This window comes from Ochotona curzoniae, unplaced genomic scaffold (assembly GCF_017591425.1).
Source record: "Ochotona curzoniae isolate NIBS_2020 unplaced genomic scaffold, NIBS_Ocur_1.0 contig_2723, whole genome shotgun sequence".
Taxonomy (NCBI): domain Eukaryota; kingdom Metazoa; phylum Chordata; class Mammalia; order Lagomorpha; family Ochotonidae; genus Ochotona; species Ochotona curzoniae.
Window position 1 is genome coordinate 28109764 of NW_024465573.1, and position 72089 is coordinate 28181852.

Genomic DNA, 72089 nt, shown 5'->3' on the forward strand with positions numbered 1-72089 from the left:
CATTTTTTGAAATAAAGTGAAGTGAATTTCTATAAACCTTTTCAAATCATTTTGATTATTTCCCATGGGATAGTTTTGTAGGTATAGGCATTGCCCCCTTAACCTCTCTTTCCCCAACTGATTTTACTCTCCACCACTTTTGCCAATATTTTTACAATAATACTCTTTCTCAGTTATAGTTAGTTATAAGTTTAATATTCTTCTACTTAAATGTGTCATGGCATTCTACAAAGGTAGAAAATCTAGTTTCATATTATCGAAGTATGTCTAACTGTTTCACTGGCAGTCCTCCTTTTATTCAGGAATAGAGATGCATACTGCAAAGCAAGAGAGATGCATATCTTTCTTGTAAAGTTGTAAAAACCTTTTCAAGAAATGGTGCTGGGGCCCAGTGTGGTAGCCTAGTGGCTAAGGTCCTCACCTTGCATGGGACAGGATCAAACACAGGCAATGGTTTGTGTCCCGAAGCCCTGCTTGCCATCCAGCTTGTGGCATGAGAAAGCAGTTGAGGACGGCCCGTAGCCTTTTTGTGTGGGAGACCTGGAAGCGGGTGGTGGTTCCTGGCTTCCGATTGACTCAGCCTTGGCTGGTACTGATGAAAGATCTTTGTATCTCCTTCTCTCTGTAAATTTGACTTTACAGAAAAAAAGTAAATAAATCCTTCAATGGGTGCTATGAACACAACTAATGGCCATCATCAGCTTCTTTCCAGGGCATTCATTATCAGAAAGCTGGAGTCAACAGCAGAATCAGCTCTTGAATCCAATGTAAAATGCAAGCATTCTGCATGGCATAATAATCATTTGTTAACATTTTTCATAACTATTTAGTTTTAATCACTAAAGGCCCCAAGATGAATATACTTAGACTCAATTCAATATAGAAAAAGATTTTGTGGTGGAAACAAAAATGATAACTGTTCAGTAAACCATGCTTACATGTATATGTCTGATTATTAAACTGTGGTGAACAACAAGAACTAAATAAAATCATATAAAAATCTTCCTATAGAAAAAACACGAGACATCTAACAACTCTCCATTTCAAAACCAACCAATAAAGTTGGTTAAATCAATGAACTGGTGAAATTATCAATATGTAATTTTAGTCTCCATTGTTATAGTTCATTCATTTAGGCAAATGTAGATGAAAGATTCCAGGGTTAAAACAAGACATTCTTTGTGGCAAAAAGTAAAATAAAAAGTGTAGTTTGTATGCAGGATATCTTCATTAATAATTTCACATTACTGAAGCATTTATGCATTTTTATCTGCTCTGTACCCAGTTCAAACGCGACGGGAGTTCATTGAACAGAACTGCATGATCAGCCGAAACACTGGGCCTGAGCCTTCTATTCTTTTTTTAAAATTAATTATCTATCTTTTGAGCCCAAAAGCTGGGCAGGGGCCAGTCCAAAGGCAGAGTTTGGGAACTTTGTCCTGGTCTTCCACATGGGTCGCAGGGTACCATGTGTTTGAGGTGTCTTCCATTTGCTTCGCCAGATCATCGGGATGCTGAACTGGAAGGGAAGCAGCTGAGATCTGGAACAGCATGCCAGTACGTGGCGTCAGGTGAGAAGCACTGGCTTCTCCCGCTTGTGCCAAAACACTGGGCCTGAGCCTTCTATTCTTTTTTTAAAATTAATTTATTTAGTTTTTAATTGGAAAGTCAGATATACAGAGAGGAGGAGAGACAGAGAGGAAAATCTTCTGTCTGATGATTTACTCCCCAAGTGGCTTCAACAGCCGGAGCTGAGCTTATCTAAAGCCAGGAGCCAGAAGCTTCTTTTGAGTTTCCCATATGATGCAGGGTCCCAAGGCTTTGGGCTATCTTTGACTGCTTTCCCAGGCCACAAGAAGGGAGCTGGATGAGAAGCACGGACACTGGGGTTAGAACCTGTGTTCATGTGGGATCCTGGAGCATGTAAGGCAAGGACTTTAACCTCTAGGCTATGCTGCTGGGCCCTTGTTCTTGAAATGCATAGATAAATCCTGTAGACAATTAAATGCAATCACGATTAGAATCGTAGAAAAACAGTAATCAGGGGCTTGGTGGCGTGGCCTAGTGACTAAAGTCCTCACCTTGAACGCGCTGGGATCCCACATAGGCGCTGGTTCGAATCCTGGTGGCCCCACTTCCCACCCAGCTCCCTTCCTGTTTCCTGGGAAAGCGGTAGAGGACTGCCCAGGATCTTAGGTCCTGTGTGGGCGACCTGGAGGAGGTTCCAGGCTCCCGGTTTCAGATCTGCACAGCAGTGGCCATTGTGGCCGCTTGGGGAGTAAATCGGATGGAAGATCTTCCTTTCTGTCTCTCCTCCTCTCTGCATATCTGACTTTCCAATAAAAATAAAATAAATCTTTAAAAAAAGAAAAAAGTAATCAAACCATCTTTAAATCATTAATATTTGGAATTAGTTTTTAAAATTCTATGAAAAGAGAGGAGAAAGGATAAGTAGAACAATTGGTGAGAAAAATGAACACTGCAGGGAAAAAAATGACTTAAGAGGACGTGGGAGGACTTCGACCACCACCTTTGCCTAAGAATTGAGTGTATTCTTTTCTTAAGAGCTGTAAGAGGTAATCAATGATGTGTCTGTCCTTTCATTCATTTAGGTACCTGCCAGGCAAAGTGTTAAGTTAGGAGGATAAGTAAAACATCTCATGTCTTCACGAAACTCTTCATCTATTGGATAAGCGGTAGTATTGGTGTTGTGGTACAGTGGGATAAACCACTGTTTGCAATGTTATCATACCATATCGGGCACCATCTTGAGTCCAAACTACTCTGCTTCCAGCCAGCTCCCTCTGATGTAGCTGGTAAATAGTAGATGGTGGTTCAGGTACTTTGTGGAGGGGTCCAAGTACATCCATGTGCAAGTATGAGAATACGATGGAATTTTTTGGGCAATTGATCTAACCGAGGCTGTTGTAGTCAGCTGGGGAATGAACTAGCAAATGGAAGATCTCTCTTTCTCTCTTCAGCTCCTTCTCTCCCTCCCAATTTCTCTGCCTTTTAAATAAGTAACAAATAAATCTTAAAAAAAACACCTAATATATGAGATCATTGTAAGGAAGATCAAAAGATGCACAGGGGTCACTTCTTTATTACTGTGTTAAGAAACATGAACCTGTCCCATAAATAATATGTATTCAAAAGATGTCTTCACACCAAGGAAATATGCCAGAATTTTAGATAAACCCCTGGTTAAAGCCTGGAGAATAGATTAAAGAGAGAAAGCACTGAAGTCTCACTGCTGTGGGAGTGTTCCAAAAAGGTAAGAGTTTAAACTTGGAAGGTAGTCATGAGCCCAGAACAAGATCATCTTCTGGAAAACATTCAAATCAAGCTGTAATTACTCTATATATACAGTATGTACTTAATTAGTGGAGTATACTTCAGAAGGTAATAAGTGATGTGAAGAACAGTGATGCCATCCAATTGGTGTCACGTAATTCCCTTCATTGATGATTCTGTGGTCAACTAAAGTGACCAGGTTTACTGCCTTTGTGCCTAGTGATTATTAACTCTAAACAAATTTGGGGGGAAATTTGCTGTCTGTAAAGTTCTAGGCCACCCAATCTTCCAGTTTCGGAAAACAATTAAGCAGTCTACCATCTGAACTTTAGAATTAGAATCATTCCAGAGTAAGCAAATTAATGAGAGAGAACTCATAACCTTAACAGGCATTTAAGCTGCATAAAATGAACAGATTTAGCATTCACACAATCCCGTTTTAACATGATTAACACAGAATTCCGCAAATTAACAGCATTTTGATATTCTGCTAATGTTTCTTAGCACTTTTTTCTTTTTTGCGTTTCATTTTTTAATTGTTTTTTAATCAATTTAGTTGGCAGTGGGCTCTCCCCCCTCCCAAATCCCTCCCCTTCACTCTGTTCTCCCGTCTAGGTTCATGTGTGTGTCCATCGTGAATTTTCCCAAGTCCATCATGCTTCCACTGGAGTGTCTCCCAGCCATGCAGGAGAATGTTTCATTGTAGGTTAATTCCTGTATCCTGGAGCCCTAATGTTGATACAGTGAGGATTAGGCCTTCTTTGTTTATGGGTCGTACCGTTAGCAGTTATATGTGGACACTGACAATCACAGGTGATTATAAACAATCCAACTCTTGTGGATGGTTACCCAATGAATTATATCACAAGTTCTTGTTACATTAGATACAAGTATGAGTTAACATTGATTAACATAGAGTAAGATTCACATATGATATCTCTAGATTTCACATCATATTATATTATATTAGAGCAAACATATGATACCTGACCTTTTGGGATTGGCTCATTTCCCTTAGCATTATGGTCTCTAGTTTGGCCCATTTGGCCACAAAGTAATGCATTTCATTTTTTAAAAATCGCCAAGTAGTATTCCAGAGTGTACAAGAACTACAGTTTCTTTATCCAGTCCTTGTTAGCACTTCATTAATAAGACTCAGCCTGGGCCTGGTGTGGTGACCTAGCGGTGAAAGTCCTCGCTTTGTTGCATGAGCCAGGATCCCATATGGGCACAGGTTCTAATTCCGGCAGCCCCACTTCCCATCCAGTTCCCTGCTTGCAGGCTGGGAAAACAGTCGAGGACGCCCCAAAGCTTTAGGACCCTGCTTCTGATTGGCTCAGCTCCAGCCATTGTGTCCACAGGGGTGGCAGGCACAAATGGTGTTCTGCCACTTCCTCAGTTGCATTAGCAAAAAACTGGATCAGAAGTTGTGTAGCTGGGACTCAAACTGGGACCCAGATGTGGGATGCTTGTGTTGTAAGCAGTGGCTTAATCCACTGTGCCACATACTGATCCTTTTCTTGTTATTTTAATTATCTGTCAACTACTGTCTGAAAGCCACATATCATATTAGATGCTTACGTGTGCAATCTCTTACAGAGGAACGTGTTCATCAGCCATGGAATGACAAGTGATACTCAACACCAATCCTGTGTTTCCTCTTGTTGTTATCAACTCTTTGCATTTAAAGAAACTATGGACTTATTTTTTTTGTTTTTTTGTTAAAGGGGGAAAAGCACACAGCATCAGGATACTTCAAAAAAATTTTGGCAAGTGAAAGTAAAACAAATTTATTTTGGTGGGGAATTTTGAAATCCATATACAGGCATTTCCTGTGAACATTTGAAGTTACCTTGCATGTAGTTCTTTTAGTATTTGGGGCTTTAGGCATAAGCATTTGATAAATGTCCTAGTTTGGAACTGTACCCATGCATTACTGAATTGCCAGACACAATTATGTGCTAACTGTATTGTGGTAAGTGATATATTTGTAGCCGAGTTGGTTTCATAGCTAGAATGCTTCATCGTTCTGACTAAAACAAGGTTTCTGTAACAAATGACTGTATATTTCATAATTATTAGAACAAGAACCAACGTTTCCAAGCAATTGCTTAGAGTGGTTTAAGATAAGGCTAGGTACAATGTTAACATTTGTTTCCTTTGATAAAATTGCAGAGAACAAAACTATAGATGAGTGGAGCTCTCTTAGAGGCGATTTGTCAAAAAAATTATTATCTCAAAAATTGGTCGATTTTTCATCTGCATGGTTTATCTCATAGTATTTCAGAATGCTAGTGTGTGACAAAAATATTAATTCTGACTTTTTTGTTAAGTAAAAGAATTGTAGAAGTAGCAGGTTATTATTAAGCAGAGGTCTTTGTTTCAATGTCAATAAAACAGGTATTTAACAGATTCACCTCATGTAGCAGCTGGAAAGCAGCTTATATAAGGTTCGTGAATATTCTAATGGCACAGAAATGCTTATTATAAATAATGGTAATAATCAGGGAGGTATTCAGCTAAAGAAGTTGAAAGCAAGACACTGCCACATGGCTTCCTTAGGATTAAAACTTCGGCATTCTTGTGCCTCTGACACTTTCAATTGTGTTGGAAAGAATAAGAGCTTTAAATGTAGGACTTGGTTGTCTAATGAATTCTTCTTGGAGACAGTCTAAATTTTGTCACTCACTGTCTGAGTTCTGGCATTAAGATCTTCAGAAGATCATTTGTTTATCCTTCCTGTAACTCCAAGATGAATTATTTTACTGTATCAAAGCAGTAATGTTACCTCTGAGAAAAAAAGTATCAGTGAGATTGCTTCACGTTCGAGCATAATTTTTCTTGTCAATCTTTAGGTCCAATCTTGAAGGTTATTGGCATTTGCATATGCATATATGTAAATATATGCATAGATATACACACTCCCCTCTTTAAAAAATTCCCAGGGATTAAAAATGAAGAGACAAGAAGTAGAAAGAAGGGATAGGTTTAATCCTAAAAATTCTGAAAATGTCCAATGCTTGTGTCCAGGACTGATTGATAAATGACATTCTATCATGCCTATGTGGACTATCTCCCAGATTCTGCACACAAAAGTTTTAAGATTTGAGCTACATACATGGGATCAAAAGAACAGCCTGTATTCAAATCCTTTTAGCAGGTGCTTCTACAATCTCTATTTTGAAGAATGGATATTTTTCAATTATATATGGAATTACACTTAAAGTGGCAAGACATTATCGGAAGCAAAAGATTAAAATTATTTCAATTCCATTGTATGGCTTTTGATGTATTTTTCACATGGCAATTAGAAAGGTAAGATTCTTCTTAAATTCTCTTGAGTGAGCACCTATCATACCTGGAAAGCAGCATTGGTACTTTGTGTAATGAAAACGGGCACTGATGAGATGCAGGGAGGAGCTGTGATTCTTAAATAGAATCGTCAACTCAAAAACATAGGGAAAAGGGTGGGTTTGTGATCTGCAATGGCAGTGTGGAGCTTTAAAATGATTTTAGGAATACTGAAGTCTAAAGACATTTACTGTGGGAACCAGAAATCAAATTACCCTAGAGGAATTTTGTTTTGCTCTTAGGCAGATGCTCTAAGGGCTGCAACTTCAGGGAAATGTTTTCAGGGAAATGTTACACAATCAGATGCTTGCTGTCCATCATAGGTTAGGTTATTTTTGAAAAAGTTTACTGATGATTTGGAAAAATCCATAAATAGTTTGATGTCAGGGTGTTAGGAACACTTGATAAAGAGGCTAGAAAGCCTCTTGAACCCCTGGGGAACAGTAAATTACCCAACCAAATCACATGTTTTGTTCAGTTGACTATCCCAAACTGCTGGAGAATTATATAAAGATTAAACACACTCTTTGTTTTCAAACATTTTGCCATTTTATAGGGGAAAAATTCAAAAAGGTATGAGAAATGGAGTGTCCAAAAAAATAAGGAAATTAAATGCTAATGTGAATTTTTTAATTTAAGATAGAGTTGTGTGATTTAATTAACAATAATCATACCTCAGATAAACTTCATTGGCTATGATACTGCCACTGTGCAAAGCTGAGTTGTGTGATTTAAACCAACAAAAATGCTCCTAGTTACTAGGGCAGGGAGAACTTATTTGAAGACATTTAGCAATTCACAGAATTACTAGGAAGTCCTGGGATTGAAGCTTGGATTTTACTGGAGAAGGAGGGTCTTGAAAACAGGCTCATAGAAGTTGTCCAGAAGTTGGAGGGACCATTGATCCTAAAATCTGAAGACATAGATTGCTACAGGTTCTGAAATAATGGTATCTGTTAGACTCTACCGTAATGTAGAGATAACATTTGTGAAATACTTGTAACAATGGTGTAGACCATTCTGCTTAGAATGAAGGGACAAAGACCAAGTTGGAAACCCAAGTGAGAAGTAGTTTATGGAGGGTCTTGAACTCATTTAGACCTATTTTACTGCCAGTGAGAGCTCGTGGAAATGTTCACAAGAGTTCTTTCTGTTTGGTAAAATCAATGGGAGAAGACATGGGCATTCCAAGACATTCTGTAATACCGTTAATTGAATATTCTTTATTTGGTCCTTGCAATACCCTTAAATACTACACACTTGCTAACTGGCCGTCTTCCTTGGCCAAGTACTCTCTCCTTTAAGACCCAGTTTCTAAATGTGTAAAACTACGTTTATTGTGGAGACACAATGAGATAATGCATCTAAAGCTTCAAACATATTCCCTGTCTCATAACCCCTCATTGCATGAGTTTTATTGCCGTTTTTATTAATCTGACAACACTTTCAAATCCCTGACATCTCCATTCTACAGACAAAATAACAACAGTAATTCTCCTTTCCCGGGTGCAATGTTTCATTTCATTTTTACAGCAAGCCTGCAGGGATGGACCATTATCCCCACTTTTACAAAGAGGAGTGGCAATAAAACTCATGCGAGCTGGAGTTGTACAAGCTTTCTATTATCAATGTGAATTCTGACCATTGTTCCCTGCCAGAGTGAACACAATAGAATAGAAACTGTTGAAGGTAACTTTTAAAAGGAATTCAAATATGAGTGAATGGATAGGGTCAAAATAAAATCTTTGGATTGCATTTTGGACCCTTGCCAGCACTCCAGTTCTGAGAGATTTAGGATCTAGGGGAAAAAATAGCTAAGTTATAAAATATTATTTCCTTTTGGTTTCACTTTGTTCCCTGAAATGTGGCATTCCCTTGTAGTCCTGAGTTATGTTTGATCATATAAAAAGTTAACTTAGATACAACTTCCATAGCACTCAAATGTTTTACTCAATAACCTTTACAAAACAAGAAGATACTTTACATTTTTTTTTTGCTATGAATAAAGCCCAATCTTTAAGAGATATTTCTTTTTTAAAAAGAAGATTTATTTTTTATTGGAAAGTCAGATATTCACAGAGGAAGAAAGACAGAGAAGATCCAATAAAACTCATGCAAGTACAATAAAACTCATGCAAGAAGGAAATTTAAGCACAGAGACAACTGCATGTGGAAGGAAGACAGTGTGGTCAATGGAGATTAATAGTTATAATCCACGAATGCTGAGGTGACAGAAATTTAAAAGGTGAAGGGATCGGCTAATCAGCTCACAGATACTCATCCCGCAATATCCTCTGAGGGAACAAATAGGACCAACACCATAATTTTGGGCTCCTAGCCTCTAGAACTTTCAGAAAACAAATTACTGTTGTTTCAGTCAGCCAATGTGAAGTTCTTTGTCATGACAGTCCAAGAAGTGAATGTGATTGCCAACATATTGAGCAAGGAGTGTGATTCACATCTCAGTGCCCTGGAGTTGGGCCACTAGAGGTGCATCCCAGCTTCATTAAAAGAATTCCAGGAATCTGCTGGGGTAGAGGAGACATCATTTTCCAGTTTTGACCAGTGTTGGGTTGGATTTTGTTACTTCCTGGGCAATGGAATCAGCCTTCCACTTCTTTTCCATATCTCTTTGTAACGAAATGTGCAGTCACATAGGGCTGGCTTGAGGATGTCTATAGAAACTGACATGGGGAACAACAGTTCCCCGAAATTCAAGGCATCAGTATGAGCTGTGCCTCATGATGTCTAAGAACTTTTTGGAGATTATTATCTCTTTCTGTGTCTGTTCAAGGAAGCAAGCAAGATTTTAACATTAATCAACAGACCTGGCCTTGAAGAACAAAGGAGGTACCAAAAAGTCAGATGAAGGGATCTCTGTATCCCAGTATTGCCAGAGTAAATGCTAATAAGAAATTTACAAAAGTTAGAAAATAATAGCTATGCATAATTCTGGATTGATGTCTGCTGAGAATACACATTTATGTATTATTGTGAGTTTTGTATAGCTTTTTTTTAAATTACATTGCATTACGTGACACAGTTTCATAGGCTCTGGGATTCCGCCAACCCCTCTTTTTGCCCTCCCCCCATGGTGGATTCCTCCACCTTGTTGCAATATTACAGTTCAAATTCAGTCAAGATTCTTTCATTGCAAGCATATACCAAGCATAGAGTCCAGCATCTTATTGTCCAGATAAATTCAACGGTTTCTTGGGGAGACGATCTCTGGTCTGAAAGCAGAGCTGGCAGAATATCATCCCGATCAATTAAAAGCCACAACATAACATCAACAACAATTTACAACATGATGGAATTATTTGACATGGTATTGAGTAACAAATATGTTAAAAAAATGCATGTACTTAACCACAGCCTGTGACTACTTCACTGACATTTCAATTTTAGTTTATATACAACCAGCTTCTATACACCTTAAAATGGCTGTCTCGTGTCTATTTTAATTTTAGTATTTAGCAGTTTATAGTGTTGAAGCATAATTTTTACTGAACTTGGCAGATTTTAGGATAGTCTAAACTGGCTTATAACTCTAACAAGACATTTGTCAACAGTTGAGGTGCAAAACAGTTTTAGGAGAGGTGTGCAGAGAAATCTTCAATACCCTAGTGAGGAGTAACTAATCTTTGTGTCCCACCTAGTAAGGTATGTGTGAATGCATGCTGACCATTTCCTCCTGGTTCTAAGCTTTCCTTGTTGTTCTCTATCTATTCTAATTTTGTTGTTGTTGTTGCTGTTGTTGTTTTGGGGGGAGGGCTCTGGAGCGACCCTGATGGCCATTGCAAGAAAGGGCGGGGATCCAAAGTTGGAACTAAGTAAGGACCAGAGAAAGCTCCTCTCCCTAGTCCCAAAGGAAGTTTACTGTTCTTCTGTTTCTGCAGACCACTCAGGGCTCCAGGTTGTTGTTCCAATGACCTTGAATCCTGCAAGGAAGGATTTGGGCTTCTTCCATCTCATGTGATAGACCTTAGAGTTCTCGGCCTCCGAAGGCACTCCAACACCCTGTGGTCTCCTTGGTAGTTGGGATATAGTCTTTGGTGCCCGTACTGATAGCCCTTGGTGAGGATCTGGGAGTCTCCAGGGTTGGGATACAAGCCTCCTCCTGTCCACCTGCTCTACTCTGAGGTACCCCCCTGCTCTGTGCAGATGACCTCCTGTTAAGAGGTTGTCAAGATTGCTCTTGATTCCCCTGTATGTCTTTGTAGTTTTACTATTGTCTAATGCTGATTTGAATCTGTTGTCTATAAGTTATCTGTTATGTTCCTGATAGGTTATACTTCACGTCTTCCCCTAATATACTTCACCTAATATACTTTTAAGACCCTATGCTACCCAGAAATGGGGTGGGAGAGCAGAGAAATCTTACATCTCCTTAGAATGTGAGTTTTGTATAGCTTTTTAAAAACAGTTGATGTAGCTTATCTCCACATTCTAAGTACCAAACAGAATAGGCAACATGGAAGATTGAATTGTTGTCATCTACATAATTTAGAGCTGGGGAATATGAAGCTGGCCTACATAATCCTCTTGTCTTTCTCCCTGCAAGTTTTAGGTGTTAGCTGTGTTCTTCTTTCATCAATACAACAGCGGGAGAGAAGGAATCCATTATCTCACTTATGCCAACAACTAAATTGTCATCAGGGTTTGAACTGTAAAATCTTTATTTCTGCTTAGAAGCAGGAAGAAAATCACCTTTTTAAAAAAACTAAATTCCAGATAAGCACTCAGGACTTTAGGTTAAAAATAGCTAATTTGTGAATGGAGAGTGAAGGCATGAATAAAGAACTTCGAACCTTGGAAGTTTTCAGTTTTGGATTGCGTATAAGTTCACTCCAGTTAATGAAATCACACAACTTTCTGAAAAATCACACTATGTGTCAATGCAGATTCACTGAAGCACATACTAAGTCCTCAGTAAAAATCTTTGAAATGAAAACCTTTGCTGCATAGTAGACTCAAGTTTTTTGAGAAGGGATATGTCATATGTTCCCCCAAGTCCCTTTTATGAAAATAGATCAATCCCTTACACTGTGTTCTTCTGAGATCCCCTCTGATTCCTTTGAACTTTGGTCTTGTAAAGGCCTCATAGGAATCCAGCAGTACCTGGAATATGCTTTCAGGGATGGGAGAGGGGAGGATGTAAGAGCCCCGTTCTCTTTGCTTCAGGTTGGGAAAACTCTTTGGCTAACTCACACCACTTACTTCCTTGAAGCTTCGGGCTAGTGCTACTCCCATTGAAACTTTTCTAAGGATGGCATACTGGCTGGGCTTTCGCTTCATTCTGTTCCCACCATTCCTCATTAGTATTCCTGGAAAGACTTTCATTTATTTTTTAAACTTTATTTTTTGAAAGAGAGAGGAAGAAATAAGGAGAAAGCAGAAAGGAAAGACATGGGGAAGAAAGCAAGAGTGAGCGAGAGAGATTCAATCTACTGATTTACTCTCCAAGTGGCTGTACCAGCCAGCTCAGTATCAGGCCAAAGCCAGGACCTGTGTCCAGCTCACCCACATGGGTGAGTGTCCAGAGCCTCTGGTGCATCTTCACCACCTTCCCAGGCATATCAGCAAGGAGCAAGACTGGAAACAGAGCAACAAAGGCTTGATTTGTCACTCCCATATGGGAGACAGACAATGCAAAAGGTGCTTTAACCTCCATGCCACAAACTGTCCCATTTTTGGAAGGTTTTGCTTATAAATGTATTCTCATCTTGAGGAAACCTAAACCAAGGCTCTCTACATTGTCAGGGGAAAAACACATACATTTAAAATTCTGATTTCATCTCTAAATCTTGCTCCAATTCTCTGCTCCTCTTTTAAGCTTTATTTAATTGAAAAGCAAACAAGACTGAGAGAGGGAAAGACAGAGACAGACAGCAGTAGACGCACATCTACCATCAGCTGATTCACTTCCCAAATGCAATACATGAGGCTGGGCAGGCTGAAGCCAAAAGCCAAGAACTCAGTCAAGATCTCCAACAAAGGTAGCAGCAACCTAATCATTTCTTCATCACGGTTGCCTCTCTGGATGTTCATTGGCAGAATCAAGAGCAGAGCCAGGACTCAAACCCAGGTACTCTGACATAGTGTGTGGGCATCCCAAGCAGTGCATTAACTGCTGTGCCAAATGTCCACCCACTCTGCTCACTTTTATAGCAGCGGAGTTTCAGCCTTTCTGTCTCTTTCTTCTCCCCTGCTGCTTTATTCAAACTATTCTAAGCAGGCTTCCAAAATAAACATTCTACTGAAACTGCCCTTCTTAGTATCATCAGTGATTTCTGCTTAGGCAAATCAATAATGTCACTTGTGCTAAATTTACAGGAATTTTTTTTTGCATATTTTTGGCTTATTTTTATTAAAAAGGCAGATTAGATTTACAGAGAGAAGGAGAGACAGAGAAAAAAAAGAGTTGGTTCACTCATTAAATAGCTGCAATGGCCGGATCTGAGCTGACCCGAAGCTGGGAGCCAGGAGCTTCTTCAGGGTCTCCCCCATGAGCACAGGATCTCAAGGTTTTGTGCCATAAACTGGGAGCTGGGTGAGAAGTGGAAAAGCCAGAACAAGAGCACATACTCAAATAGGATCCTGGCACTTGAACATTGAGAATTTAGGCACTGAGCCAACTTGCCAGCCCAATTTGCAGGACTTCTTAAAAACATACAGCTTATGCTGTAAGCACTCATTCCCTAAAGAAACACTTTATTTTCTGTTGTTTTTTTGACACCACACTTCCCTAATTTTCCTTTCACTTTCAGCAAGAAAGATGATCCCTGTTCGCTCTTTTGGCCTGTTAGATATTGGGGTACATTATCTCTTAGACTTTGGTCTCCCCTTTTGTCTATACCATCCTTCCTATGTATGCTGAAGACTCCCCAATTTGTGCCAGTTAAATTTTGACTTGTATCCAACTGCCTACTTGTTTTCTCCACTTGTGTATTTAACATGCATTTCAAACTAAAGTCCAAGAAAGAATTACTGTCTCTAGGTGCCAATAACTTCTTACACAATAACAATGGAAAATTCTTTTCTCAACTGCTCTTTTCAGGTCTTCATAAATGCATCATTTTCCACTATGTTGTCCAAACTAGAAACAAAAAGCCATTTCTATCCATACACTTCTGGTTGATCAGGTAGTCGCAATGTTTTCAGTCATTGCCTCTTCTCTTCATCTCCACTGTTACTACTCAGTTCCAGTCATGATTGTTTATTATCTGGATTTCTAAAGTGGTTTACCAGAGTCTCTCATTTCCTTAGTTGTTCCTTTGCCGTTTTTTTCCACCTTTCCAAATCATTCCTTAACACACAGTAGGAGCACATTATTCCCTTGATTAAAACACTACTTGGATTGTTTTTACACTTGGATTAAAATCTAAAGTAGTTACAAACATTTACAGTGTTTACTTATTCATCTAATTCTTTCTTATTCCTTTAGATTCAGCCATTCTTGTCTTCTTTCTTTGTTGGCATGCAGCACCACTTAGATTTATGAGGTCCAACTCCCTGGCCCAAGATCAGTTCTAGTGCAATTTTCTTAAATATGCAAAATGTTCACCACAAGTAAACCCTTCAATCTGAGGTAATACACAAAGAACTTCCATTAAAAGTCTAAAAGTCTAAATAGCCTGTAGTATTCCATACAGCAAATCCTATTGCCCATCTGTATCTTGAAACTCAAAGATGAGTTTTCATTATATGGACTCGCCCAGATTGTGAACTCTGCCAACTCAACGTTAGTTTAGACTTCCACCTGTTGTCAAATAAATTTGTTCTAATTTATGGTGATGTTCTGTGGAAATAGAATATACTTATATAACATATAACATGTAATGTAATATATAATATATACTTATTTGAACAACTGGCACAGCATATGGCATCTCTTTATGAAGTACTCAACAAATGCTTGCTTCAAAGGATTGGATTATTCTATTAGCTTTGAAATTTAGGCAACTTTAAAATTTCCTCTTAGCCTAACTCTGTTTATATATACTTTATATATTTGTGGTGAAGATTGGGTAACAGTGAATATCAAAGCTCCAAACACAGGCCTGATAAATAGTAGACAGGGCAGATATCTTCATTTTACTCTGTCTCCTCTGAACACTCTTTCCTTTCTGTGATGTGTTAACTTATCATTGGATACTCAACTTTAAATATAGGCTCTACATTCTTTTCTTCTATTATAGTTCTTCTCCATAAATATGATTTCCTCTTTTGCCTTCACTAGTTTAGCTTTGTTTGTTCTTTCTTTCCTCCCTGTCCTATTCTTCTTACACTCAGCTTTCAATCAACCTATTTATTTCCCCCTTCTCTTCTGCTTCCCTTAAATTTTAATATGAGCATTTGATCCCATTACCCCCCCAAATAGAGAAGAGGTAATAAAGACTAAATTCTTCATGTGCATCTAAGTGTCAGTTGTCTATCTGTGGGAGAAAGGCTCTGGACTCCAGTCTATTTCTCCCTACTGAGAAAAAAGTGTTTCTCTAGTACATGCAACCCAAGTGCTGAAATATTTATCATGATAATAATTATAATAATTTTACAAGTCGCAGCAGGGCAAGGGCCTTGGCAGTTTGGGCGTAAGAGCAGCAGGTCTTCTGGAGCCTTCTTCTGTGTGCAGCCAACAGGAGGGCTGACATTTAGCTTGCCTTCATAGGGATGCAGGTGGCTGCTAAGCCTCTCTCAGTGAGCACATGAAAAAAGAGGTGGAGGAGACTGATAGAAAGAACCACAGTTGCTGATCATGGCATCAAGATGCCAGGACCCAGAGATATTTAAAAATGGGAAACTTGAAGCAAAGCACACAAGAAGATAGAGTTTTATTAAAATGCTTCACAAAACTTTGTTTTTTTGGAAAAGGGGGAAATTATTCTGACATATTTTTAAGTTAAAAAAAGAGGAAAAAATGCCTCAAGATTATCCTCCTCTAAATAGGACCTGTAGGAGCATGGCTAAGTAAAAATAAATCCAGTCAGATTTCGAACAGTATTTTCCTTAAAGAAGATGCCTATAAATCTGTAATACTGCCAAGCTAAAAAAGAACAGATTCAAATATCCATGATTATAAATTCAAATTCTTCCATTGCGATGTTATTTTAATTTCTTTCCTTAGAATACCCTGGGGCCGGAAGGTCATTGTCCTTAGATATGCTTTTTTTTTTTTTTGGTACAAGTAAACTTAGGTAGACTTGGTTATAAATCATCTGTTATTCCTGAATAAAACTTTGAAATAGTGACATTCTCCATATGTGAAGATGACAAAGCCACAATCTAAAGACAGCTTATTTGTTCTGGTAATGTATTTAGGGTCAGGCAACTCTCATTTACTGAGTTCCATTCATATGTTATAAAAATTTTGCATTTATGGAAGTGGACTGTTTTTCTTATTGATGACAGTTAACTTCAGCATTATAAAATTTACCAGCTTGTTTGTTTGTTTATTGGTATGTTGTTTAAGAGCTTAAGCTCAAGACATGGGTTTCAGTTTGAGCCTCATCTCACTCATCATTTACAAATTGAATATCTTTAGACAAATTGCTAACTACTAATGTGTTCATTCAGAGGGTGAATATGTGGGGATCTGCTCCCTCAGGTTTTTCTTTGTTAAAACCACATGTGATTTCAAGCAAATGAAGTATCTTCAAGATGACCACATTTTTAGATTTTATTCCTTCACAGAAAGACTGTTAAAATGTCTTAAAATTTTTATATGTAAAATATATATCTAAATAAATATATTTAGATATAAATTTATTAGAAATGCTGAATGCAGAGAGGAAGCATGAGAGAGACAAAATGAGGAAGAGAGAGAGAGGAGCGAAAGAGAGAGAATCTACCATTCACTGGCAGTCCGCACAATAACTGTAATAGCTTGAAGTGAACCAGGCTGAAGCCAAGAGCCAGAGCCTCTGTCTGAATCTTCCATGTAGATATGAAACCAAGTAATTGGTCCATCATATGCTGCCTGCTAGATTCATCAGCAGGAAGCTGGTTTGAAAGTAAGCCAGTAACTGAACCAACTCATCAATAGTTTAACCTGCTGGACAGTAACAACTACCTCAGAAGCGCTAGTTTGTTACTTTGCCCAAAAGGAGGCCAAGAGTTCAGAATGGAGATCTATGAATAAAAGCATGAACATAAACCAGCTGACAAGGGTAAGAAGAGCACTTTCACCTTACCAGTAAACTCTTCCCTTATTTTAGCCCAGCTCACAGCCTAGCAGGCTCCCTATTGGCCTCCACTTTCACCCACTTTGGAAAGAGAGAACAGGGTGTGTCTCCCTCCCTATGTCATGTGATAAGTTACCGAACAGGCCAACTTTCTCTCTCATCTCTGTTCAGAGCACTGGACAGTTCATTAAGACAGAGGGGTGTGAAGACGACTAATAGCAGGGAAGATGAATAGGGGCTGATAGAAAGCAGCGTATGACTTTGACTGATTGATTGTCTGATGTATCCACTGAAATGCCAATGAATGAACCTAGTAGGAAACATCACTTGTGTTTCTGCCACCCAACTAAGCAATGCATACCATGGTAATTTATGTACCCTCTCACTCCGTCACAACTGCATTTCCAAGGCTCTATAGATCACTTATGGACATACACACAGAACAGTTTGACTTTGTTAGACTGGAAGAAGACACTTAACTGTGAACCATTGTGGGCATTAGTTCAGAGAAAATGAACGACTCTTAACATCCAACTTGGCTCTATTAGATTAAGAGAAGGCGAAGAATCCTAAGACTTCTTTCTACCAAATGGAATAAAAACAATGGAGAGAGAACATACAAAAGTTTTCCGAAATCCAAGAAATTCCTGGACAAACTTGCAAATAAAGCTCTTTCTCTGCTGAGATCAAAGAAAGGTGGAGTAGAAGAATGTACCTTCAAATAAAAAGATGCAAAATGAAAATCTCAGGTTACATGAAAATAAATAAGTAAATAAAAGAAGCAGGGCACTAGCGGAAGACCACAACAAATTTCCATTAACTAAGCTCCATGACGTTGAGATCTATGAAATGGCTAACCTAGAATTGAAGATAAGTGTTTTAGGGAAACTTAGAGTTGCATGAGAATAGAGATGCAGAAAATGAAATCAGGAAAAGAACACAAGAGCAAAATAAGAAGTTGAAGAGAGAAGTCACAAAAAGAAATGTTGTAGTTAAAGAGTATACTTATGAAATTAAATGTGAAATGCAGTTTCACCAGCAGATTAATGAACCGAAAAAAAAAGAAAATGGGATCATTGAAAACCAGTTATTTCAAATGATACAATAAGAGCAGAAAAAAATAGAATTAAAAAGAGTGAATAAAATTCTCAGGGTTAATGAGATAGCATGAGAAAATCACTGTATGTATCACGGGAGTTCAAGAAGGCAAAGAGAGAAGGGGAAAAAGAGATGGGAAACAGAAAGAAAGTTTATGTAGTGAAACAACTACTAAATAATTCCCATATCTTGAGAAGAATGAACATTTTGAATACCTTACTAAATATATATTATCTACGACATATTATGTAACATAAGAGACAAAAATCATATGATCATCTCAATAAATGACAAATAACTTAGTATTAGAAAGTCAAGATGCTTGAAGTAACTTGATATTAAAACTTATGCAAGAACATGAATAGATGTTTTTTGAATTTGTAGTCAGTTGATCTTCGCTTAAATGACAGAAGAGCTAATATTAACTGGGTTTATATTGTGTACTATACCTGTGCTTAGTAATGTCAGATACTGCATTTGTACAGGGTCATTATCCCTGTTTAACATATGAACAAACTCTGATGCTACTTAGCTTGTAGCAAGTCATATAACTTGCAAGAAATAGCAGACCCAGAACTTATTCCCATGCAATCTGGTTAAAAGATCTTTTCTTTTAGTTCTGTACAATATTATCTGTGGCTCGGTTCACCCCAGCCATTCTTGAGCTCGACACTGCTTTATTGTGGACCTCAGCTTATTTATTGGTAAGATGAGGAAATTGTTGAGATAAATCAGAAGAGTCCGTGTGTTAGTCGTTCCAACAGACTAAATCAATGCTATCATAATAAAAATCACAGAAGGGCATGCTCTGCAGGTCAGATCCATGTGCATTGCTGAATCGTGCTGAGAGCACTGCTCAGTGAGGATGAATTGTGTGTCTTCTGTTTGTGTGAGCTATTGGCACATAGTGGAGGTATAGTAAAATCCCGAGAAACGTGCAACCCATTTAGTGGGATATTCTGGTCTCTAAGATAATTCTTCCTCTTTGTGTTGCAATTTTCTTTCCTGATTTAACTTTTCTTTCCCTGAAATCAGAATTAAAATGCAAATGACAAGGGGATGAGTTGCGTGTTGGGGAAACAGTCACCAGGAATGACCCTATTTCAGATCCAATACAAAGGAAATATTTTGACCCATTTTGACTTCCTTATCTCTATCTAGTTCTAGTTTTGAATTTTTTTCCCTGAAATTTCTAAGCTGTCCCCAACTATAGGCAACTACTTAGGTTGCCTTGTACCTAGGCAAATCTCACACTGGTGGCAGAGAAGCAGTCAATAGCTGGCAGGCACTCTGGGCCTGGTTAATGCTAAGTCTGTGTTAACTATACTAGTGTGCCAGCATAGTTGCCTGCCATGTTTTCTCTAAAGATATGCAGGGAATGTAGGGGATGCTAGGCCAGAACATGCCACCCTAGCCCTCAAGCATGCCATACACCCACCATGTGGTGGGGGATTTCAGATTGCCCAGGGAAGGGGGTCTGGGGATGTATTGGTGTGGAGGCAGCTGAGGGCATGTTTGACAGAGGAATGATTTTTTGGGAGCTTTCATGGTTTGGCCACAGCACTTGCAAGTAAGTAAGGAAGTAGAGACAGGGTATTTAAAGGAGGGAAACCAGAGGAACAAGGTACTGGCTCATTTGGGAAACCTGAGCTGGGCTAAGTAGCATTGCTTGCTTCTTGTTGGCACATGCAAAAGCTGGGTTATGGGATATGACTGGCTGCACTGGACTGCAGTACCTGCCATGAGTGTTGGCAGGGGACAGGCCACTTCAGAAAGGACAGCTACACTCATTGGAATGTGAAAGAACTGGAACGGGAGCAGATTCTTTGGGGTGAGCATGAGGGGGCTGGTGACAGACCAGCCCAGGCGAGGCTGCAGCACTTGTTGACATATATGTGGGATGAATCTGGGGACAGGCAGTGCTGAGTCCACAGAAAATGTTGGCATGAACGAGAGCCAGGATGGGGTAAAGGCCTGCCTAGGTTGGGCTGAAACACCTGCCAACTCACATGAGGGCCGGGGTTGGAGGCACACATGGTGGGGTTGTTTGGTGTCATCCTAACTAGGCCAAGGCTCCTGCTGGAATACATGAGGACTAGGCATGTGGCAGGCTGGGCTAGGCTGCAGCACCCATCAGTGTGCATGAGTAATGGGGCTGGAAGTGAAACTGACCAGGCAGCTGCAACCATCAGTATGTGTATTGGCTGTTATAGGTGACAAGCCAAACCTGACCCCCCCCCCACACTGGCTGACACACACAAAAGTCAAATCTAAGCTCATCACAGACAAGGTTTTCTGGGGAATCCCCAACTAGATCTGTGGACTCAATCCCTGGTTGCAGGGAAAGTCACAGTATGTGTGGTCCGATCTTGGAGCGCTTATACTGGGCCTGGGCCTCCTCGGTTGCTGATGCCTATGCATGGCCAAATGCGCATGGAGAACATGATAGACAACACATGTAGGCCAATAGATGAGATCGAGTGCTTCATCAGAGAATGGAAGGCAGAACAGATTGGACAATTCCCCTGAGCAAGTTTTGCAGTCTCTGAGCTTGTGGATGCACTAAGGTGGACTTGGTCAACCAATATACCTTAGAAACATGTTCTCAACCCTGGTGAAATGAAGCTGATGACGTCTCAGAACCTTCAAAACCCCTCAAGTAATAGCTTTGAAGCACTCTTCCCCATACTGGGCTCTCCAGGGTATCATCAAATAGCCATCTGCATCATTGATGTGGTTTGACAGCAAGGAGTGCCCCCTCCCCTTTCCTGCCGGGACAAAGGAGGAAAAACAAGAAAAAAAAGAGAGAGAGAGAGAATTGAAATATTTGTCCCAGACACTTTCTTCCATACCTTGACCCTTCCACTACCCTGATCAGAGATCTACCTGGATATGTATCCCCCTCAATTTTATAAACAATATTAAAATTAAATAAATTTCAAAATTACAAGCTGTATGGAAAAATAGAGTATTCTCCATTTTTTTTTTATCTTTACAGAAATTCAGTGAACACTTGTTCAGGACAGTGCAAGGAAAACCCAACCATGCCAAGTGGAGTGGTGGGAAAATGCCTAGGGAGGAAGTTCTGATTCTGTAAGAAGGACTCCCTATCACGGTGTTCTTAATATATGTCTATAGCACAGACCCTTCCAGTGAAAACATGAACTGTCTTATTACTGAATTGCACCTCACATTCATACACAGTTTAGTATAACATTTTAAGGGTTCATAAGCACCCTCAAACTTGTTCATGATTGATGACTCCAGAAAAACACATTCTTTTTTGGTTCATTGTTGTATCCTCTCAACACCTTTTCCCCCTAATCCATTTCCCTAATTTCTCTTCCTCTCCACTGAAATGTGTGTGTGTGTATTTTTTCTCTCTCTCTTGGATATAAAAGGGAACATGAAGTCCAGCTGCACCTCTTACATGCCAGCTCCCAGTGATCACCAAGCACACGCTGCATCTGTCTAGTGAAAACAAACCCACCCTACATTGATGACAACCCCATTACTTTACAAATCAGTTATTTCCTTTTTTAGTAATTCACTAATAAGTGATTAGCAAATTCTTTTAGTTGAACACAATTCTATTGTCCTCCACTAGTGGGTGCTGTGGGAACCCAGTCAGATTCCTCTTATCTGCTGCATGGACCTGCTGCCAGCTGTTGGGAGACACCTGTTCCAAAACAGCTGCTCTAACTCTAGAGAGTTACCTGTTGGACAAATCAGGATGATTACTGCTGTACCCCCTCTCCTTGCCGACTGCACACCTCAGAGCGTGACAGACTACCGCAAGCCTATAAAAGGACAACCTACCTACGAGAAGGTGAAGTTGACTCTATTGTTTGTAGGCGCCAGTGTGCCTGTGGGATTAGATCAAAGCTTGCCTCCGTTGAGGTCATATTCTTGCCCAGCATTTGCATATCCCCAGTCCTGTATCCTTTGTTGTCATTCTCATGGGGGCACTTCTGTTTCCACTCTCAGGCTTTGCTTCAAGATCCAGGGCAGCTGGCACTATAAATGATCCTAGGATAAGAATCTGCATCATTCCTTGGCAGTCTTGCATTGAAGATTCCATTACTGGTGATAAGTGGGGTCTGGATCAACTCTGGCATGAAGTGTCAGTGTGGTTGCCAAGATGTTTGCCTGAGGTGAACTGGGACAGAATACATGTGGCAGAGAAGTATAGCTGATGCAATATCTAGACATGTATGAGGAAACAGCAGCCACAAGGATTATGGAATGTGGAAGCTGTCCTAAGCCCCACTGATTCATGCACAAGAGATAAATGGCAATCTCAGATGTAACTATCAACAATTCAAAGTAATGTGAGAAACGAAGAATTTCCTGGGAAACTTCTAAAGACAAATCCTTGTCTGCAGAAGAAGCATATATGAAAGTCAGGAATAGGATTTAATTAAAACAGTACGACTTCATAGTAACTTGATATCTCAGCCTATGCAAGACTTGTATGTGTCTCATAAAGAAGCTGTGGTATTCTGAGATCTGCAACAAGGATCTGCAACATCCTTATTGCAGTGGATGCCTTTAAGATTCGTGGAATCTCCAAATTCACATTATTGAAGACAGAGTGCTTCCATCCTGTCTGCTTGCATAAAGACCGTGAGAAACATTTCATGAGACATGTATCTGAAACATACCAGAGTCTTTTCTGACTACTCTGGTCCCTGTATGAATGACCAGAGTCAAATTAAAATATAGCTGTGGCTGGCATGATGGCTCATCAAGCTAATGCCCCATCTGTAAGTGCCAACAGCCCTTACAGATGTTGGTTTGTGCCCTGCTGCTCCATTTGCAACCCAGCTCTGTTGATGGTCTAGGAACGTAGTAGAGGTTGGCCTAAAACCTTAGGACTCTGCACTCTTGTGGGCAACCATGATATGGCTACTGGATTCTGGCTTCAGCTCTGGTTATTGTGGCCAAATGAGGAGTGAACCAGAGGATGGCAGATCTTTCTCTGTTTACCCTTTTCTTTGTAAAATCTGCCTTTCAAATAAAAATTAGTAAATCTTTAAAAGATTAAAATGTTTCTTAATTCCCATACAAAGTTAGGAGAGATACTATGTAGTGAAATAGCTTCAGGACTGGGCTAATATGTACTGCCAGGAAGTAGGGACTACAAGTGTGTTTAGGAATAGCTGCTAAGGGGCTAGAACAAAGTGGGTAGAGTTCAAAACTAGACAAGGGACAGTGACACAAGTTTTAGTACCTTGGAAAGTACTCAGAAGGCTGCAATGCACTTATTTCCACTGTTGGAAATAAGTAATGGTCCACAAAACAGACTGTTAGAATTTCTGGAGCAAACTGCGATTCGAGGAATAAAATGCTCAAAAAACTAGGTGTGCTGGGACTGGGATACTATAGAAGACTTGCAAAGCTACCGAACAATCACCGTCATCAGGAAATTCCAGAGGGTGATTCATTGACCAGGTGACAAGGAATGACTGACAAAGGTCTCTCTGATATCACCGATGATAACCTACTTGGTGTTTTGTATAGACTGGGAGTAAGAACAGAAGATGCTTTTACAGAACTGGTCTCTGCTAGCAGTGAGATGACCAAATCATAACAGAGAGCAGGTGACAGATGTAATTCCTGTCATGGACAACCAGCTTGGACAGTTGGCCAGGAAGTAAGGGGGTCCTAACCCAGAGTTACATATAGAGATGATTCACAGAAGTTGGATTGCATAAATGAGTGAAATAAAAGGATCTAAATGGATATTTCTTTGTAAAACACATGTCTAGTTTCTTAGTTTTTCAAAGATTCAATGCAGTTCACATATACAATGCTAAGATATAATGATTCTTCCGTCCTTCCATCCTCTTTCCCTTCCTTCCTTCCTTCCTTCCTTCCTTCCTTCCTTCCTTCCTTCCTTCCTTCCTTCCTTCCTTCCTTCCTTCCTTCCTTCCTTCCATCCTTCCTTCCTTCCTTCCTTCATCTTTCCTCCTCTTCCCTTCCCTTCCCTTTCCTTCCCTTCCCTTCCCTTCCCTTCTCTTCCCTTCCCTTCCCTTTCTTTAACTTTTCAATAAACATGATTAGGATACCACGAATCAGTAAGCAAAAAAATAAGCCCAGCTTTAAAAATGGAAGCCATAATACTCTACATGATAATCTCATTTCAGATTCAAAGAGTTTACCAGCTGAAGAGGCTGAACCCCATGATGACTCTGAAATACCATGGCAAGTGTTTACAGCAATAATTTCTATGATCCTTTGCTAATTGCTATTTCTGTGAGTATGTGGACAGTTTAAGAAGATGGATACAGGGTCTGACACAGTAGCCTAGTGGCCAAAGTGCTCTCCTTGCATGTTCCAGGATCCCATATGGGCACCAGTTCACATCCTGATTGCTCTACTTCCCTTCTATCTCCCTGCTTGTGGCCTGGGAAAGCAGTAGAAGATAGCCCAAAGCCTTGAAACTCTGCACCCACATGGGGGAACAGGAAGAAGCTCCTGGTTCCTGGCTTCAGACTTGGTCAGCTCTGGCCATTGTGGCTTCTTGGGAAATGAACCAGCAGATAGAAGATCTTTCTCTCTGTCTCTCCATCTCTCTGTAAATCTGCCTTTCCAATAAAATAAAATAAATCTTAAAAAAGAAGGATCCAAAAATTCCAAATCTTTCGAGAACCCTTGGCTAGAGATTCTGAGATTTCCACTATGGTCTTTATGATGGCATGAATATGCAGTAGGTATTAACTAATAGGTAGATGCATTAATATCATGGACAATTCAAAACATTGCATGAAATTATAAAATTGATGGCATAATGTTAATTTGATTTGATAAACACCGACAATTATCTTCATGCTTTGGAAAGACAAATACACTGTAGAATATGGATGATAATTCTCACGAAAATCCAAGGGCTGCTATATTGGATAAGTTTAGGGACCAGGTGATCTGAGGTATGCTAGGACAAACACATTGTCAAACTAAAAGACAAATTATGTTGCTTTGTGGTACTACTAAATATATACCTATGAGTTGACAGCCATCTTTGGATTCTTTAGGTATAGTATTCTAAACATGGTAAAATTGTTCTAACCAATTTATAAGATAATGCAGAGAACTGCTAGTTTTATTTGGGACCAAGCTAGCAAAAGACATCATGTACCTAGGCAAGTGTTATACTGCTGGGAGAAAAGCAGCTAATAGCTGGCAAGCATCATAGGTCTGGCTTATGCCAATTCTGTGTTAATCATACCAGTGTGACAAGGGCACTGGGTGAACCCTTTGGCCATCCGGCAGCACACTTCTGGTGGCTTGGTATGTTGGCTGAGGGATGGTACACATGGGGGCATGTGAAGACACCAGGGCTCACATCCAGGCAGGATTGGTGGTCAGGACTGGGCCTCATCAGTGGAAAAAAAATGGAGCAGTGGATGGCAAGCCTAGATGCAAGTAGAGTATATGGAAGACCAATGGGGCCTGCAGAGAGCATCTGGTACCGTCACAGAGGAAGAGCGACAGACAAATTGGATAACTACCCTAACCAAGCAATGACTTCAAATATTTAGGCAAATGGAGACTCTAGGGTCAAATACATCAGCCAATGGACATTATAAGGATTTCCTCATCCTTAGATCAGCAAGATTGACAGCATTTCAGAACTACAAAAACCACTTAAGCAGAACCCTCTGAACATGCTCCACATTGGGACCCTACATTGATATCAGATGGCCATTCTCCAATTCTGGGTACTGGGTTGGATGAGAGGCTGGGTGTCACTTCTCTGCTTATCTCTCTTCTCCCAGAAGGAAAAAGAAGAAAAAGAAAATTTGGAAACAAGGGTCTCACCTACTTTCCCCTAACCCTCAGTCCTTCCCACCCTGATCAACTATGTAAACATCATCAAAATTAAAGTTAAAAAAGACTCTCTGCATGGTGCAATAAGAGAGTCAAAGGGAACATCATAATTCTACAAAATATAATGCAATCCAAATCAGAGAACTATGCATCATTCTAAATTCTGACATGGCTGAAATGATCGTTCATTATAACATATGTTATCATGTAAGCATGTAGCTACAACTATAGTTCAAAAGACATGTTCTCTTTAAACCCAAGATGCTGGGATGAGGAAGCTCAGCAGCCCATTCATCTTTTAAACTAGGAGTAGTCTTGAGAAGGCCCAAAAGGCGTAAGAAAAGTATGGGAGAGGAGACAAAAGCCAATGTAACTTTCTGTGCTACTGCCTTTTTTTTTTTTTCAACTCAGTTCACACTTATTTAATCAGGACTGGAATCCTCCACAAACAGCAGATGAAGGAGTGCAAAGCTGAGTTTCATCTATAAAAGAACAGGCTTAATACGTGGGTTTGAGCTATGTCTCATCTAAACTATGACTGGGAGATGGAAATTTTGAAACTCACTGCACTTAAATGAGAGAGAAGTCAAATATTAACGAAAAAAAATTTGTAAAACTTTCCACTCATTTTATATTGCTTATACATGCAACACTAGTACCTTGTGGGTGATAATTACAAGTTAATTTTTGTGCAAAAAAAAAAAAAAACCTTTGAAATCCATGCATAGTTGAGAGGTTTCTGGTCCGAGAAGGGGATGCTTTCTCCTGAAGACATAGTAACAGTACTGCAAGCTAAAGCTATGAATGCCACCTCATCATGCTAGGTGTCTTCAAACTAGTCGATTGTCAGTCAAAGGAGAAGAGTTGGAGTTGATTCTGATTATCATGGAGTGGTAGGATTGCTTCCATATCACGAAATCAAGAAGGAACATATTTAGCATAGTGATAATTCAGGATTTATAACTGCAGATTGGACACTAGATCAAGCATATCATAGTAACAACATAGGAAACAGGTTTCAGAGCACCCAGTGATAAGAATTTAGAGAAAATCTTCAGGCACATTATGTAGACCTGTAAAATTGATGGCCCAAGAAAAGTTATTTCTAAAGTGACATGGGAGGTTTGGGATGGTGAGAGTCAGCTATGCCTCAACAGCACCAGAATAGCAAAGAGTTTCATTCCAATCTACCATCTTCATGTAAATTCTCTGAGAAATAGAAATCTATTACGATTCTGAAGAAGCTGCTCTTGGAAGGAGCACAGTTACTGTGGATGCTGCTGCTGTCTGGCCCAGATATTGTAATCAACCTGTGTGTACTCCTAGCTTCCTGCTGGTGATCTTGGCTGAGATAACACACAGCGATCCCCTTCTCACAAAACGCAGAACACTGAAAAAGAGCCACTGCTGCAAGCCTATCTGTTCTCTCCTTCCCCACCTTGGGACAATCTGCAATGAAGTACTTGCTGACAGTGATTTGAGAATCTAATCCGTGCGCCTCAAGTTTAAGGCTGAGACTCTGTGCAGCAAGTTTGCCAGAGCTTTCCCGTGGCATCAGCATGGAGATGGTCTATAGGTGAGACTACATGGTTATTCTTCCCCTGTTTTATTCCACTCCACTCATCATCTTCTCCTGGAAACACTTCTTGATGAAACCAGTTGAATATATTTTTAGGGAACCTTCACGGCACACTCTAACGATCCCTCACCTTGGCTATGTTGTAGGTATAATTCTATTTAAAAATATTTATTGATTTTTATTGCAAAGTCTGATATAAAGAGAGGAAGAGAGACAGAGAGGAAGATCTTCTATCCATTGATTTACTCCCCAAGTGGCTGCAATAACTGGAGCTGAGCTGAGCTGATCCAAAGCCAGGATCCCGAAGCCTCTTCTGGGTCTCCTGTCTGGACTATCCTTGACTGCATTCCCAGGCCACAAGGAGGGAGCTGGATGGGAAGCAGGGTCGCTGGAATTAGAACCCATGTCCATATGAGATCTCAGCATATGCAAGGGGACGACTTCAGTTGCTGAGCTACTGTGCTAGGCCCTGTAGTTACAATTCTTTATACAATAGGAGATTGGCCAAAATCCCAGGGAAAAGAATGATAAGTCTTGATGTAGTAATGATAAATTCACCCATTTCCTTTGTTTCAAAGTATCACACTGACAGCCACTTCTAAGCACTTCTATTCAGTAGAATAGAACAACTGTGGTTTACTTTTAGAATGACTCATGTAGAATTAGCTAAGAACATGCTGAAGGCATGGTATCACATTTCACATGTTAAGGGCTTACACTGTTTCGCTGGGTGTTGTTTTGCTCTGACTGTATTTTCTACTTCAAATTCCTGTGGTCTTAGTACTTGTATTTGAGTTCCTGCTTCTCTAGCCTGCCTGTGCTTAAGTTCCCTCAAGACAAAATTCTCATAGTTGAAGTGAACCTGCTCAGGATCAATAGTCCTGCCTTTAGTTTTATTTTGCAACTGATGTCTTCATGCTGTAAGGCCTAATGGATGTTCATTGCTTGATTTCCATTCTAGAACTCCCATTTCACCTTGCTTGCAACTGACCCTTGTACTTCTTACTGGACCACATTAACATCCATCTCTGCGCTGCACTTTTCCATTTCTGTGTCCTATCTCCCTGTCTGTACATTTTGCAGGCACATTCATCAAGAGACAGTTCATTCCTGCTGGCTCTGCTTAGACTTCAGATACCCTTTTCTTTCTCTGACTTTTGTTACTCAGTTTCTGTAAAACTTTATGGATGTTAATTAACAAATCTGCTCCAAATTTCCTCATCAGAAAATGAAGCTAATCATTTGTCATGGGGATTAAGCAAAAATTTCTTATAAGGCATTTAGTTCTCCAAATTAGTTTCCTTTAAAAATGTGAGAAATTTATGTCTTCCATGGAGATCTATCAGGAGAACAAAAGCCACTTAGGGATTTCCGGAAAGAAGAGATTTAACACGGAGAGTTTATGGAACTTGAAAAGAACCAAGGAAAAATGATGAGAACTCACTGCCTGATTTCAGAATACAGTGATGTTCAGGATGAAGAAAGTGGGTGATTGTCAGGTTATGTCACTAAACTTGTACAAACACACTCTACTCATCAATAGCCAACTATGTACAGTGCTGAAAATAATGTCTCCATTGTGTTGTTGTTGTTGCAGACATCTTGTCTACAAGGGCCACAAACATAAATCTTGAAAGAAAAGGAAAATGGAAATTCAAAGCTTTCAGCCGCTGCAGCAGGGTTGAGAACTCAGGCAGGCAGGAATATTGTGAAGTGTCAGTAGGTAAGATGGGCCACTGCTATTATTTTCACCATTGTGGTGATTTGTATTCCATCTCTATTTTGTTAGGAATCATGTGAAGGGAAGTCTGCTGAGATATCTAATGACATTCTTATTGGAAGTAGAAATCATGGAATTTGTGGAACATCTTGAATCTCACTTGAGTAAGACAAACTTTCAGCTTAAGTTCAAGCATTAGAGGCACATGAGAGCTTGGTCACAGACCTCTTTCAGTAATGATCCACTCATGTGGTAAAAGAGGCATGAACTCACACACTGCTTACTGGTGAACAATCGTGCTTTACCTCATCTATTTTTGCCTCCTTTCTTCTCTATGGTGATTTTAGAAATCACCACTCATTTCTAGCTTTGCCTACACAGAGATCCAGATGCATAGTTACCAATCATAACAGTAATGTTGAGAGGAGGGGCTAATCGTAAGAAGCTCCTGTACCCCAAGCGCTGTTTCCCATGCCTGTCACACTGAAGAGCAAATAGTATGATGCTGCATGAATGAAAGAATACTTAATCTAACTGCTATGCTTCATTAACAAGTCTTCACACTTGAAACTGTTTTCATTGAGGGCTCTACTTACTCAGAGGAAAATTCTAAGTGGCAATCAAAAACGTAGTGGATTCTGAACATGAAATTACAAGATACTGGACTGGGAATCCCATGGATCCACCTGTTTACCTTACCTGAAGATGTACAATGTGTTCAAGGTCATGTTACACATATGGAACAAATAAATGAGTTCTGGAGCTGCCTAGGCTCTAAGCCAGGGGAAAAAAAAAGATGTCCTTGGGGATGGCTCAAAGGTTATGTTAAATGTTCATGATCGTCCAAGTAAGTGGAGCTATATCTAATTCATCCTTGGGCTGTTCTATACTACTACTACTCTTCCTCTTCTTCTTCTTTACTGTAAGCTATGGGCAAATACATAACCTTCATTAATCTTCACAAAATTCTTCCCAGATTTTCAAACACAGAATCACTTTCAGGTGATTTCAGCTTCATCTAGCTTCAGAATTTTCTATACATTTCGGAAATTTAGTGTCCAACTGTATTTAAATCCTTCTGTTGACAATTAACCACCATTTTTTTTTCACTTCATTTCCTTTTAAAATGTATTTGGATCTGACATTTTCTCTATAGTCACCAGTATTTCAAGTTATTACTCCGTAGACCCCAAATGTCCTTCTCTTCTTAAAGCTTATCTGGGGAACAGCCATTGTTCAGTACACTTTAACGTTTCATTTGCAGGTGCCCTGGATTCTGGATTGTTCACATTAAGGGCAACAGGATTGTTTGATAACCGAGCTTGTAATCTTGATCCCTCTCTCTGCTCTAGTGTTGAGCAAATGTCCAAATATGAGTAGTCACATTCATGCACATGCATCATTGTATCAAAGTCAGGTTTTTATAAATTATGCGTTCTTAGAAATACCCATCATACAACCTTATGGAGCATCAATATTTCATGAAAGGCTTCTCAAACCCGTAAGGCTTGCTTGTGTAGCATTGTAACTTATTTGTAAACTCATTAGCTGGAATGTTTGGGCCAGAAGGATCCTTAGAGTTTACCAAAGTTCCTTCCTTCCTTGCTTGCTTGCTTCCTTCCTTCCTTCCTTCCCTCCTTCTTTCTTTTTTCTTTTTCTCATTTTTTGTTAAACAAGCAGGTATAGTATTAGCAGCAGCATTCGAACCTATTTTTCCTAATCCTTTCTGCTAAATAGCTGAAGGCTCAGTTCTCCATCTCACAGCTTCAAAATCTTGCTTGAATGAGTAGTGATGGCTGAAATCATATTGTATTGGACAGATTAATGCAAGATACACTCCCACAAGTGTATTTTCTGTGAAACTTCTACTAAGATAAACTAACATAAAACCTCTACTAATATACCATCATAAATCTTCCATTATTTCTTTCATTCAATAACTTTTGTCATTCACTGCTTTGTGGATGCAAATAAATGCCAAACGAGACAAAAGAAGCAGAAGAATAGATGGAGGTAACCCTTGCAACAATGAGGCAATTTGTACCCCAAAACAGATCTGTGCTTCCTTTATAACAAGACGTCAGGAAGTCAGGAAATGGCAGTAGTAACAACAGTGCAGATTTGGATTAAATTCCCCAATTGAGACATTTCTGGTTTTGTTACTCTAAGTTTTTTAGACCTGCAGATCGTTAACATCTTAGCAGTAATAAGAGATTTCATAAGGCTAATGAGAGGCATATAACTAAAAAAACAAAACAAAACAAAACACTTTGTTCTGCAATGGCAACTGGGACATAGGTATTTAATAGCTCTTTTTTTAACACCTTATTTTTTCCAGAAAATAGGTGTTCATAAGACTTCAGTTGAGTGAATGATTCATATGTTGCCATAAGGGAAGAAAGTATCTTAATTTTAGTTACTTAGCAGAAAGAATTAGGGCTACCCATCTTGCTTATAGATGTTTCTTTAACAGAAAATAAAGACGAATTTGGTCATACTGTGGCCCATTCGCAATATTGTTCTCACTGTCTCCAAAACCTTGTTTTGTGAATACAGACACATATTCATACATTGTCCATTACTGATTTTGTACTATACTGGCCGAGTTGAGTAGATTACAAAATACACCACAGGACCTCAAGTCCTAAAATACTTGCTATCCTATCCCTAGTTGTACTTAAATAAATACGCCAGTTGCAGTTCATCAAGTATCTCTTTTGTGACTATTGTTTGGATTATTATGCCCATTTCAATTGTTACTATCTTACAAAGAATGAGGAACTTCTTTTGCATTTCAAATAGTATTAGGCTTTTCAGTATTAGGGTTTTAAGTTGGGGTTTAAGGAGAGAATTGCGGACCACAGCTTTAGAGCTGGCAAGGTCTGAATGATGTCTTCACTCTTACAAATGAATATCCTTTCCCAGTCTCCTACCCAAGGTCCCATGGTTCGTAAAAGGCAAAGGCAAAACCTACTTATTATCTAGTTCAGTGTTCTCCCAATGTGCCACCTTCATTACACAGTGTCTACTTTAGAATGTTGAATGAATGTAGAATGAACCTGAACTTTATACAATTTCAAGTGCTTGGTTTTTTTTATTCATTCACATTTCAAGTATTAATTAAGTACCAATTTAAGATCTAGGCACTCTCTTGGTTAAAGATAATAAGACGTAGTTACTTTTTTTTTTTAATCTCCATGGCCTCCAATAGGAAGATTTCCCCGAACTATTTCTGCTGCATCCCAGCCTGCCCCCCAGACCTGCACCTGTCCCAGTAGAGCAGAATGCCCTTTCACCAGACCATTTCTCTCAATATGTGGTGAGATGTCTGGAGGGGGTGGTGGAGGGAGGGACAGAGACATGTCTCACTCATAGACACATTCTCCCACTCCCTGCAAAATTATTTGAATTTCACTGACTTGATCTCAGAGTATATCTGGGAGAAAAAATGATAATATACAGCTTGCTAGCTTAACACATGCTTTATGCACTGAATGTTTATCACCAAACATTCATGCACTGAAGCCCTGACCCGTAATGTGATGCTATTTGGGTTTGTGCTTAGAGCTAGATGAGGTCATGAGAACGAGACACCAGTTACTTATAGGGAGAGATCAGTGTCCTTCCAAGAACACCAGAGGACCTTTTGTGTCCACAGCCTTCCACCATGCAAAGGCCCCGTGTTCACCAGAACCACCTTGTCCTCTTACCCTGAACTTCCAGCCTTAAAAACAACAAAATCAGTAGTTAGGCTGCCCAATCTATAGTGTTTTGTTATGCCATCCAAAGCTGACTAACAGGCTCACCCTATGGTATAACATTTTTTTTTTTCTGCACCACAAACTTACAATATTCCAAGTGAACCAAGACACCTTTAACTGCGTAGGAATAACAGCTGTTAACAGTTATTAAGTGCTAGATAAGTGGTGAGACTTTCTTGGTTGAGAATTATGACTATATCAATTTCTTGCGGCTTCTCTAAAATGATAGCTCAAACTGGCTGGTTTAAAAGAACTAAATGTTATTCTCTCAAAGAGTGTGAATCATTGAGTCATCTGGACCGTGGCCCTTCAGAACTCTCATGGCATGGTACTTTCTTGCTTCTTCAGCTTCTGATATCCTCAGGAATTCCTTGACTTGGGGCTTGATAACTTCAATCTACACCCTTGGTTTCCTGGCTACCTTTCCCTGTGTGTCCCTGTGTCATCTTTGTGTATGCTTGTGTTCCTTCTTGTATTTTAAAGATTTCAACCATACAGCATTACGACTTGCTCTAATGATTTTACGCTCACTTTATTACAATGGTACACAGCCTGCTTTTTTTTTTAAGATTTTATTTTTATTGGAAAGTCAACAGAAAGGAAGATCTTCTGTCCTATGATTGATTCCCCAAGTGACTGCAATGGCTGGAGCTGAACTGATCCGAAATCAGGAGCCTGCAGCGTCCTCCAGGTCTTCCACATGGTGCAGGACCTCAAGACCCTGGGCCATCCTCAACTGCTTTCCCAGGCCACACACAGGGAGCTGGATGGGAAGTGGGGCCACCGGGATTAGAACCGGTGCCCATATGGGATCCTGATGCATTTAAGGCAAGGACTTTAGCCACTAGGCTATCATGCGGAGCCCAGAGACTGCTTTCGAGTGCAGACAAATTTGCATTTATTAAGAATGAAAGCTTCAATCTGCATGTAACCTACTCCAAAAGCATAACTGTTTTTCTCCTCCTAACAATGGTAGAAAACTTCTGCCATTTGGGACCACACTTTCTGAATAAATAATGACATTTGGCTTTTAATTACCTCTATTTATCTTATCACCAAGGCTAAGTAGTGGAACTGGTAAAAATGTCAAAGATTGTGAACTTGAAACTCAAAAAGATTAAACAACATGTCCTCTACTTAAATGATGGGGTCAGGATTTAACTCAGATCTCCCTACATGTAAACATTTCTTTCTCCTCTTTATTTCTGTGATCCTGCAAGGTATCTTGGAATTTTGTATGTTTCATACCTTTAGAACTTTTTAGTCTATTGTATCATATATTTAGCTCCCACCTAACTGAAACTGCACACACGGGTCTAGTTAGGCTCTCTAAGACTCGTCATCAACCTTTCGTCAGGTCAGCTCGTGCCTCCTGTCCCTTTGCACCAGCCCTGAAGCCATTTCTGATGCTAAGTCAGGTTCCAGAGAGAAGCTGAATGATTCTCGTAAAGCACTTGTTTATCCAAAATTAGCCCGCAGTTGCTTTACTGAGAGAGCCTCACCCTGCTATCCCTGTGTTTAGTTGCTGCATCTTCAAATAGACCCAAGATACTGAGTTCAGTTAATGTGCCTCCACCATGCACGTTGCTGCCTTCTTTACCCCTTCCCAATCCCTAAGCCTCAGCCAGAGAAACATCAGTGAACCAATTTCACTTAGACTTTCACACATTTGCCTAAGGCCCTTTGAAAAGTCATCAAATTATTTGCAATTGTATTTCTGCAGTTTGGAACTATTTGAAAAATTCCAGATTGATTTTCAGCCAGGCAATGTAGCCTCAATTCTAATAAGGTTCAAACTCCGAAAAAGGACAGCAATGAACCATTGATTAAGTTGACACTGTAATCTATTTTCCCTGCCCCTGGTAGGCTGAACTGACTGCTTGTACCTCTATTTGTTAAATTATCTAGGCTTTTGTCTTTGTGAATAATCTTATCTGAAACCAGAGAAGGGTTCTGTGCTTAGCTGCTTTCCCTAGGTATCTGCCATTGCTTCTTTCCAGGGGTGTGAAAATGAATGCTGAAGAAATTAAGGCATGTGCACAGGGAATTCACCAAGCAAAAAACGAATGCTCCACTATGCTACTGCACAGAATACTAGTTTTAGAGCTCAAGAGGAAGACTGTGGTTGAAAAATGAACATGTCCGTGGGGAAATAACAGCAGGAACACACACTATAGAGTCAGTGTCAAGTTTAGGGCATGGATGGCCTTTTCACATTAGGCAACTCGCCCTAGAAAACAGCAGCTTTGTCGCACACATAAATCACAAAGATATACAACACCCCAGACTCTGTTCTCTACTCCAGTTCACCCACTTTTCTGGTGTTCTTAAAATGATATGTTCCATGTTAAATTAGACTCTTGAAGTTTACCTTAAATGACCTTGGAGAAGATGCTTGACTTCTCTCAGCTTCTAAATTCTCATCTCTCATATGAACATGCTCCTATACTATGCTCATTGGTTCAATGAACCCAGGGTATATTAAGCAGTGAGCATTCAATCCATTCACAGTAATGAAGCAAAATTTCCTTTTGAGATGGATATGGTCATGTTGAAAAACTGTTTCAACAAAGTATTTTTTTTTCCAGGAAGGTGGTATTTTTATGAGTGGGTAGCAAGAAATGATATGGTTTATTCTGATAAAGCAAATAGATGGGAAGACGCTGTCTGACAATCGGACGTATGGTGCCAGGTTCTTTTCCAACAGCGGCAGGGTAAAAAACACAACTGGAGAAAAGACACATTCTTTACCATCTCCTCATCCTGGGCCGCTCCGCCTCAGCAAGGGCATTCTCCAGCGCTCTTTCTATCAAAGTGATTTCCGGTCACATAACAGTTGTTGCAGCCTGGCAAACATTAAGTCTTTCAAATCTAATGTAGATGAATTTTAACCATGTATTTACATAGAGTAAATATATACATATGCTTATACATAAGTATTACCTGCTGTAAATATTTATGGAAAAATATAAATGATTCACTCACTCTCTTACATCCTAGGACAAAAAAATGGGGTGATGCCCTGTTCTATGACCCGACCCTTGAACCCCAACAGAATGTAAATCATAGATACAATCATTGCTCAAGCAACACGGGTCCTAGAGAGAGCTGATTCACGTGCAGCGCCTGGTCACTCCCAGACACGCTCATCAGTCTGTCCTTTCACCAATAGCTCCCTAGACATTGTCCACCAGCTCCGTGCCTGCCTGCAGGTTACTCTGAAAGATTGCGGCAGTCATAATGTGCTTTTTAATCTTACCTGCATGTGAAGGAAGCCTGAGCACGGCCCTCGCGGTGAGGATTAGCCCTGAGAGCTGAGGGCTGAAGGAAGCCATCTGAGCAGCACTGGCTGTGAGGATGGACTTCCTCTTCCTCTGTTTTGCCCCAAGATAGCTACTACTGATGAGGCTACGGAGCCTGTGAGACACCACACATGCCCATGGAGCATTGAGGTTTTTCTTGCCATGGAAGTCTAACTAATTTAAATGCAACCAGGCATTTTTTGAATGGAAATTATACTACTAGAAAGCAGAGCTTCAGAAAATATGCAGCCTGATCTCTAGCTTTGAAGGTGATGAGCAGGAAGTTGGTTCAGAATGAATCGATCAGAGGATGTGAGCTGAGGAGGGAGCTGAGGAAGCATGAATTCCTATGTGTTAGTCTGAGCAAATTAGCCAGCCTCTGCGTAGTCTGCATTTACTTGTATGAGGATGAACTGAATGTTTAAGGATTAGTCAATTTACTTTTTTCTGTAATTTATGAAATAATGCATATTTTCATGCATTGTTTTATGTCATCATTATGCAAACAAATGATAGATGAAGATATTTAAAACAAAATAAAGCAAAAACCCGTCTTTGACCAATATAGTGTGAATATTCAGAACATCAGGTCAGATTTTACTAGAATGTTGTAATATAATAGATGGTAAAACTATGAAATAAAACAAAAAAGAAACAGGAAAAACTCTAAAACATAACAAATATTATGCAGTGCCTGAGATGTAATTATTCCAAATTGTTAAAATTTTTGATTAAATTACAGGTTAATGTCATGATAGAACATGATTTCATGAGTTTACACTTTTTATCAAATCATATTCAAGCATTGTCTTGTGATTTTCCAACTCTCAGTCACTGCCCTGCAGAGTGTCTGTGTTACCCACGCACTCTGACATTACTAGTGGCATAGAACACCCTCGTCTTCATGGTGTAGAATAGGCTTAGAAATCTAAGATTCTTGGGAGTGAGAAAGTAACTCTGCATTTATTTCCGGGCATAGACTCTGGGCTGTCACTATACCGCATTACTATTATTTATAGAGCAAACACATCTAAAAGTGAAAACAGCTGTGTATACAGGCTACCCACTACAAGTAAAACCAGAACTCTAAATATTTGCAAATATGTTGGCCTTCAATGACTGCTTCCTGGTGACAATTGTCCTATCACTACCTCAAAAGGCACACATCATTCTGATTTTCCAGTTGTCTCATCTCATGGTCCTGGCAGGCTGAAGGGAAAGGTCTCTTCTATCTTTCTTCACAAAGAGGCAGGAGTGCTCAGATTCCCTCACCAGGATGGTCCCATGGAGGACCAGTGACAGCTTCTAATGTGACTGAATAAGGTGCTACAGTTTGGGGCTAGAAAGTACTTCATTTCCTTCAATACCTTGTCAATGGAAGGCACTGATTCAATATTGGGAGCCAAAGTTCAATCCAGAAACCTAACTAGGGCCACAGGAACCCAGCCACTTAAGTTAACTTCCTCTGTCTCCCATGGTGCATATTAGTAAAATGTTGAGGTCAAGAGAAGATGCAAACTCAAATCCAGTCACTCTAAGTGTCTCAGTTGTCAGCTGACCCAGTAAACCAAAAGATCCACCTAGGGAAGGATCTATTAAATGCCAATTCCAACAGGGGATTTATTAAAGAACAGCAATAAGAAAGACATGTTCCCGACTGTTATGGAGATTATGATAAGATTGATTAGATGGACAATTTTCAGGTGGATCTGCAAAATAGGACAACTGTGAGGTTTTTGCATGCTCTGCGTGGTGTTGGTTCTGCTGAGTAAGTGGCAGGAGGACTCTGCAGCTTCAGTTGAGTGGGTCTGCATAGCATCCCTAAGAAGTATGACAGGTTTTTCCCCTGGATTGTTTAGAAATGGAGTAGCTCCTGTGTTACAGCTCATTGTGTTGCAGATGTGTGTTACAGCTCTGCACAGTGTAGTGTCTCCTCTCATATTGGTTCCCTGCCTGTTTTTGCCAGGTTCTTTCTGAAATTTGGTTTTCTATTACATCTTTTCTTCTCTGTCTTTTTCTGGGGGGGAAGGGTGGGTCTTATGACCGTGAAAAATGAGGCACAGGTTCAAAGAATAAGCATCATGCTGGAAGTTAATTGAAAGAAGCAGAGGAATCTGTTAAGTGGAGGGACTGTCCCACAAGGGGGCTACTTGCCCTGCAAGGGGGTGTTTGTCAGGATTGCCTGGCTTGGAGTCTATTGCATTTCTGAAGGAAGGAGTTCAACTAATTGGTTGAGGTCTATGGTAATGAAGTATTCCAGGTGAACCAGTCAGGGAGTCATCAGAGCCTGGATGTAATTGATTTGTCCAGGAACCAATCAACGGTGGCCTAACAGAGCTTATGTTAAATGGGGGGAAATTAGGAGTGTGCTCAAAGGGGTCCATGGCGAAATGGCTCAACAGTCGCAACAACATCTGAAGATCACATTAAGTATGTTTCTCTCCCTCTCTGGGTTCTTGCTTATACCATGTGCGTTTCTTCCGTTAGTTTCCAGGGGGCCCTGAAATTTGGCCGATTTAGGGACTTATGAAGGGATGTAGAAAAGGATTACCCAGGTTTTGATTTGCTTCCTTTGAAGGGTACAGTGAAAAGGATTAGATTAAGTGAAGGAATGATCTTCTAAGTAGCTGCTCAATATGGATAGCTTCTTTTAAAAATATGCTTCTAAGTGTATCTTACAGAACATTTTTGCTTTTGCACTGTAGTTACAAGTACGTAAAAAAAATAACATGGCTCACCTCTAAGGTCAATCAAAACTGTGAGAATAGTTGAGTGATTGTGGCATGGCATTTGTAAATCTTTCTAAGTGAGCTTTATTGACATAATCTAATATTTTGGATGAATTTAAAAAACAGGTGTGGAAATAAATCTGCTGTACTATTAAAAGGACACAAGGCTAGTGAGTTTCTGTTGATATGTGTAGGGGTGACATGCAGACAGGAAAAGCAGTGGGCTTTCCTCCAGAGAAGTTTGGTAGAGCCTTTAGTTGAATGAAGCTCAAGTATTAAGATAGATTTTCTGATCAATCTACCCGTGTGTTAGAATGTCCTCCACTCTAGTTATCAAAAGTATAGACTTAAAGATTTTTCCTATTTCACTTACCCAAGTATTTTGTACACCCCATCACTTCTGTTTTTAAAAGAGATTCATTTACTTTCATTGGAAAGTGAGATATACAGAGAGGAGGAGAGATGGAGGGGAAGATATTCCATCACCTGGTTCACTCCCCAAGTGGCTGCAATGGCTGAACTGAAGCCAGCAGTCTCTTCTGGGTCTCCCAAGCAGGTGCAGGGTCCTAAGGCTTTGGCCTGTCCTTGACGGCTTTCCCAGGCCACAAGCAAGAAGCTAGAAGGGAAGTGGAGCTGCCAGGATTAGAGCTGTCACCCATATGGGATACTGGCGCATGCAAGGCAAGTGCTTTAGCTGCTAGTCTATTGTACCAGGATCCCCTCATCACTTTTTCTGAGAATGTATAAATTGGCATGAAAACACTTAACTTAATATTTAAAAGACAAGGAAATGGAAGCATACAGATACTCCGACATTTTGTATTTGTGGATACTTTGGCATTAAATCTTTTGTGCCACGGTATGCTCCTGTAGAGTGGTGTTAATCTGGCTTAAACTATCACATTGTGGGTGGGTGTTTGGCATTCTGATTAAAAAAGTGCTTGCGATACCTAAATCTCCTTAACTCTGGTGTTAATTCTAGCTTCCTGCTAACATTCCATCCCCAGGGGCAGTTAGGTGTATTGTTGCCACCTGGCTCTAGAAACCTAACCTCAGCCCAACTCATCTCCAGCTATTGACAGGCATCTGGGAAGTGAACCCATAAATGCAAGATCTCTCTCTCTCCCACTAAAATAATTAAGAAGGAAATCATTAGGTTGGATTAAAATGAAGTTAAATCAGTTTATATAAATTGCCTTTAGAAAGAGTCTAGCACACACTAAGGGCTCAATAAGTGTTAGCTATTATTATGCAAAATAAAATTGTTGTTTAATTTATAATTTAATACTTATTATCGCATAAGCACTTGTATTAAATTACCACTATTTAATTTATTGGTGCAGTTAAGTCTACCGTCCTGTTTTTCGGTTTTCTTACTTTTAGAGGAAGCAGCTAGAATGGGGGTATAGAAAAAAGGAAAAGCAGACTTTGTAGATGTAAAACAAAAACCTTATTTGAAATCTTACTTTTTTGAAAATCAGGTATGAGAGACTTGAAATGTTTATTCTCTTTGACTCTTAGTTTCCTCGTGCTTAAAATGAAAGGGATGATGAACATGGCAGCAATTTCAGTTTTAGCCTAGGTTGTCCGAAATACAGTCTCAGGAAAGGATTGATTGCTGGTGTGTTCTTTGGGAGAAGTCCCTCTAGGATGCTGGCAATGAAGAGACAAATAAAGCAATTAGAAAAACTCCTGCTACACAGTGCTACGCTAGTGCTGTGCTGTGAGGGGCTACACTCCGTAAGCACCACAGCCCAGCTTTGCATGATGTCTCCAGGATAGCAATACAGTACCTCCAGGGTGACCATCAGTGGGAACAAGGTGCAAGGTAGAGGGATGTATTTATCTTATGCTACTCCGTTTATCTTGTTTGCAACTGGTTATGATTTGTTCCATTTATACATTTTAAATTTCATATCCTATCACAAGAAAGTTCATAGGAATCTGAAAGTTGCATTGTGTAAAGAGTTAGGGATGACCAGAACCAACTATTTCCTTGAGGGAAGAGAACTTCCCAGACCTTCACACTGTCCATACCACCCCAACCCTTCCTCCCCCACCACCACAAGCCTCCAGCACCATGGCAGCAATGTAAATGCCCAAGGCCTCAGCAATCTAAGAGCCACAGAAGTTACCTATTACACAATCATGGGTTAAATCTGACAGAGAACTGTGCTACTATTAGTTTTAACTTTTTTCCCACCCTGGTTTGGACAGTGGTGTTGGGTGATTGGCCTGCCTGAAAGAAACTCTAGGAGGAATTAGTCAAACTGTAAAAGACCATGTGTGTCAGATATTCCAAGAAGCAACATCACCTGCCAATGTGCACGTGGACTGCAAGGCAAGCATTGTGTGCCTGGGCAGCTATGCTTCATTTCGTGAGAAGGGGCACTTGATGATATGGCACAAAAGGAACAGCAAATATTAGGAAGAACTTAAAAGCCTCGCAGTTTTCAAAAATATGTATAGAAACCTCAGCTTGTGATATATGTTATCTCCAGGATTCCCACACCAATATGAGTGCATTTTATTACAAGTGATGTTACAGTGACATGGGATTGTATTCGCACCGTTCAAAACTGAGGAATCTTTGTCACTGCTTCAGCCAATTGAATGCAACAGAAGCTACCCCGCATGTTTCGTAAAAGGCAAAATAACTTTCCCTTGCGTGTTCTCTTGAGATATGCGCCTTGAGAACCTGAACCAATGTATAGCTCCAGCTTTCCAGAAGCCTCCTGGTAGAGAGAGAGTTGAGTCGATACAAGGAGACAGAAAAGATGTCACGGATTCACAGCTGTGTTAACTCTGCTATTGGAATCTTTTAGTTGATGCCCCAGACAGGTGAAGAAAGAAGCACTAGAGAAGATGTCACCCCAGCCACTATCTATAGCCTCAAAGGAGCTCTAAAGCCCGCACCACTCAACACAGCTTAAAAAGGTTCACAACCCATAGAATAAACCAAGTAGCTTAAAGTTGCCAAAGTGGGGATAATTTGCAGCTATCAAACTCAAAGATCTGTGGAGTTGCATGTATTTGGTTAGAGAGCTGTCATTATAATGATGCCAGGTGTCGCTCTTCCTTTAATTTGTCAAAGATAATTGTATTAATTATAAATGACAATATTGTGAAAATGATGTAAAAATTTGTCTTCAAAATGCTTTTGAAAAATCTTGTGATAAGATAAAATATTTTAACGAATCATAGCTAGTTTGTGTATGAAATGTTTATTAGGTGACATCTCACTGATCAGTTTAATCCAGCTGTAAAGGACACAGAGGCAACAGCAGTCCGTATTTAGAGCTCTACTAGCACTTCAGCATACGCAGGGAAGACCTCGAGACTGAGATACAGCCCAGTGTGTGATGCAGTGATTTTTACAAACTTTTTGAAAAGCTTTCCTTCACCATGAAACTATGTGTGGTCAAATTTTGCAGCCCTTCACTTGTAAAATAAGTCTCTTTGATGATCTGTGATCACTTAGTGACATACAAGTACACATGCCTGCACACACACACATATACACACACACTATGTGATTTAAAAAAAAAGATAATCTCATTAAAAGCATTGCATCCAATGTCTCTTTCTATGAAACTACCAGGAATTTAACATATTTTTTTAGTGTACTGAGTCAGAAGCATGTGGTTCACAATCAGTTCTCTGGGAGATTAAATTATTGCTAGTCATCCTGATGCAGGGAAACCTTCCAAGAGTACTGCTTTGCTTGTTGTTGACTCACTGGTTTGGGTCAAACATTGAGGGCTGGAAGTTGAAATTACCTTGTGATAAGAGCACATTCCATATTCTCGAGACCCTTCACTGGCAGTGCCTGAGTAGTGGCACAGGGAGGTTTAATATATGTGGAGTCAAAGCTGACCTATGGAGAAATCTTCTGAACATCAGACACACACAATCTTAAGCAGAGAACTCATTCCCTCTTGTCTGGAAGATTCTCAGTAATGTAGTGAGTGTAATTTTAAAATGTCACATAATAAAAAGCTGATAGTTCTTAAGTATTATCAAATTCAGAAGCATCAAAAATTAAAATAGTTTGCTAATGTCGTATAAGTTACTATTCTCTGGATTGCTAACCAGTCATGAAGTCTCTCCCCTATTGTGATTCAAAATATCTCTTCTTAGTTATTACCATGAGTGTGATCTGAAAAAAATTATTGAAATTTTTGCTCTATATCAAATATTTTTCTACTGTGTTCAATGTTGATTTTGCCATGTTTCTTTCATAATTTTCTATTTAATATTTCATTTCTTTTTCACCGCTCTTTAATGAATAAATATAAGACAATGTAAGGTTCCTGATTGCTTAAATACTAAGTGCAAACTTGCTTCAAACTTGTAATTATTGTAATTCTTTCATCATTATAAATAAGTATTCATGCCATTCATACTTTTTTGAGATTTTTTTTTTATTTGACAGATTCGCAGAGACAAGAAGAGAAGAAAGATCTTCCATCTGCTAGTTCATTCTACAAATGGCTGCAATAGATGGAGCTGAGCCAATCCAAAGCTGGAAGCCAGGAGCTTCTTTTGTGTTTGCAATGTGAGTGCAAGATCCCAAGGTTTTGGGCCATCCTCCACTGTTTTCCCAGGCCACAAGCAGGGAGCTTCATGGGAGGTAGAGCAGCCATGCCTGGAGATGGAGGATTAGCCAAATGAGCTTTTGCACCAATCAGCATATCTCATTTTTAATGCTTGTTACTTCAAAATGATTTCCAAAGTATAGAAATTTTATGCCTGTGCCTGAATCCACCTCTGAGTGTGGACATGAAGAAGTGGTCAGTGGACCTGTTGAAACATTATCTTCTCTTGGGAATTGTGTCATGAATCCCTATATCTATCTTAAGCAGCTTGTTGATTCCCAGATTGTCTTGTGCTAATCTCTAGTTCTTGCTCTAGTTCTTCTCTAGTTTGAACCACATACATAGTAATTCTGCATTTTATAAAAACTCTGTGTGGTATCGTGAGGGCCAATTATATTGTGTAAGTGTGTCTGTGGTGTGATATCCCGTTGTTCAATCTAATAGCTGTCTAAATGTTGCTGTGAAGGCATTTTGTAGATATGATTAATTCTTACAATTGGTTGACTTTACGTCAATAGTGCGAATGAACCTCATCCAAACAAAAAACCAAGATTCCCGAGGAAGAATGAAATCTGCCCCAGGACTAGCTTGATTTCCCGCTTCTCAGCTGGTCATATAGAGTTCAGTCTTTCTGACAACTCTCTGGACCAGTTCCTTAACATTTATCTTTGTCTATCTCTGTCTACGTGTATAGCTACATATCTATCTATGAGATGTGTCTACCTCTAGACATTGCATAGAAAACACATACAGACATACACTTGTATATAGTTTCTCTGGAGAGAAGTTGTTGAAAATAGTAATTATTATTGAAAACTTAAGGGAAATAGAATGGAAGCTCAAGGTTATTGGATCATGTGTAGTCGAGCACTTTGTCTGTGGGTTTAGTGAACTTGGGGATTTGGGAATTAATATCCTCCAATCTCTGTTTCTATGCTGGTCACCTGTGGTGATGTATATCTATATGCATCACAGGACTATCTTAAGGGTTATTAAAAGCTGTAGATAAAAGAAAAACAATATACATAAAATTTATTGCTCATTAGGAAGCTAATGTATTGACTTTTCCCAAAGGAAATGACTGATAATTTCCCTTCTGGAGAGCAGTTTTCTTTCTCTTCCTTTGCAATGTTTTTCTCTCACCTCATGGCCCAGTCTCCTTTACTAAATTGGTAATTATATTAAAATATTCACATTCTCATATAAAATATTTTGTTTAATTGTAGCTCACTTGATTACATAAATATGATACCCATTACACAGCTGAAGATTTGACACACAAGTAGCCATAATATATGAGAATGACCATCTAACAGTAGAGCTGAAATATTTTTCTGCTATCTCAAAGTGGAATAAAAATACTATAACATTTTAATCCATTTGAACTTGGGACTATTGCCATAAAAAAAGAATCCCTTACTTTGCAGGAAAATGTCTTTAATTCAGGTCTTCTACCTGCCTTAAAGGGAGCAAATAATAATTTCAGTGATTAACCTTTTAGAGTTAGTATTTCCATTGGAAGACTCTGTTTCTGATTCACCTGCCAGCACAACACTGACTGAAGCTATCAAGCATTTGGTGCCCAGCTGGCTGAGGAAGATTAAATTCCAGAAAGGTATTTAAATAAAATTTCAATAATTTGTAATTTGCCTCCATTTGACTAGCAAGACCTCTCCTGTGCAAGTGGGGGGAAGTGGCAGGGAAGCTTCTGTAGAAGACTGAGTCAGGGAGGGAAGAATATTTGGAGTCTGTATTGCTTATGCGAGAATGGAGAGTCGATATTTCTTTTTTAAATATATTTTCTAAGTAACTACTAGTACCAACTGCTTTAATTAAAATTTAAAATGGGCAGAGGGTCTAGGGTTAGAATATAAGGGGAACAGATTAAAATCCATTCCTATGAAGCGGCATTCTTTGGTCACGGCATAGGCTTGTTGGTGAGGTGGAGATGTTTGGTACTGAGAAGTGTTGAAGAGGATGGTGACCAGGGGGGAAACTACCCAGATTACTACTCTGAGGCTCGGCTGCTGTGCAAATGTGAAGAAATTCCAATACTAATATTCAAAAATAAATGTTGATTGAAAATGTCTCTTTGTTAAGCAACCTGCAATAGCTTAGGTCTGCATAGGAAGAAAAGCATGACTCAATTGATCGGTTTACTTTTAAGGGGAGTAGGTATGTAAAAAAAATCTTTTACTCGTCTTTGAACATCGTATTTGTAAGTCTCAGGTTCTTTATTTGTGGAATGGAATACATATAGTGCTCCCTTCATGAGACTGGCATGAAGAATGATTTGAGATAATGCTCATAAATTGTCTTGAAAGTATGAATTTTCCAGTAAAGGATGACCATTATGATTGTTGTTATTTTCCTGTTGTTTATTTTTCTGCTTTGTAACCTTGGGAGGCTCATGATGTCATCAGCATTTTAGAAATAAGACACCCCGGGGCCTTAGTCAAGGGTTTTGCTAGTTTTCATGGTTGGCAAAATGTGGCGATGCAAGTCCAATCAGCGTCTTGCTTACACTGAAGGCACACAGTCTGTAGAGTATTTTCTCTAGTTGTAGATCCCTTTTGCTTTCTCAGATATTTGCCATGAAAATGACCCTGTTGTATCATTTTGATGTTTTATCTTCCTGAGTTCCAAGAGCAGCAATACTGTGGCTTTATATTACACACGTACACAAATGCACACACACAGAGAGTCTCAGTGTCTAGTGAGGAAACTAGGCATCAATGTGACTATATTATTCGAAACATCATTTACTGATGGCTCCAGCAAAGCTTTTGATCATGTGAAGCTGTGTGGCTCAATGAAATCCATGTATAGAATCCTATCTAGCTGCAGAAAGATTGCATCAGAGAAGGCTGAATGGTTCAATTGCTGTTATTCTAAAGCCAGAATTCTGGGGAGAGCATTAGTATTCACAAACATCAAAAGAGTCGCTAGAATGGAAATTGACCCTGTCTTGTAATATAAACAGGTCAGCTGTTTGAGAGTTTTCAAAGACAGTTATGATGTAATAGCCTGTATGCAGTACTCACAGGCTAATCTGTTTTAAGCTTCTCCTCTGGCATTTCTCTTTCCCAGGAATGAAATAAAAGGGAAAGTGAATACAGATAAAGAAAGAAGCTCATCCCTCTTGCCATTTAAGACTTGGCCTTTTGTCCAGCCTCCGTAGGGATAGGGCATGGCTGGTACATTCACTATTTACATCACTGGGTTCATTTTTGAAGACTTTCCTTTCATGTGAGAGGTTATCATCTTGTAATTTATGATGTATGCATCTCTGCCAACATTTTTTCCCTAAAGTTTTCGTTGCTCATAGACGTACATAATATCAGCAAATAGCTACTACTGATCAAGCTGGCTGCAGGTGCAGCAGATATTCTGAATAAGAACACAATTAAATGGAAATCTGAATTCCAGCCAGCAGGACGTTAACAATAATACAGTGCACTAGGGTGCCCTGAAGTACTGATCCTGTGGTGTCTTGGGAAGTCGCAACTCGACTGCATTTACCACAAAAAAAAAAGGATGTACATGTTTCAGAGGAGCCATTTCCCACACAGAAGGGTAGATTGCAGGAGAGCTGGGGCTGAGACATTCTGTTCAGATGTAAAAATATCAAGCATCAAGCAAGGATCACATTCTTCGTTGTTTATCTAAATATGTTTGCTCTTTTAAATTCTCTTCTTGATATCCTGCCCCTGTTATAATCCCACAATTATTAGTGAACATGAAAATTGAGTGATGAATTAATTTACACTGAAAAAATATAAAATTTCAGTTTTTCCATAGTGAGTTTTCTAAAATTGAAGGTGAAAAGCTGCCAAGAGAAGGCTGATTTAACTCATCTTAGGAAAGGCACTACAGCTGAACAAGTGGCTGCAATATCCTAAGTGCGTTATGCAGGCCACTCACTCTCCTGGATGTGTGTTTGATTGTCATGCTTAGACTGTCTATCACATATCATTCTTAATGAGGTTAAGAGGCCTGTGTCTTGGAGTCAGGTCAAAATGTTCATGCAGTTTTCACATGCCTGTGTAGTTTCCATTCTACCTTCACAATCTATATCCTAGGTCTTGAAGTGTTCCCTCACAAATATTTCAGAATCAGTGATGTGTGAACCAGTTAATATTTGGGAAAAAATTCTCAATGCATGATTTTTAACAAGGTAGAAAGACAGTATGTTTGTTACCATATCTATTTTTGCAATTAATGACTTACAGTGTGTATAAAGAATGACATTTGTCAGTAAGCAGTTGCTTGTATCAGCTAACAATCAACCATCGCATAAACAAAGTTGATTTAGAGTATTGTATGGTTGGTCACTCTTGTGACAACCTCTATTTCTCCTGGAATCCTTTCAGTCACCCCAAGCGTTCACTAGAAGTTTAGTCTTCGATTTTATCCCCTGTCATACTTGTATCCCAAATAAAAATCCAGTGAAATTGTGCATATAAGAGAGGAGGTAGCACAAAAGAATGAAAAAAACCTGAGTCCGAAGAGAGAAATTTCATATCCTAGCTCAGCTACTTCCTTTTGTCTGCTTACCTACCAACTTTGAATTTTAAGTGACTCACCACTAACGAAATAATTCCATACAGTTTTAAATATTAAATGAGATGATGCATATAAAATCTTTAGTACAAGACCTACTGTGTGGATGTTGCTGAATAAATATTGGCTCTATTTTCATCCTGAGCAGAAAAAACAAAAGCAAGGTGACTCTATATCTTATATTCCCATGATAATTTACATTCCTTGACAAGACCTGTTTCATATTATAAAAGAAACCTTTATTGATGCAAAAGAATCCTATGTTGATGATATGATTTTATAAAGAGGGATAAGTTGGTGTAAGTGTCATTTTTATGTAATAACGCACTATACTTTTTAGGTCCAGTGCATGTTCTCATAATAAGTGAAACTAGTCTATCAAAACTGTTACCACAGAAAGAAAACATCCAAATTTCCTAAAATCAGGATCATTGAGTATATGAGGAGCATTATTTAATGTGTTTTTGGATGTAATTTAATTTTTGAAAAATGCAGTACCGTAGAGCCCCTGAGCTTTTATAGAGAATATGAATGTGTTGATTAAATTAATTCACATCCAATAAAGATTCTCATCACAAAAGAAAATGGAAGGAATTATCTGACTGAGAATCCTGAGTCAATTATATGCCTTGGATGTTTCATGAAAATTCATTGAAATTTAGCTGTGCTGAAAATGAGAGGAAAGGTTAGCACATATTATTCATTTATTCATCCATCCCTCTATTCATTCATTCATTCATCCATTTTATATTTAGAAAATCTTTTCTCTGGGATGGATTCCTTGTTCACAATTAACACAAGGCTGAGTGAGGTGCATTTCCTGGCTCTCCCTAAATTTGGGGCATGACATATTTCCACCTGAACTTCAGATAAAGGAAAAGTTGTTAATTTTGATCTATAATAATTGGAAAACTATTTTTGAACAGATATCATATCTGGGTCTTGAGATAAATATAGCTTAGTGACTTTTATAATTGATAAAATTAAATAGTTCAGTATTTTCACTGAATACTGCATATCAAGTATTCTGTGCTGGGATTTCAAATCCAGTTTTAGATGAAAGGGGATGTGTCTCTGCTTTTCTGTTTTGTAGCTGTGAGCTGTAGTATGTTATTCAGTTATACATACTATTTTCTCAATGAAGATAGAGTAACCTTAGACCTCACAAGTGAAACAGTGCATATAAAATTAATTATATGCTCAGGCTACTAATATCACAATATTCCTTTGATTTCCTCTTTTTTAAGTCTTTCTCTAAACCATCCTTTTTTTGGTTTACATTTTAACTTCATTAAGCAAAACTGCTCCAAAAACTCTAAAGTGGCTGGAATTGTGATGTAGCCTGTGAAGTCAGTGCATTGTATTACTAGATGCCAATTCAAAACCTAACTGTTCCACTTCCAATGCAGCTCCCTGCTACTGCATCTAGGAAAACAGCTTAGGAAGGCCACGTGCTTAGGACCCAGCCCCTGTGTGGGAGACCTGGAAGAACGTCCAGGGTCCTGGCTTTGGCGTCACACAGCACTTGCCATTGTGATGAGCTGGAGAAGTGAACCAGCAGATAGACTCTCTCTCCTTGTCTCTACCACACTCCCTCTGTCTCACCCTCTCTTTCTTTCCATCGCTTTCCCTCTGTACCTCTCTGTGTAGTCCTGATTTTGAAATAAAATAAATAAATAAATAAATCTTCCCAAAAAATCCTAAGCAAAATCTTTGGGAGCTTTTTAGCATCTCCTAAACAAATTCTATAAGGTTTGTTGTTTTTGTTTGTTTTGTATCTAAAATGTTTCAGGATCTGCATCAAACTCTCCACTAAATGTGATATTTAGTCTTTAGGAAACTAAATTTTGAGATATTGCTAAAATGTACCCTGTGCTCTGCTGCCTTTGTATCTTTTCTCATTTTTCAAGGGAAAGTATCAGCCTTTTTATTTTCCAAATTTGTAACTAAGAATCAGCTGAATGTCACTTTGACAAATCCTGCCTGCTTCTCCTAGCTCATCACTATTCTTTGAAGATAGTGTTGATCATATTAAGACATTTTTCCACAAACGCTGTTGACTTCTCGTGTCTTGGTGAATCCCTTCTAAATATTTCAGTATCAGTGTTAACATTCATCCAAATGTGACAGCTGCCAGGTTTACTAACATTGCTCAGTGTAACCTGGCAATCATCGTATTCAATGGAAAGGCAAAGCATGTTTTTCCTAATCAAGTAACCCACATAACATCTTAAACATGTAGGCCTTTGAAGGCTTCGTTTTCTACAAAGGATGTCCTTTGCTACTTAGGCTTTGCTGAAGAGTCAGCTTTGGGAAATCTTTCTGGAAAGCTGCAGTGAAAATTGATCTTTGCCTTTTTGGTTGCCTTGTGACCTTATTTAGACTATATGGCAGCATTCAGCATCATCTGAATTTTCAGAGAGTTATATGTCTCAACCTTCGTTCAAAGAATACTAACTCCATGAGATACAGACAGATTTTGCTTACAATCAAGTGCTGGGTCCTCATGCTGTAGTACTGTACTTGCTGCACTCAAGAAGTGGCTAATTGAGAATTCAGGGAGTCTGCTTCATTTAGGTGAGATAACCTTGTAGAAGGAATTCCTCTTAGTTTCCTCTGTGTTAAAAGTAGCAGTTGTGTTAGGAAACTTACTTCAATAGTTCAGCTTATGATGGCTCTAAATGAGTGACTCAAGGGGAGCACAGGTGACGGACACAGGTTACTGATACAGGTCTGGATCTTCGGTGGTCATGAACACTGAGAATGCTTCAGTAACAGCAGATTCCTGGACTCCGGCTCAATGTCTGGCCTTATTTCTGCTTCTCGTTTTCAGTTGTTGCCTTGGTTAAGCACTCCATAGTTATGCGCCTCCCATGGGGCCTGGCATTTTATATTTCTCAGTAAATATTAAATTGATTTCTTTTTCCTTCCCTTCAACTTAATAAACATATGATGTAGCATGCAGTTAAGAAAAAATTCTCTTCCCGAAAACCTATATCATGACACAAAAGGCTAAGAGCTGGTGCTATATGCATCAGACTCTCCTCTGAGTGCTTATTTGTGAACCGCCTCATGTCCGTGTTAGGCAGCAGTGTTGGCTTGCATTTAGTCATTTAAATAGTGACACTGAAGCTATTGTAGTACAACCTGGGCTGCTTCGATGTGAAAGACATTTAGATGGAGGCAAGCTCCTTGTTTGGTTTCCTTAAGCATGCATGGTCCTCTCTGTTATTGACGAGCTGTCCTGTTCTGTTGTTTGTGAAGTGTGACTAGCACTTGAGTTTGGTGGAGTTCAGCACAACGTATCTGTCTTTCTACATATTTTGCCACCTCATCTCAGGCAGTGGGTGGAGATGGTTATGGAAAGGAAGAGTGGCAATAACAGGTGTAATGTTGGTGACGTAATTGGGAAGTTATAGATTAACATTTAAAATTTAGGTCAAAACATGCTCTTTGATTTGGTTTATTCATGTTTTACAATTTTATTTATTTTTGTTTCTTTTCAAGATTTATTCTTCTATTTGCAAAAGTGACAGAAAGGGTGATAATGAGAGAATTCTTCTATCCATCATTTCCCTTGGGAAATGGCTACAATGTCTGGGATTGGGCCAGGGCAAAGCGAGAGCATGGAACTTCATTAGTGGGTCAGATGTGGGTAGCAGGGGCTCAAGGATTTTAATCATCATCTGCTGTTTTCTGGGCACATTAGCATGGATCTGGATTGGAAGTGGAGCAGTTGGGACTTGAATCAATGCTCCAAAAGATGATGTTAGTTTCCAAAGTAGAGGCTCAACCCACAACACCGCAATGCTGGGTTCTTTATTTTATCTTAAAGGTTGAGTCTTCTTCACTTTTGCTTCATTTTCTGCAGACCTGAAACAGCTGGAGTTGGGACCAGTTGAGTCAGGAGGTTGGAACTAGTTCTGACCTTCCATTTGAATGACAGGGATGCAGGTATTTGAGTCAACACCTGCTGACTCTAATGTGAGCATTAGCAGGAACCCAAAACACAAGCAAACCTAGGAGCCAATTGTAGGCACTCTGATTTTGGATGTGGGTATTCCACATGGCATCTAACTGCTACTCTAAAAGCCACCTGGTTGCATTAATTTTGTATCAGGGAAACAATTCAAATTGTTTTGTTAACATATAGTGAGCATCTATTCATGATGGCATGAAGACAATTGCTACATAACTACATCTACAGGAAAGATATACAATTTCATGTTTAGTGTTTTTTTTCTTCTTCTTTAGTTTCTGCATTGGTTTCTGTCATCAATATTTTGAATATGGAAGTCCATCCAGATTTCAGCACCTACTATCTTCTCCACACTTCTTTCCCTTTGTACTAAATATCTTAAAGGTTTTGCTGTTCTAGTTGAATGGAACTTTATCATTCTAAGGAAAGAAACTTTGAGAAAAAAAACTTTTAATTTCATTTTATGACACAGGTCCATAGGCTCTGGGATTCCTCCAGCCCCTCCCCAGACCCTCCTCCCAATATTGCATTCTTCCATATTGTTACAGTAGTACAGTTCATAACCAGTCATGATTCCTTCATTGTGGGCATGGACCAGGCAGAGTCCAGCATCTTCTTGTCCAGACAAATTCAAGAGTTTCATTAAGAGACCATTCTTGGTTTGAAAATAGAGCTGGCAGACTATCATTCCCATCAATGAGGCACCACTACACAACTTCAACAACTGGAAGAAACATGGAAATTAACAACATCGTAGAGTTAATTAACATGGAATTGAGTGACCAATATTTTAGAAAATGCAAATTCTTAACCACATCCTGTGACTACTTCGTTGACATTTCAATTTTAGTTTATACACAACCGGCTTCTATACACCTTAAAATGGTTATAGGGTACTATTCAGCTGTCTCGTGTTTATTTTCTTTTTTATATTTAGCAGCTTATAGTATTCAAGCATGATTTTTGCTGAATTTTGCAAATTTTAGGATAGTCCAAACAGGCTTTTAACTCAAACATGCCATATGTTAACAATTGAGGAGCAGAACAGTTTTAGGAGGGGTGTGCAGAGAAATTTTCAATACCTTCGTGAGGAATAACAGTTCTTTGTTGTCCTAGTAAGGTATATGGGAGTGCAAGCTGATTGTTTAAAAATGCATGTCTGCTTCCTCCCCTGGCTGGTATTGACTGGCAAAGGGTATAAGATGAAGAGTGGAGGCCAATGCCTTGGCTCAACTGGCTGATTTTCCATTTTCAAATGCCAGTATTCTGTAGGGTGCCTTATCTAGTCCTGTCTGTTCTACTTCCCAACCACCTGCTTGCTTGGGGCCTGGGAAATCAATAGAGGATGGCCCAAGGCCCTGGTTTCCTGTACCCAAGAGGAAGACCCAGAAGAAACTGCTGGCTCCTGTTTTTGCATTGACTTAGCCCTGCACATTGTAGACATTTATGAGTGAACCAGAGGATAAAAGGTTTTTCTCTCTGCCTCTCCTTCTTTCTGTATATCTGCCTGTCCAATAATAAATAAACAAATGCCTAAAAAAAGATAAGAGTGAAGAAAAGGCACTGAAAGTGAAGATTAAGATGTGGGAATATTAGTGCCCTTATAGTTTCTTCTTTAAAGTTCTTGTTACTGGTGTAGTGGAACACCTGAATGGAAACAATGATGGATTGGTATTAGTTGGGAATTGAGAGTAGAGGTACTTTTTCAAAATACCATTTCCTTGGTAATGCTGAAGGAATTTCAGCATTGATGATACAAGAAAATAAAATATTTGCTCTCACTATGCATGTAGTGGCTTAATAAAGTTAAAGAGAAAGGGGCTTTCTCTTTCAACTTTCAGTGCTCTCTGATCTGGACCTATAGCATTCCCAGGCCAGCTTCTAAGGGATGACATGACTGAAGATGTGGACTCTTGAAGAAGTAAGAGGAATAACCTATTCTGAAAATGTGAGTAGCAGAGATTCCTGAAATTTTGCCATCCCAAGGGACAGTCAATTCGTCCTTAGAAAAAGTGAACTTCCGTTACAAAACCACAAATTGCAGTTGGAATCACTCAGATACTGATTCAAAGATAAAGAATCATTTTTCCAAGGGTTAAGAATGATATGAATTGTGTTAGGTGTAGCATATCGCATACTATGAAAATCTTCCTTTTGAAGTATACAATCTGGAGGCTTCAGTATGTTTATAAAGCTGTAAGCAAAAACTACTATCTAATTTTAGAACAACCGCGTCATCAGTCACTTCCTAGTCCTTGGCAACTATACATCCATTTCAGCACCTACTTACTTGCCCTTCTATAGACTCTGGAGAAACACAAGTGCATATCATGACACATTTGTGTTAGCTTCATTCAGTTAGCATAATGCTTTCAGTTTCATCCATATTATACCATTATAGGACCTTTCTCTTTCCATGGTTTAACAATGGTCCATTGATGGGCCCGGCGGCAGGGCCTAGCGGCTAAAGTCCTCGCCTTGAACGCCCCGGGATCCCATATGGGCGCCAGTTCTACTCCTGGCTGTTCCTTTTCCCATCCAGCTCCCTGCTTGTGGCCTGGGAAAGCAGTCAAGGCAGCCCAAAGCTTTGGGACCCTGCACCCGTGTGGGATACCTGGAAGAGGTTCCTGGATCCTGGCTTTGGATCGGCATAGCATCGGCCATTGTGCTCACTTGCGAAGTGAATCATCGGACAGAAGATCTTACTCTCTGTCTCTCCTCCTCTCTGTATATCTGACTTTCCAATAAATAAATAAATCTTTATAAAAAGAAAAAAAAATGGTCCATTGTTATAGTTTTACCACTTTTAAAAAGCTATTTGTAAGATGATATTTTTGTTACAAACTATATTCCCAGAGAGAATATGAATACATTTTAATAAAACAAATCACCATTTGATGATTTCATAATTCCTTGCATGTCACTTGCTACCACATACTTCTGTCAGAAAAATATTTTTGTTTGAAGGTTGAATAGTTCAAAAAGAGATTTTTCACTTTTGGCATTGTCACTAATTTGGTTTGATGAATCTTTGCTGTTGGTTGTTGTTCTGTGATGGGTAGGATGTTTGGCAGTATCTAGCTTTTACCCACAAGTTGTGACAATTACAAGTAACTCCAGACATCGTGAAATATTCCACTAGAGTCTAAACTTTCCTTGGTGGAGAAGCACCAGTCTAAAGCAGAGACATGCACGGGACTCAGGTTTCAGGGAAAATGAGAGATATATCATCTTTCTGTTTCTTTAATCATGGGAATGATTATTGCTGTATTTTTAAAAATATTTATTTTTATTGCAAAGGCAGATATACAGAGAGGAGGAGACACAGAGAGGAAGATCTTTTGTCCAAAGACTCACTTCTGAAGTGGCCACAATGGCCAGAGCTGAACCAATCCAAAGCCAGGAGCCAGGAGTCTCCTCCAGCCTATATGGGTGCAGGATCCCAAGGCTTTCCCAGGCCAAAAGCAGGGAGCTGGATGGGAAGTAGGGCTGCTGGGATTAGAACCGGTGGCCATATGGGATCTTGGCACATTCAATGCAAGGACTTTAGCCACTGGTCTACTGTCCTGGGCCCTATATTTTATGATTCTTGTGAGGACTACATACGATGTATATGGGACCACTTCACAAGTACCTATCGCATCTAAGAGGTTTCTTTACATTTATTCGGTACTGTATGTTAAGTAGATTGAAGATATAAAGCGATTTGTGAGGTGTAGGTGAATAATAATGAACAAAACTAACATAATCCTGAGTCTTATCATGCCTATAATAGGTACTTTAGGCCTATTTGTTGAATTAAACAGGGAATAAAATGAAAATTAGACAGCTGTACAGATTTACTTAAATGTTTTCTTGATAGATGTTAGTTGGAGTCCAACAAATCTAGATTTACATGTGGGTGAATTGTTGGCCCTGTCTCTGCATTCATTTCCCTCCCACAATGGTTGCAATTTGGGAAAATTTGGCTCTCATTTTGAACATATTGAAGAAAGAAAGTGGCCCTATTTTTTTTTTCCCTTTCAAATTCCTATTTCATGAAACTTAAATTTTTATAAAAAGACAAACTACAAGATAGAAAAAATAAATGGATATGTGGGGGGTTTATTCAGTGTTTTTAGGTAAAGGGGTGATTAGAATGCTGGGTGATTATGCAACTGACCACCTGTTCATTTCATTTTTCCAATGGTGCCTTTAGCTAAATGTCCTCTTTGTATTCTGGGTCCTTTCCTTCCTTTCTGCTCTGCAGCCACTTGAGCCGGTTTTGCGATTGCTCCATATTCTCCATACTCTTTCTCATGTCAGGACTTTTTCCTGGGGCACTTGTGCTACTTTAGTGCTGAGATCTTAGTTCAAATTTAGCTCTTTCCGCTAACATCCCTACTCCCACTCCATCCAATCTGAACGCAGAGCCCATGACACTCAACACCCAATGTCTGAACTATTTTTTTTTTAATTGGTACCTGGTGATCTCACTAAATGGTTAACTATCAAGGTGACAGTTGCATTTGTTTATCACTGTTGTTGCCCCACTTCATATTTTGTCCATCACACTTGTGAGGTTGCTTTAAATTTATTCAGGACTGTTTAATGATTATCCTCTATGTCTTAGTGAATGTGCCAAGGTATTAGTGAACAGTAATGAGCAGAACAACCTGACCCTCACTCTTAGGATGCCCAGCGTCTATCCATACACAAAAGCTGCAAGTGCAGCAGTGTTTGATCATATTGTCGTGCAAATAGTAGCTATTTGCATTTTATTTCATCTACTCTATTCTGGGTTGCACCAAGCTTTCAACAAATGTTTGATAAACATGTGCAGGCTGTCAACTGAATCAAGTGAATGAATGGAAGGACAAATGCTGGACATTGTTCAGATTTTCTCTGACTTCTCTCCAATGTTCTGAAAAACCCTGAGCTGATGGTATCTATTATTACCTGTCTCAGGAATCGTGAGCACCTGCTGGGTAAGTTGTCTCATGTGTTCTGGGCAAGGAATTGAAGGTAAGATAGAGCAGGGACAGGATGGGTAGAAGGGCTCAGCCTTCCGCAGAATTTGAGGCTGAAATCATCGAAGAACAGTTTCCATGTTTGCTGTAAGTCATTTCAGTGACATTGGTTATGAAATAGAAATCATTTCTGAGCCCCCAACTGACACTTGTGCTTCTTTTTTCTGTTTGAAGTCAAAATTGCTTTTCACCCCCGCTTTGGATTTTTCGCCCCCTAGGAAGCAATGATCTTTAATTCTTGAAAGCATTTGTTTTTTTCTATTTAAAATAGTTTTTTCTGGTTTGACCAGCAAATTACCTTCTGTGTTTGTTTGGTTGGAGCAATAATGATTATGATGAATGGGGTGGGGAAGAGGGAGGTAATGGCCAAATGCCTTTTTAACATACACAGAATATATTTTGTAAGTTCATAAAATTATTAAAACATGCATGTTTACTAAACCATTCTGGGACTGGATTGTTGGCATTTTTAAAAGGAAAATCGATTAAAGCAAACACTGTTCATCTCTGCTTGCCTTGTGTACAGTGAAATATTAATGACTCATCTGCTAGAATACTTCTCTTTCCCTGCCCAGTGTGTGTGTTCTACCAATTGCTGCAAGTGACACGGTTGGATTTGCTGAGGGGAGAAATTATACTTAATATTCTGGTGAGTATAAAACAAGGCCTTACTCACATTGTTTCCATGTCCACTGACTCTGAAAATGTGTTATTGCACCAGATCAGAGGCTAATGGTCCAACATGATGCAACACACTGAGAAACTAAAAACAGAAAATCTAGCGTGAATATGCATTTGTCATTTTGTTGAGCTACTCCCTTTTCTCCTGTGGCTGAGGTGTAAAGAGACTAAAGGCCAGCCTAGGGTGGGTAGAGTGAGAAGAGAGACGTGAGTAAAGAAAGAGATGATGTTGGTATGTGTGCCTCCATCTACTTCCTGTTAGCTATTGCCATTTGACCACATACCACATCTTTCATGCAGGCTTGTGTATCAGCAACTTAAAGATACCTATAAGTCAATCTCTTAAAAATTTAATTGTGAAGCGTGAACAGGCCACTTTAAACATCTTATGTTACAGATATCATCCGTGTGTGGCATTTTTTCATTTCTCTTTGTATGGTAGCCTGGAATTAGACATATTTTGTTATTCACAACACTTGTTTGTACAGTGGTCTTGATAATTAAACCAAAATGTCACTACATTTGTATGCCTTTTCTTATCATATTTTCTGTTGAAAGGTTGATCCCACAGGAAGTATACCAATTTCAGTCAAATTCAGCTTTTACTTTTGGGGGAAAAAATAATCCAAGGCACTAAATAAACTAATTTGTTTTTTCAGATGCTTTTCTCCAACTTAAACTAAGGACAATTAATATAATTTATACACAACTGTGTCACAGGAGTAATGAGATGATTAAAATATTCTTAATGAGTTTTCCAATAGTTTGACTTGATGTAGCAGTACATATTTATGACTTTAATTATTGTTTTTGGCCTTAGAAAATGTCTCCTTTTTAAAAATCAGCAGGGTTTATGAGAGAGTTGAAATGTTACTTCTTGATTCTTTTTTTAAACTAATATAATTAGAATTAAAGGTTGGAATGGGGAAAAAAATTGTGGGAATTTATTTAAAAATGTTTTAGGCTTTAAAATACTTTAATTAACACATTGAAGCAGAGCCTTACTTTTTTCAACCCTTTACATTGTTCCCATTTTAGCAGAACAAGGCAATGGCAGGATGAGGTGGTTTATCCCAACACTGTTTGTGGAGAGCACTTTCTTCTCTCCTTCCCCCACCCCCAAGACCTGGTTTCACCACTATTTGTTACTTTATTCACTTCTACTATCCATTCTCTCTCATAGTGAAAAATATTCATGTTCTGAGTATAAAATAAAATAAATAAAAAATTAAAAGTTCCGTTGAGCTGTTGATTCTATAGGCTTGCTTTCTCTCTTTCCGCTAACATCAAAGTATTATTCTTTTTCCCATATTTATTCATCCATCTGTCATAATTTGCCTTTCATTTAATTTTTCCACAGAAAGTCTTTTTCCAGACCACCAACGATTTTCATTTTGCTCCCTGGAGAGTTGTTTCTTTTTTCTTAAAAAAAAATCATTTATTTTTATTGGAAAGACATTTATAGAAAGAAAGAGATATAGAGAGTAAGATCTTCTACCCACTGATTCACCCTCAAATGGCTGCCATGGCCAGAACTGAGTCAATCCAAAATCAGAAGCCTGGAGCTTCTTCTGGGTCTCCCATGTGGGTGCAGTGTCCTAAGGCTTTGGGCTGCTCTTCACTACTTTCCCAGGCCACCACAAGCGAGCAGAAACGGAAGTGGAGTAGCCAGGATATGAATTTGTGCCCATATGGAAGCCTAGCACATGCAAGGTAAGAACTTTAGCCATTAAACTATAGTGCTTGGCCCAAGGTTGATTTTTATGTTACTGCTTTCTGTGGTGTTAATGCCTGACCAAATCCTGAAATCAATGCTAATGAAACACAACCGACATATTATCCTTATCTTTTGGGAATTTCCTTTGCTATACTATTTTAAATAGTGGTACTAAAGAACTATGGTTAATGCCTTCCCTTTTTTCCCCTCATTTTGTTTCTGTTTCTTAAATATTTTACTTACACAAAAGTTATGCTTACTCAGGATGACATGAGTGTAAGACAACACATTTGGATAAAGAATATAACCCTTGAAATCAATTTCATCTGTCTTTGACTTCCAGCTCTACCATATAACTACACTACTAGTAAACTATCAGTGAAAGCTTTATTCTGCTCTGATGGCCTCCAGCGCCCTCAATCCATGATGCTCTCCTAAATTCTTGTCATGCATAAGTCTCACTGGAAATCTCCAATAGGATGACATAAATGTTGGTAAACTAATCATGACTATCCTAATTTTTTCTTCCAGTTTTACTTTTATCTGTTCATTCTATGCTTGTATCCTTCATTTAACAAGAGGTATTGTAAGGTATCCAGGAGTTGTATTGTCCATCTCATTGCTCTAAACTCCTCTGACAATTCCACAACATTTATCAATTTCATCAATGTCATTGCCCTATACCTTCATTATCTCTAATTCACCTTCACAACCTCTGAGCAAGCCTCAGTGTCAGCCCTAGAGGATTCTGTTACATATTCGCTAAAGTCTACATGACTACAATCTATGTTTCTCCCATTTTATTCTTTATGCAATTGATGGGATATCATTTGAAACTGTATATCCTTTAAAATACATTACTCTGAGGAATAATTAAAATTAATTAATAAGAGTACAATAACATTCATGAATGCTCTTTGCCTTTAGACATTGGTGTCTGATTTCACATTTAGAGATCTGCCTATGTTGAACTCTATTTTTTCCAAGAAGTTCCCACACATTATTTAAGATTTGTGATATTAAGCTGTCATCCACTTATACAAGCACTATCCTTCCATTCATTCTTAGATGGATAATGTTTGCATGTGTTTTAAAACATATTGCCTTGTGAGGAAGGAAAATTATGTCACCAATACCAATCTTTTTTTAGCTGTTATTTTTCAGAAAATTGAACACAGAAGTATCATATTACCTAGAAATTCCATTCTTCGGTATTTAAACAAGAAAGATTTAAAAAGGGATTTTAATAGACACATATATAGAAATGTTCATAGCAAAATTACTCAGAGTAGCTAAAAGGTGGAAAGACGTCAAGTTTACATCAATAGATGGATGGAAGTACTAAATGTGGTATAATTGTATCATGGAGTATTATTTAGTCATAAAACTAAATGAACTAATATCTATCACCATAGATAGACTCTTGAAAACCTGCAAAGTAAAATGTCAGTCACAGATAGAAAAATCTTATATCATTCCATCTTAACAATATATCTGGAAAAAGAAAATTCTCACAGAAAATATTAGAATTTTTCAGAGGTTAGAGAAAGAGGAATAGGATTTACTCTATAAATGGGCACTAAATGTCTATTTGGGGTAGCAAAAAAGAAAACCATTTTGAAAACTGTGCTGGTTTTTGCACAATCTGTGAACATAATGCCATTGAATTACACGACCAATTCTTTTCTATGATGCCTACCTCGTTGGTTGTGGATATATAAATAACCTTGCTCTTTTAAGATAATTTGGTGGTGTCTTATACACTAAACATAGTCTTATTGTATAATCCATAAATGATATTCCTTTTTAATTTATCCAAATGATCTGAAAATTTAGGTACATATGAAACACTTCAAAGGAACATTTACAGAAGCTTTATTCATCGCTGCCACAACTCGGGTAGAAGCAGGATGTCCTAAAGTCAGTGAATAGACAAATAATACATTTTGGAATATCCACACAGCAGAAGATGATTCATAACTGAAGTGAAATGAGGAATCAAGCCATGAGTAGACAAGAAGGAAGCTCAAGTACATCTTATTAAGTGATGGAGTTAATTTTAGAAGGCTGTGATTCCAACTATATTGTATTCTATACAACTGTGGAGACAATACAAAGATCAGTTGGTTACTGAAATTTTGAGGGCTAAATAAGGATGATTAGATAGAGAACTCTGGGGCCAGTGAATCTTCTATCTCTGTTACTATATTATAGTGAGATTTTCTGATAGAAGAGGAGGCTGTGTATATGCTGGAATTCAAATGTAAGAGAAATTTTGTCAACTGCTCTATTCTGCTACACACTTAAAGCTGCTCTAAAATGCATGAAAAAATTTCTAAAAATATTGTCTTCTCTTCATCTTGCCTAAACCAGCTCTTTTCTTCCAGTGGAAACTCTGTTTTCTTGAAACCCAACACAAGTCTCAGTTCTCTTGCAACTTTATCCGTTGATACTACTATTCTATTTCAATTGCCTTACAGCAATACCTATTTTTTATGCAAGCATTTCGATGCTATGTTTCCTGGTTTCACCTTCTTTTCCTTTCACTCCTCAACTGTCAACAATGTAACTTTTATCCTTATCAGCATAGGCAGTGTGGTCAATGATGACTTCATGTTGACAAATGGAAAAGGCACATTTTGGTCCTCATCTTATTTGATCTCCTGCCAGCTTGGCCTTCCTGTGGTTGTTCTTAGATTTGCTTTTTCTTGAATTTGGTGATAACCTCTCTTCTGTTAGCCAACTTGCTCTTTAGTGTCAATGTCCTTTAAGATCCACTTCTGTCTTTAGCCTATTTTGTTGATTACCCAAGGTTTCATGATTAACTCAACTTTTAAATGCATTCTTCATATTTCATCTGGATTAACAACTCTGTGAGCATAACTTTTTAAGAAATTCGTATTTGCAAATCATTCCCCAATGAACAATAGTATCCGTCATTTCTTATATTCTAGTTTCCTGCTGTTGCTGCTGCACTCTTCATTTAAAGGCCCTACAATTTTTATCAGGCTCACCATTATCAAAAATTGATTGCAAAAGTTGTGTTGTGAGGATGCCAGGAGTCAATAGCTGAAAGTATCCAGCACAAAGACTGGCAAATGTTTGGATTTCAGTCCATGCTTGCTGTTATTAGTATTGTAATGTTTATCTTAGCCAGCGATAGCACTTGTCACTTACCAAGACAGACTTCCTAAGTCACAGGTTGCTCTCTTTAAGTCTCTATTCTCCATTCAGCAACTGGATGTGGCTTTCTTGTTCGGTGTCTGTTTTCATCATTATCTGCACCACAAGTTTGTTTTAGAAAGACTTGGATATTTGATCTTATAGATAAAATTGTGCCATTCTCCTTGCTCTTTCTCTTTTCTATGCCAGGAGTGATTTTGCTTTCTGTTTTCACCTGCTTGATTTTTCTGTTCATTCTTCCACAATCAGTGAAACAGTACTTTTTTCCAAAGGAATCTTCACTGCCCAAAGGTGCCTACTTTTGAGTTAAGATAGAGTCCTTTGTTTTCCTGCATCACACAGCTTTCATAGTGGTCTATAATTTTGAAGGATCATTTCTTATTCTTCTCCCATCTTTCAACTTTCACTAAGCAGCATACTGGCCTATGTTGTATTTAATAAATATTGATTGAACTAAACTAGGTCAGCTTAGATATTGTGTGATAACAAATTCAAAGTTTTATAATAGTTTCTCCTGATAAGATTCTCAACTTGAGAGGTGTGAATTGTAGAATTATGAAGACATCCTCACCAAATTTTCTTCACTTATGTATTTTGAAAATTGAAGAGCAAGACTTTGCAAATCCTAAACTCATTTTTCACTTGATAATCAAGGCACCAAAGTTACAAGGAGATACTTAACTGTACACAAAACTTAAAAAGTTCTTGAAAAGAAGCCACAAGCTCATAGAATCAGTACAACAAGACATGTCTTCTCTACATAGATTTTGTTTTGCTTTATTTTACACTTTGAAAAGTGATTTGTGATTTACTTACTCTAATAGTTAACAATATTGTAGTATCAGAATGCATAGGCATGTATACAGAAATAGAACAAAAATTAATTATCATTCTATCACTAAAGGTAAATATTGTTAAAACTCTTTGCATGTTCTGTAAGGGTTTTCCATAATTTTTCTTCATCAAGTAACCACAAGTTTGGTACTGTTTGCTATCTCACGATATTTTCAGTTTCTTCTTGGCACGTTCCTGTGTGAACATAATCCATTGGTATCATTCAAATCATTTCCAAAAATTGCAATAAAAATGTTTAACAAGCATATTTTGGCAATATCATCCATTTAGATGTTATCTGTGTGATCCTATAATTATAAGCATATGTAAGCATAGAGTTTAAATATGCACATGCATTTTGATATGTCCACTTGTTTATATGGAAGTGTTTCTTGGGATAATGACAAGTAAAGGGCCACAGTGCTTCAAGTCTTACAATTTTATAGCTGAGAAGACAATGACACTTTTTGTAGACGTCTGGTGTTTATTTTGCAAGTGATTCATTTATGTGGGATTGGTAGCAGATTTAGCTTTATCTTCCTCAATGTCTAACTGGAAAAATGGAATTAAATTTGCCTATGTGCTTGCTGGCAAAGATAGAATTTATGTAACTACAGGAAGAATGACATATAGCTTGAAATGGTTTATTAGTTTCTGCTTTTCTTCATTGTTCTTGCTTGCTGCATTTTTTTTTCTAGTATTATAGACCCTAAATGTCATCCTTGTCATGAATGATTACTGTCAGGTCAAATTTCCTTTTGCTGTGTATTTATTTTATTTAATAAGATAGTGTTTGGTGCTACATAAGAATGCATGGGAAATGTATTTCCAAATTACATTTCAAAATAAGCTATTGTTTCTGAGTGAACCTTAAAATATGACGCGTCTCTGAAGTGGAGGGAAAGATGAAATGAATGCATTAAATGAGATGCGGCCACCACAGGGGATATTCTACTTCATAGAAGTCCCAGAAATCTCAATGAAATTACTACATAATTTATGCTTGTTCATAAATAATCCATTGCAACCTTTTTCTTTAAGAAGCCAGTTTTCAAAAGCATAAACTAAGCGATCCTGGTGACCCACCTTCAGCATGAGATGGGGGAAATATATTTCTGGTTTTTAAAAACTTACTTCATGGCTTGTGTTAATGGAATATTTGCTAGTTTCTTTATGGAGGCCAAAGGAGCATCAGAAAATGCACACTCTTTGATCATTTATTAATGCACCATGCTCTATGCCTGTTAAAATTATTTTAGCATTCAGAAATTGGCTTATGAGTATGGAAGAAGCTTGAAAAAAAATGGCTGTTCAGTGTTTTGGAAGTGCTTTAACCATCTTGACTGTATTGTGTTACTTAATCCTTCCCCTTGCTAAAATTAGACACAGATATCACTATTACAACTACATTTTTATTAGTGAAAAAGAGTAGCAGAGGAGATAAAGGGGTAGTGTTTTAATCCTTGAATGACTTGGGGGTCTTGCAAGAAGAAAGAACGCTAGTTTCTAGTTCAGAATTCTAGCCATTCCACTGTCCTGCATTCCAAGCCTCGTAAGTAACTTAAAGTACTAAGAAAACACAGATTTCCTTTCATTGATGGATGAGGGTCTTGCCTTTACTGGGATGAGAGCCTCGCATATGCCTAAAACCTGGGGATTAGCTCTGTGGTGACCAGACATGATGGTCCCTAACTTCCCAGAGAGTTAATCCATGGGTGCAGAGATCATCCATCATCTGAGAAAACACAATTCCGTTTGGTCTTGTAACACATAGGGTTGGTATCCCAAATGTGCACATCTGGAAATCTTATCTAGGCCTGCATAATGACCAATGTTTAAGCATAATCTGTGTGTAAGTGAATTCAGCTGAGAGGGAGTTTGCCTTTCAGTCGTGGCCGTCTGAAATCTTGGCACTTCCAAACTCTGTTCTGTTAAGTTTTATCGTCTGCTCAAGAAAATTAACAGGGGACAGATGACAGGTTCTAAATCGATACCTTTTCAAAGAATATGGCTGTACTTTTGAGTAGACTCCATAGCACCAGGAGCTATGAACTCTGTGAAGCGGTTCTTGTAGCCTTTTGGATGAAGCTATCTTTTATTTTAAGAAATATATTCTCATGAAGAATAGTGGGTAGCTCAAGGAGGGGCACAAAATCTCATCTTTCGTGTTTTTGCAGCATTTCTTTGTGTAGCAGATGTCTCATGTAGTTCCTCTGGAGTCTTGAGAAAGGAAACATTGACCAGATTTATAACAACCCTGGTATTCAAAGGATGAGCTGATGTGTCTAGGAAGTGGCACAGAAGAAACTGAAGCCCAGCTCTCTCGATTTCTCTCTTTCTTATTAGACCTATGTAAAATTTCTTTATAAACCTGTCTGTGAACCTCAAACCTCCACCAATGGGTATTTATTGCTTGTATTTCTGTTAAATTACTGTAGTAAACAATTGGAACATGCCAGTTGTCTGCTAATGGAGAGCTCACACAGAGCCTATGGGGTGGCTGCAGGCTTGCCAAGTTTTGATGCAGCCATTGAGGATCCAATCCCAATTAATCAACATGTATCTACTGTCCTCTTGGTTTCTAGTGGACTTCCACATGTCGCTTATTTACTGAGCTTATCATCGTGGCAATATAGTAGGGGATATCATTGTGAGTTTCATTCAACCAGGGATGCTTTAACTTCATTTGTGGTTTTGAAGTACTCCCGAGCTTTTACTGATAGGTAAAGATCTCTCAAAAATAACATGTTAAAATGGAAAGAAATACTGCTTCTGGACAGAATCCTAACACATCTTACTGTCTCTACATCTTAAAAAAGAATAGAAATATGTTGGGCTTTTGTTTTCACAGACCTGTCTTTTTTTATTAGAAAGTCAGATATACAGAGAGGAATATTTTATGCCCGATGATTCACTCCCCAAGTGGCTGCAATGGCAGGAGCTGAGCAGATCTGAAGCCAGGAGCCAAGAGCTTCTTTCAGGTCTCCCATGTGGGTGCAGAACCCCAATGCTTTGGGCTGTCACTGACTGCTTTCCCATGGCACAAGCAGGGAGCTGGATGGGAAGCGGGGCTGCCAGGATTAGAAAAGATAGCCATATGTGATCCCAGCAAGTGCAAGGCAAGGACTTTAACCACTAGGCTACTGTGTCAGGCCCAAGAATATGTTAGTTTGGTTAGGATACTATTATAGTTTGTTGACTAACTTGAGAGCTTGGGACCTTCAGTCAGAAAGATTTGAGTTCCAGTACTATTTCTAAGTTCTGTAGTTCTGCATCCTTGATGTTATTTTTTCGGCAGTAAAATAGAAACATTCACAATTGCTTAAATTGCAAGGCCAGTTTTAAAGTCCCAACAAAATAGTGGTGATAACTCTCCTAACATAGTGCCTTGTAATATTGTTGTTGGTTTCTATGCTCATTTTTATATGCAAATAATTCTAAAAATGTTTATGATTTTATTAATAAAAATTAACAGATTGTGATATTCATGACTGTTGAAAATCATATGGAAATATGAATGACCAGAAAAGTAGTCAAAATAATCTGCCTTTACCCGTAGATTCTTGGATTTTGACTGACGTAAGTTCATCTTGACCCAATAGCTTATCTCTATGCAGTCTTAGAAATTTATTTCTTAGACATTGTGAGCATCAGTTTTAGCGTATATACAGAATTATTAATTGTAATTAATTCATCATTAGATGCTTTGGGGACAGTTGATATGGGTCTTATTAATTTATACAACGGTACATGACACATTTTTTAATACTTCAAGTCAATAATAAATGTAGTTTACATGTTGTCAGGAGATTTCAGTGTTGTAATTCAAACAGTTTGTCTCATATTATTCTTAGATTTTTCTCTCAGTATTCAGTGGTGACCCCTCATTAGAATCAATGTTATCAAAATCTACTATTAAAATTAAGATTCATAGTATTTATGATGTTAATATTTTGTCCCTGCCTTTGAGGGCTATTATCTGAAGATATCCAAGAAAGCCCATCTTGTGGCAAACTAGACTGAAAATGAAAAATCAAAGGAAGCAAAAAGAGGAAATGAATTGCTATTTGCTACATATGGAAACCTGATTTTTGTTTGAGAACATGCTTTTCCAGATGAGGAAGTTGAATCTAATGAAAACCTCATTCCATTCCCCGTGGAGGGCGGGTTGACAGAGATATCCTTGTGCATGGAAGAGTAAAGAAAGCAGGAAGATGTTTTCAGTAATGTCATCACTATCAATTAGACCCACTGAGATCCCTGGAAATGTGTGTGCTGCTTTCAGTCTGTAAGCCTGTCACCTGGAATCCATGAGCCACCAGGGATCTGGACAGATACTGGCTCAAATCTCCCCATTTGCAGAGTGTTGAAGAGAGCTGCTGTTTGTACAGCCCATAAATGGAGGAACCATTATGTCTTCTCATAACCTCCAATGGTGTTGTAATCACACAAGAGTATGAATAAATTCAGTGAACTTCAGAGAGGTGTAACAGCCTGTACATGTTCTATGGTGAAGCAGTTAGCCATACATTTGCGTGCAAGTTAGTCATAAAAATCCATGTTTTTTCCACATCACACTTCTGCAGACAACAGTTTGCTTTTATCATTTAGCCTCCAATAACTACAGTGAGACTAACACATAAACTCCCGCATTGCACATGTATGGCTTTCCTGACACTGAAGTATCTTACCTGTCACATCCCCTTTTCTCTTTCTCTCCTCATGTACATGGGGTGGGCCATTTGAATAGGCTTATCTATTGCCTAGTAATCATAATAAGATTGATTTCCAGGACTTGATAGGGCTGCAAATTCCAATTGCATGAGTGCATTTTATCATTTATTCACTTATGCTGAATTGTGGATGAGACATGCCTAGAGAAGAAGCTCTGTTTCCTTTTAATAAAATATCGAAGGGTTTGCAGAGAATAGTAAGGATTGCTGAGTATTTAGGGTCTGAGACAAGCATCCAGGGTGTCCACTGAACGAGTCCTACAGCTTAGTTGTGCGGAACTTAAATGAAGATACAGAATTTACCCAGTTGAGAATGACTCTGCAAGGAGCTGAATAGGAACTTCTGCTTCAGAGTCAAGGCCCATCACTGACCTCAGGAAGAAAAAACTGATTTGTGATTTGTATTTATCTTATCTACTGCATCATTCATTCACTGCTTTAACAAATACTAAGAAAGAAAAAATGTAATATGTAATTTGTATCAAGCTAGATTTTTGTGTGCTGATTTCCATTTATTTATTAAATCATTCATTCATTGTTTTAAAGATTTATTTTTATTTTTATTGGAAAGGCGGATATACAGAGAGGATGAGAGACAGAGAGGAAGATCTTCCGTCCAATGGTTAACTCCTCAAGTGACCGCAATGGCCGGTGCTGCACCGATCTAAAGCCAGGAGCCAGGAACCTCCTCTAGGTCTCCTATGTGTGTGCAGGATCCCAAAGCATTGGGCTGTCCTTGACTGCTTGTCCCAGGCCACAAGCAGGGAGCTGGATCGGAAGCGGGGCTGCCGGGATTAGAACCGGCACCCATATGGGATCTCAGCGCGTGCAAGGTGAGGACCTTAACCATTATGCTGCCGTGCCGGGCCCCATTCATTCATTCATTTTTTTTTTTTTCTTACAGTCCCCACAACTTTATTAACTCCAAGTGTCTTTGGTAGAACAATTTTTTTTTTATTATGTGATACAGTTTTATAGGCACTGGGATTCCCCCTACTTCTCCTACAACCCTCCCCCCATGGTAGATTCCTCCACCTTGCTGCGTAACCACAGTTCAAGTTCAGTTGAGATTCCTTCATTGCAAGCATATACCTAGCATTCATTCATTCTTAAGCAACTTTATCAAGACTCTGTTTGGTGACATCATTGTTAAGTGGCAAGCTTATGCCAGGGACTTGCTTTTATTTTCCAAGTGAGCTGTTTTCTCTGACCCACATATGGTGTGTATTCTGTGAAACAGCAGGAGACTCTCTTCTTTCTAGAAGCTGGTTTACTGTTCAGACCCAGTTTGCCTCCACACCCATAATGGAAGGCATGTGAAGCGACAGAAGGGCTCAGACTTTGGAAACAATTTGGGTATGCATCCTAGGCTTGCCATACAAGAATAGCAGGTGAAGAGGGAGGATCATTAGGCACATTGCCTGTATTGCATTTTCCATGGAAGAAGGTTGATTATGTCTTTTTTGTTAGGTTTCCCAGAAGATAAATGAAATGTTATGTATAATGCCCCAGGTATTCAATAAATGTGCTGCACATCTCAAGCAAATGCTCATTTCCAAATCTGTTCTTTTGCTACCAAGGAAAACACGTTTGGAAACACACAACTCATGGTACAAAAATCCCCTGAGCTGAGTGTCGTTCGCTCTCTGGCATCATGCATACACAATGCTTATCCTCATCCCAATGTGTTGTGCAGTGTAACTTTGTCCTCCAAACTTGGAATTCTTGCAGTCTGGAGTCACGGCCAATTTATTCTTATATATTTTGTGGCTAATTCAGTTATGGCATGTCATGTTGTAAACATTTAGTAGGTGGTTGTTACGTTAAAATGTATTTCAATTATAGAGCACTACTCCTGTACACAAAACAATTCAGTGATTTAATCTTCATGATGATGTTGGAATCTCCTTCTGGCAAGTTAGAACCTAGTGCCTCAATTTCTTTGTTCCAGAGTTTGTACATTTAACAAAAAAGATACTGTAGTAACTTAAAAAGGCTTTATATCAAGAGTGCCATTTTAAATCACTTGACTATCTTGTGTTATGGCCATTTGATTTTATAGCTAAAAGAATACTTTGAAAGCTTAAAGCTTGTTGGGAAAACATATAAAGATAATGCTTTATCATAAAATCAAGTTTTCCACAATTGGAATGGAGCTTATGTCAGCACAGCTTTGGTAATGAAAAGGTAATTTTAACTGAAATGTCTGCATTATTTTGTTTATTCAATCTCTAAGTGTGTGGCTGTTTTGTCATGCTTTTTAAAGTCACATTATACCCTTATTGTAAAGCATTGTATTGGAACACACAGCATTTTGCATTTAGTGAATTCCACGTGCTAAGAAATAAGCATTGTTCCATCATTCCTGTTTTGGGAATTTTTTAAAATCTAGGCTGATATTGAGATTAAATGTAAATGAAAGGGAGGTCTATGAGTCAGAAGCAATGCTGTTTGAGACTAACTAGGGGAAAATCCAGTGTAAATCAGCAAAAGTTCTGAGTGCACATAATAAAAATGCGCTATTTTTTCAAATATTATAAAATAATGAAGAGGGGGTGGAATTTTCTGTATCAGAAAACTTTGAATCAAGTCCTACCTCTGCTCCCAGTATAGGTACTGCTAATGTGCACCCTGGGAGGCGACCGATGATGACTCAGGCCTCATCTGAGAGGCCAGGATGCATTTCTGGCCCCCTGGCTTTGTTGACCCAACATTGAGAGTTACGGACATTTGGGGAGTGGACCAGCAGATGGATGCCCTTCTCTCCTAAACTCTGACTCTCTCTAACCCTCTTTCAAATTAATAAATAAAATATTAAAATAAGAAATGGCATTCAAAACATTTACTCAGAAAAAATATTTCATTGGTATGGTCTAGTTTCGTAATAACTTATTAGTCTGGAAGAGGCATTTAAGATAAGCTTTTACGTGACACTGATTGTGTAAGTGGGGCAGTCACTGAAATGACACACATGAAGTAAAGCTAACCCACTGAGGCTTTGCTGCAAAATACAGAGATGGGGACTAGGAGAGAAATAGCTTCTGGATTATAACAGATAATAAGACAGTAATGGAAGACTACTATGATGGTTGCATTTATATGAATATGACATAAAAAATTTATGAATTACAAATGTAACCTCAACCAAACAGTATCAAGAGTTGAAGAAACAAGAGGTGATTAGGTCCTGAGGGTTTTGCCAGCATCAGTGGATCGGTGTTCTAATATGGAAGTGCTTAGGCTGCCTCTAGGATAGGTTGCAGTAGAAGTCAGCCCAGCCTCTTTTTGCTGTCTGTCTGTCTGTCTGTCTCTCTCTCTCTCTCTTGTGCTTCTGTCCTCCACGATGGGGTGGCATGACAACGAGGGCTTCACGGGGTACTAGTATCATGCTCTTGAATGTCCCAGACTTCAGCATTCTGAGCCAAATGGCTTAGAGTTTGTTAGAAATGATCTGTTCTGTTTCAGTATGAAATGGACTAAGACAGACACATGACTTGGTGTTTACTCAGCCTTGCTTCCTTGGTATGAAGCACCTGAGGTTAGTCCTTGCCAAAAGACAGTGAAGCTTGTTGGAATGATACTAGTCCTCAGGACTTCAGTCCAACAAATTAAATTGGAACACTGGTTAATTCAACAATCTGTTTTCCCTTTGAGCTATTACAGTAAAATGTTCCAGAAGGAAAGTGACACAGATAAGCTTTTCCTACTTTCCCCAAAGCCAAACTAGAGCTTATTATCTTTGCTGTTAGTAGTCACTAAGGCCAGCCCCGGCCCAAGTAAATTTGCCAGGAACTGGAAGTGGTGGTAGGAACAGACCCTGACGGATGCTTTCACACAGCTAAGGCAGCCTAGCTCCTCCTTCACTCTTTGCCAGTGCATTCAGAAAAATGTAGGGAGGTTGCAGTGACAGTAGTAGCAGGTGTAGGGAGGCATACAGAGAC